The sequence below is a fragment of the Dermacentor variabilis genome, chromosome 4 (assembly GCF_050947875.1).
Source record: "Dermacentor variabilis isolate Ectoservices chromosome 4, ASM5094787v1, whole genome shotgun sequence".
Taxonomy (NCBI): Eukaryota; Metazoa; Arthropoda; class Arachnida; order Ixodida; family Ixodidae; genus Dermacentor; species Dermacentor variabilis.
Window position 1 is genome coordinate 192,634,179 of NC_134571.1, and position 72,089 is coordinate 192,706,267.

The following is a 72,089-nucleotide window of genomic DNA, read 5'->3' on the forward strand; positions in this document are numbered from 1 at the left end:
CCAGATGGTGGACTGGGTCTAGCATCTTTAGCGCGCTCGGGGCGGCAGAGTTATACACAACGGCACCATAATCCAATCGAGACCGAATTAGGCTCTTGTATATGTTCATTAAACACTTCCTATCACTACCCCATGTAGTGTGGGATAGAAGTTTCAATAAGTTCATTGTTTTCAGACACTTTTCTTTAAGATGTTTAATGTGTGGGACGAAAGTAAGTTTATTGTCGAGTATAACACCTAGAAATTTGTGCTCTTTGTTTACAGGTATCTGATGTCCACACATTTCCAAGCAAGGATCCGGGACCAGGCCTCTCTTCCTTGTGAACAGCACACAAGAACTCTTTTGAGGATTGATTTTAAAACCATTTTTCTCTGCCCACCCTGACACCTTATTCAAACCATGCTGTACCTGTCTCTCGCATACTGCGAGGTTACAGGATTTGAAGCCTATTTGAATGTCATCCACATAGACGGAATACAAAATGGCCGGGGGTAAGGAAGCACGAAGCGTTGTCATCTTAACAATAAAAAGTGTGCAACTGAGCACGCCTCCCTGGGGTACACCAGTTTCTTGTGTAAAAGGACGTGACAGCACATTGCCAACTTTCACCCGGAAGGTACGATTGGACAAGTAGCTTTTTATTACGTTGAGCATATTATCATGAATGCCCATTTCCGATAAGTCTCGCAAGATGCCGTATCGCCACGTTGTGTCATACGCCTTTTCCATATCGAGAAATATCGAGAGGAAGAACTGTTTATGTATAAATGCGTCCCGGATATTTGTTTCAATACGTACAAGATGGTCGGTTGTGGAGCGCCCTTCTCGGAAGCCACACTGATAGGGATCAAGCATTTTGTTCTGTTCAAGCAAATGGATCAGTCGCCGATTTATCATTTTTTCAAACACCTTACACATGCAACTTGTGAGGGCTATCGGGCGGTAGCTTGCCACTGATGAAGGATCTTTGCCTTGTTTTAGAACAGGGATCACAATGGCTTCTTTCCATGCGGTCGGAAGGTACCCTGCGTCCCAGATAGTGTTGAAAAGTGTAAGTAGTGTCACTTGCGTGTCATTGTGTAAGTTTTTCAGCATTTCGTACATGATTCTATCAGATCCTGGTGCGGAGCTGTTGCATGCACTCAAGGCAGCTCTCAATTCGGCAATACTGAAAGGACGGTTGTAAGGCTCATTCTCTCGGCTTTTTCTTGTTAAAGGCTTACGTTCTTCTATTTCTTTATATATGAGAAAAGATTGCGAATAATTGTTTGAACTTGACACGCTCTGAAAGTGCTCCTCAAGTGAGTCTGCCTGATCTTGCAGTGTATCGCCTTGTGTATTTACAAGGGGGAGTGAATATGTTTGTCGCCCTCTAATTCTATTTACCCTGTTCCAGACTTTGGCCTCGTCTGTAAACGAGTTAATGCTCGATAAATACTTCTGCCAGCTTTCTCTTCTGGCCAGTCGGCGGGTTCTCCTGCCTTGGGATTTTACTTGCTTAAAGTTGACTAGATTTTCTGCAGTGGGAGAAGCGCGCAGCAACCCCCACGCTTTGTTTTGTTTCTTACGAGCGAGCCTGCAGTCTTCGTTCCACCACGGGACCCGCCGTTTACATGCCAAGCCATGTGCTTCTGATATGCATTTAGATGCCATGTCTATAATGAAGCCTGTGAGATACTGCACAGCAGCATCAATTCCTAAACAAGACATGTCATTCCATGAGATATTAGTTAAGTTTCGGAACTTCTCCCAGTCGGCTGTATCGATCCTCCACCTAGGAGCCTGTGGTAGACATTCTTTTTCTTTATGTGTTTTTAGCAGTATGGGGAAGTGGTCGCTTCCGTACGGATTCTTGGTGACCTCCCATTCGAGTTCAGACAGCATACAAGGGGAAACTAGGCTGAGGTCAATTGAAGAAAATGTTCTGTTTGCGACAGAATAATATGTGGGTGTCTTCTTATTCAGCAGACACGCACCGGACGAAAAAAGGAACTGTTCAACGAGGCGACCTCGCGCATCGATACGAGAGTCTCCCCACAGGCTGCTGTGCGCATTGAAATCCCCAAGCACAACGTAAGGTTCAGGCAATTCGTCTATGAAGGACAGAAATTCATGTTTAGTTAATTTGTAATGGGGGGGTATGTAGAGCGAGCAGACAGTGATAAGTTTGTTGAGGAGAACAGCACGAACCGCCACTGCCTCAAGGGGCGTTTGTAGCTGCAAACGTTTACACGCTATGCCTTTCTGAATCACAATGGCAACACCGCCCGATGATGCGAGAGCATCATCGCGATCTCTGCGAAACGTAACATACTGTACCAGGAAATTTGTGTGTTTAGATTTTAAGTGTGTTTCCTGTAGACACAGCACTTTTGGATTGTGTTTGTGGATGAGTTCCTGCACGTCATCAAGGTTTCTAAGAAGGCCTCTGACGTTCCATTGAATTATTTGTGTATCCATATTGGAGGTCAATAAGTGCTGTGTGTACAGAAACAGAAGTAGAGATTATGGAAATTACAGAGATTAAATTACAGAGCCCTTTCGAGGCCCTGTAACGGGAGTTCTGCCCTTTCTGGAGCGTTCGAGGGAGCCTCGCCGCTCCTTAGGCGCTTGATGCGCCTTGAGGATAGGTGTAGTGTCCATTGCCTCTTGTGAGGCGCCGGACACGTGCTCTTGCGAGCGAGAAGTCACCAGGGAGAGTCCCGCCTTGGAGGGCAAGACCCCTGCACCCACCAGCCCGGAGGTCGATGGGGCTCCCTGGGGGATTTGGCTGCGCCGGCTGTTGCCAGCGCTGGATGGGACCTGGGAGGTTGAGGCAGCCTCGGCTGCGCCCACCTTCGGGGTCGATGGTCCCTTCTCCTCGGTTGGCGGAGCAGCGCTAGCTGCAACCGCCGCGGGGGCAGACGGCGTAACTGGCGACTCACTGACTGTGGGTCGGACAGCCGCCGGAAGCCTTTGTGTCGCTGCCCCCTGACGCGTCACATCGGCAAAGCTTTTCTTGGGCAGGTATGAAACCCGCCTGCGTGCCTCTTTGAAAGATATGTTTTCTTTAACCTTGATTGTAACTATTTCTTTTTCTTTTTTCCATGATGGACAGGACCGCGAGTACGCGGCATGTTCCCCATCACAGTTCACGCAGTGGAGAGAGTTTTCACAAGCTTCAGAGGTGTGTTCGCGGGCACTGCATTTCGCACAGGTTTGGCGGCCTCGGCAGCTCTGCGAGCTGTGGCCGAAACGTTGGCATTTGAAGCATCTCAGGGGGTTTGGCACATATGGCCTAACACGAAGCTTGATGTACCCGGCCTCTATAGACTCGGGCAGATTACTTGAGCCGAAAGTCAATATAAGGTGTTTTGTCTTGATTTCTTTGCTGTCACGCCTGATCTTAATTCTTTTAACATTGATAACATTCTGGTCACTGAAGCCCTCCAAGAGTTCATCCTCAGAGAGCTCCAGCAAGTCATCGTCCGAGACAACACCGCGGGTGGTGTTCATCGTACGGTGCGGGGTTGCAATTACTTGGGTTTCCCCAAACGACACTAGTTTTGTCAATTTCTCATATTGTTTCTGATCGCGGAGCTCCAAGAGGAGATCACCGCTTGCCATCCTCGACGCCTTATAACCTGGACCAAAGACTTCAGTCAATGTCTTAGAAACAAGGAATGGTGAGATAGTTCGCACTGGCTTAGCTGGTTTTTCAGAGTGGATCACGTGAAAACGAGGGAAGGATTCTTTTTGCCGACCAATAAACTGGAATACATCATCGGTGCGCCCTCTTTTCTGAGGGCGATCAGGAAGCGGAGGGAAAGAGGTTGCCATAAAGGGATTGAATTTTCGGCAATAACGCCAGCCACCCACCGGGGAGTCCTACAAGGGGACGCTACAGGGACTGTAAGAACAGGTCCTGCAAACGCCAGCTGTACGTTATCACTATAACCAAATATGAGATAACCTAGGTTGGTTATTCACACAAGGTTAACCCTTGCTGCCTGGAAAATTGGAAGTGAGAGGAAGATAGGAGAATACAGGAAAGATGGAAAGTAAGAAAAAGACGAAGGTTGGAGGGAGAGCGAGAGACAGGAAGAGGCAACTACCGATTTCCCCCGGGTGGGTCAGTCCGGGGGTGCCGTCTACGTGAAGCAGAGGCCAAAGAGGTGTGTTGCCTCCGCCGGGGGGCCTTAAAGGTCCTAACACCCGGCATCGGCTCAACCTCCAGGATCCCCCTTTCCCCGGACACGGCTAAGCCGCGCACGGCTACACGCGGGAGGGTCCAAGCCTCGTGTGCTCGGGTACGTGGTGTCGCAACACACCAAACGCCTGCTGACGCAGACGCCCCTGCGGGGCTACATAGAGAGAATACATAACGGATCTTGGGATTATTTTCCTGATAGAATTCATTTTTACAATGAAGTGTGTTGTGCTCAAAATACATCCCTGAGGTACTCCATTTTCCTGGATAAAATTCCTTGAAAGGGTTGAGCCAAGGCGGACATGAAATGCACGGTTAGACAAGAAGTCCTTCAGACAGTTCAACATCCTGCCGCGGATGCCTAGTTCAGCCAGGTCCTGAATGATCCCAAACCTCCACGTTGTATCATATGCCCTCTCTAAATCGAAGAAGACAGATAGAAAGTGTTGCCTGTGTATAAAAGCTTCACGAACAGTGTTTTCAACACGGACAAGGTGGTCGGTGGTGGAGCAAGCCTTCTTAAAACCGCATTGATGGACATCTAGGAGCTCCCGGTCTTCTAACACAAATGTTAATCTGATATTCAATAGACTTTCAAAGGACTTTGCTAGACAGCTAGTCAGAGCTATGGGCCTATAGCTGCTAGGGAGTGTGAATGGTTTTCCGGGTTTTAATAAAGGAACAATAATGGCCATCTTCCAGGCTTCGGGAAGCTTCCCCGATACCCAAACTTTGTTAAAAAAATTTAAAAGTGCTTCCACAGCCGGTTCAGAGAGATGAGCTAACATATGATAATGTATTTCGTCTGGGCCAGGTGCAGTTTGCTTACCAGCGGACAGTACTCTATTAATTTCCTGAACTGTAAGTAAGTTATTATAGGGTTCATTTGTACCGCCACTTGTCGGCAGTCTTTGTCCTTCAGCTGTGTTTTTGTATTTCAGGAATGATTCTGAATAGTGAGATGAACTGGAGACCGCAGAAAAATATTCACCCAGAATATCTGCCTGTTCTTCTATATTTGTCTGTGTACCAGGGTCAGAGAGAAATGGAACCGTGAATGGGGAGTAGCTGCCATTCATCTTTTTTACCATCTCCCACATTTGTTTTGATGTAATTGTGCTATTTATTGAGGACACGTAACCTTGCCATGAAGTTTTTTCTGCATTACGGCGAATATACCGGGCTTTTGCTCTGAACTTTTTGAACTTGATGAAATTTTCCTGCGTTGGGTACCTACGAAAAATTCCCCAGGCTTTGTTTTGTCTCCTTTTTGCGTCTCGGCATTCTTGTGTGTACCAAATTTTGTGATTCTCTTTTACTACTCCTGAAGACTGAGGAATTGCCAGGCGTGCAGCGGTTAAAATACAGTTGGTGATAGCTTCATTCAGTTCGTCTATGCTTAAATTATCGGAAACTATTTTATCTAAACTGGCCCTTTCTTTAAAAAGTGCCCAGTCGGCTAAATGTAACTTCCACCGTCGTGGTTTTGTTGGGATGACTTGTGGTGGAGAGGTTAGGCTGATTAATACAGGCAGGTGATCGCTGCCGTATGGGTTGTTGATGACATCCCATTTAAAATTGTTAAAAACAGAGGGTGAACTAAAAGACAAATCTATGGAACTCATTTTTCCCGTGCTCGGAGAGCAGTATGTACTTTTGCCGGTGTTTAGGAGGCAAACATTATTACTTAAAATAAAATCTTCTAAAATACGGCCTCTCGCATCAGTGTGTGCACTTCCCCAAAAACCGGAGTGGGCGTTGAAATCACCAACAAGCAGGTACAGTTCTGGTAGTTGTTCTAAAAGGGTTTCTAAATCATTAAGTGTTACTGTTAGGTGTGGCTCAAGATATATATTGCATATTGTGATCGTCTTAAAATGGATGACAGTGACAGCAACAGCTTCGTATTTGGTTTTAAGTTTGATTTCTTGGGTTGCAATACCAGTCTTAATTACAGTAGCAACACCTCCAGACAGTCTGCTTGCGTGTTCTCGGTCAGACCGAAAGACATTGTACTTGTTTAAAATGTTTTTTTTGTTTGGGACCTAAGTTGGTCTCCTGTAAGCATAAAGCCACTGGGGACAGTGTGTTTAACAGTTCTTTTATGTCACTGTAGTTATTTATTAGTCCTCGGCAGTTCCACTGTATAAGGAACGCCATGTTTGATGAGTGTAGTTAAATTTAGGATGCTGCTTTACGGGGTGCCAATACTGGGGTTTTTTTCTTTTTTTTTTCGCTCCAGGGAGCTGTGCTTCTGCTGAAGCAGAGGCAAGTTTTGTGTTATGTCCATTGCCTCAATAGAGGCTCTGGACTTCCGCGGTGAACCCGCGGGTGTACGGTTAGTGGGCTTCTCTCGACTGGGGGAAGCCTTGCGGGCGGCCGACTGAGAGGCCGGCGCGCCTTTGTTCAGAGGTGGCAGAGCAGCCTTCGCTGCGTCTGCCGGGGACGGGAGTGGCCCTGCCTCAGGCTTTGCCTGGGCAGTGGCCGAGGCCTGGTGTGGTGTGCCGCCCCTGCGCACCACATCGGCGAAATTTGTTTTTGCTTTAAATTGAAATGTTGAGGAGTGTCGTTTTCGCGCCTCTTGATAAGTTATGTTTTCCTTGGTCTTTATCGTTATAATTTCTTTCTCTTTCTTCCAGGTCGGACATGATCTCGAGTACGCGGGATGATCCCCTTCACAGTTCGCGCACAGTGGTGCAGCGGTACAGTCCACGGATTCATGAGCATTTGATGAACATTTGGCACATGTTTGGCGGCCACGACAGCTCTGAGAGCCATGGCCGAATCTTTGGCATTTGAAACATCGTCTCGGATTTGGAATGTATGGTCTTACAGTTATTCTAAGATAGCCTACTTCTATGGATTCGGGGAGTTGGCTGGAGGCAAAGGTCAGGATTATGTGTTTTGTAGGTATTTCCTTGTTGTCTTTTCGGATTTTGATACGATGGACTTCGGTGACATTCTGGTCTTTCAGGCCATCCAACATCTCTTCTTCAGAAAGGTTCAGGAAATCGTGCTCAGATATTACTCCTTTGACTGTGTTTAGTGAACGGTGAGTAGTTACGGTTACCCGGACGTCTCCAAAGGACACTAAAGTTGGGAGTTTCGAGTATTGTGCTTTGTCTCGGATTTGGAGAAGTAGGTCGCCACTGGCTAGCTTCGTCACCTTGTAGCCAAGGCCCAGGGCGTAAGTCAGAGATTTTGATACTATGAATGGGGACATTTTTCGAGCTGGTTGATCTGGATCTTCACTATGTATGACATGATACCTGGGGAAATGTTCGTTTGTTTTTTGGAAGCATTGGGAAGTTATGTCCTCGGTCCGCACTCTTTTTGGAGTGCGATCATTTTCTGGGGGAGGTGGAGCCATAAAGAGCATTTAAAGTTCGGTCATGATGCCAGCCGCCCACCATGGAGCCCAACGAGGGGACGGGACAGGAACTCGCAAGCAAGTTCTGCCCACGCCAGCTGTACACCTCAACTATAACCTAATACGACATAACCAAGGTAGGTTAGTCACACAAGGTTAACCCTTGCCACCTACGAAAAATTGAAGTGAACAGAAGATACAAGAAGACAGGACAGGTGTGAAAGACGAGGGTAAAGTAAAAGCGTATAGAGGGAGAAGACAGGAAAAGGTGACTGCCGATTTCCCCCGGGTGGGTCAGTCCGGGGGTGCCGTCTACGTGAAGCAGAGGCCAAAGAGGTGTGTTGCCTCTGCCGGGGGGCCTTAAAGGTCCAAACACCCGGCCTAAGCTCAACCCCCAGGATCCCCTTTTCCCCGGACACGGCTAAGCCGCGCACGGCTACACGCGGGAAGGTCCAACCCTCGTGTGCTCGGGTACGTGGTGTCGCAACACACCAAACGCCTGCTGACGCAGACGCCCCTGCGGGGAAAGTGAGAGAGAAAGACGAAGGTTTAAGAGAGAGAAAGATAGGAAAAGGCAACTACCGATTTCCCCCGGGTGGGTCAGTCCGGGGGTGCCGTCTATGTGAAGCAGAGGCCAAAGGGGTGTGTTGCCTCCGCCGAGGGGCCTTAAAGGTCCAAACACCCAGCATCAGCTCAACCCCCAGGATCCCCCTTTCCCCAGACACGGCTAAGCCGCGCACGGCTACACGCGGGAGGGTCCAACCCTCGTGTGCTCGGGTACGTGGTGTCGCAACACACCAAACGCCTGCTTGCGCAGACGCCCCTGCGGGGAACACACCATCTAGGCAGTAACACTGAATGAAGTGTGAGTGATGCAAAAGAAAATAGAACAGGATAAAAATTGTATACACTAGCCTGACCCTGGTCACCTCAAAGCCTATGCATCAATATTAAACTACTTACACCCGAATCCAAGCGTACAACTGCCCAAGTGGCTGTCCTTTAATCAAAGCTCTGGTAATGCTGGACCTTGCTGTTAAAGAACTCCTTTAATCAACCACAAGACATCGGCTGTAATCGCAAACCAGACCTATGACAGCACCAATGTTAAAACTATTTGTTGTCACCAATATGAGTTAAGCACATTTGTTTTATAACTACACGGTACTATTTCTGTGTCAGTGATTGCAGGGGAGTCCCTGTGTATTGTGTTAGACATAAAAGGATTTAAAGAGATGCCTACAGAGACATTGCGAAAGTAGCTGGTATTAGTAGATTTTTGGAGCACATGTTATAAGCACATGTAATAAATAATGAACAGTGACACAATACATCCAGCGGTCAGTTGCAAGTAGTACTGCTCAATATGACAACAGATCACTCTATTCACCACTGTCGGAGTGGCAATGTTTAAAGGTCGTTTCCAAAAGCATTGCCTGCCTGGGTTACATGTCGTCATAACCTTCCCATGTTATGAATACGTAAAATTTATAGCAGGCCCATCCCAAAAATTTGGGGATGTCCAAAGCCAGTATATCAAAAAAATTTCTTGTTTGATTCTACTCTAACCTTATAGTCCACCGATTTCAAGTGACTGGCCCAGCTAGTAATGCAGGTGGCATGAAGCTCTAACAAGTGGGGCGGCTGGAATAGGAATACCTTATTGCGGCACTGGTGGCCTGAATTCAAAGCCTTTTCATTAAGTAACAAAGCTCAAAAAGAACAGTGCCACAGTTATTTTTGTCTTACTGAGACTTGCCTAATACAGCCCACACCCACAGTGGGTGGTGTGTCAGCATGCAGTGGTGGCCTAGCCAGTTAAGGATTTGGACTAGGAAATAAGTAGTCGTGGTGCATTTTGGAGCAGAAAAATTGGCCCTTTTGGAATAGTTGGAGCAGTACAGCAGTAATGTGTAGCCATTTGGTGCAGCTCATTATTACTGTGCACTCAGTAAATGCTGCTCAACAGCAAAAGAAGACACCAAGGCCAACAGCCAGCAGCAGCCAATTCGTACTACGTCAGTATGTCGCAAACACTTTTCTTTGAATAGGTAAGAAACTTTCATAAACAATTGAAAAATTCATGCAGAAACTCCTGTGGGACTTAAGTATGCTTGAGCATTGTACCACTTGCTCATCTCCACGCAGCCCACTGTCATTATCAACCCATTTTCAAGGATACGGCAGCCTGTAATGGAAAATTTCAGAAAGACATCCTAGGGAAAGTAAAAGACGTCCCAACGAATGTTACTGAACTTCTTTCCAAAATGAAAGGAACCTCTGGCGTCACGAGGTAATTCACATGCTTAAGGATACCCAGGACAAACTGGAAAGCATAAAATCAGGACAATTGCAACACAAGTTTGGTGGTAGACGACCTCAGTAACAGATTGTGTCACAACAACCTTATCTTTAAAGCAATCATTGAGCAAGACTCAGAGACGTGGCAGGAAAAGGAAGGGCTTGTAACTGAGTTAGTTTCTAAATATTTAGGCATTGCAGCTGGTGAAATTGAATGTGCCCATAGAATAGGACAGAAAAGACAAGGCCATACTTGGCTGATAATTGTGAAATTCCTAAACTTAAAAAAAACACATACTGAAAAATGCATTTAAACTAAAAAAGGTTTGAATCGTCTCGTGTGGATTGATAAGGATTTTTCAATGAGGATGCAGTCCATTAGGAAGAAACTCCGAGATTTCGGACGTTCCAAACAGAAGCCCGCTGAAAGGTTCAAACTTCTGTTTGACAAGCTTCTACTAGACAACACGATTTATTCTTTGACCATACCACTAATAAAGTAAGTGCCCTCCCGAAACGTCACGTCCTCGCGAAAACCCAGTGATGTAAAAATGAACGCTGTGATGCATATGTGTCAATTCTTGAGTCAAACTTCCGCAGCTTATTTCGTAAGCAAGATCACCTCTGTTCTTATCATGAATCCTGTTCAGTAGACGTTCTAGGCACCGAAACCTGGTTGTCATTCGACATTTTGGATCGTCCTTGTCTCGTCAGTTTTCATTATTTAGAAAACATAAAACTGAATCGAGAGGTGGCGGTGTGTTAATCGCAGTAAAATCTAGTTTGATGATGATGATGATGATATGTGGTGTTTTGTGGCGCAAGGGCCAGGTTTGGCCAAAGAGCGCCATGACACGTGGTAATGTTGAAGATGTATTATGGAAGATGTGACTTGGCTGTAAAGTGGCCTAAAGATATTCGCAGTAAAGTGCGTAAAATCTACGTGCTATAAAATTATGGCGATGACTAATGACGAATACTGTGAAGATTAAAATCCATCGTAGCAGAATGATGCAAATTATAAAATATATAAGATCGTAAAATTACTTGGAGCACTGCTGCCTCGCCAGAGCCCTTGAAACACAAGGGCCTAGAGGCATGTGCTATACTAAAGAGCTATCGCAGCGGCATCCTCTGAAGATAGGACCCTCTACGAACATGTGTGGCTAAAAACATGCAAGACATCTTTCAGAAAACTTAAGACTGCGTTGGTGTCAAATAAAGGTTCTGGGCCAAGTAGCATAACAGGATGAAGGGGGATGTGATGCCGGTATACTAAAGGAAAATGTTTCTTTCTTTCATATTCGGCTTCCCGACACTCCAGGAGGACGTGGAGGACGGTCAGCCTCTCCCCGCATCTACCGCAGGTTGGAGGATCATTTTCAGTGAGTAAGTAGTTATGCGTGCCAAATGTGTGTCCTATTCTGAGACGACAGAATAGGACATCTGTTCGGCGTGATTTTGTTACAGAGGGCCAGAATCCTAACTGTGGCTTTATCACGTGGAACTTATTATTTGTTTCCGCGTCCCATAGGCGTTGCCAGTGATTCCGTAGTTTCCTCCGTAAGAAGGGCTTCAGATCTGTGACAGGAACTGCAGCGGTGGGATTAGCAGAATGCCATGCAACTGACGTGGCCATCTGGTCCGCCAGAACATTACCTTCGATTGCCCTATGACCTGGCACCCAGCATATAATCACATGCTGATTAGATACATATGCCTTACATAAGACGGAATAGAGTTCAATTATAACAGGATTTTTGTGCTTACAGAACGATATCAAAGCCTTCACAACACTTACGGAGTCCGTATATATAACTGATTTTTTGAGTTTTTATTTCCTTATATGCTTCACGGTCGACAATATTGCGTAGGCCTCAGCCGTAAAGATACTAGTTTCCGGGTGCAGTACGTCGGATACCGAGAAGGATGGACCGACGGCTGCATAGGACACACTGTCGCGTGACTTTGATGCGTCTGTGTAGAACTCCGTGCAGGAGTATTTGTGCTGGAGTTCCCGGAAATGCATCTGGATTTCAATCTCTGGAGCATGCTTTGTCATTTCCACGAAAGATATATCGCATTGTATGAGCTGCCACTCCCAAGGAGGTAGAAGCTTGGCTGGATGCATTAGGCGAAGCTCGAGAAGTGGAACGTGCATTTCTTCACTAAGCTCCCTCACACGCAGCGAGAAAGGCTGTCTTACGGACGGACGATTGCGAAAGAGTGTAGCATATGTCATGCCATTAATGGTATTAAAACAGGGATGTTGAGGATTTGAGTGGACTTTCAGAAAATATGTTTGGCTGATATATGTTCTCTGGAGATTAAGTGACCGCTCATTCGATTCTGCATATAGGCTTTGTATGGGACTCGTTCTGAAAGCGCCAGTGGCCAGTCGGATTCCTAGATGGTGGACTGGGTCTAGCATATTTAGCGCGCTCGGGGCGGCAGAGTGATAAATCACGGCACCATAGTCTAGTCGTGAACGAATGAGGCTTTTATAGAGTTTCAATAAACACTTCCTGTCACTACCCCATGTAGTCTGGGATAGAAGTTTCATTATGTTCATCGTTCTTAGACATTTTTCTTTAAGTTGTTTAATGTGGGGGACAAAAGTGAGTCTGTAGGCAGGTAAAAGACCTAGAAATTTGTGCTCTTTGTTTACAGGTATTTGTTGTCCACCCAGTTCTAGGCAAGGATCTGGGATCATTGCTCTCTTTCTTGTAAAAAGAATGCAAGAGCGTTTGTTAGGATTGATCTTAAATCCATTCTTGTCTGCCCACATTGAGACTTTGCGAGAGACAGGTACAGCATGGCCTGAACAAACTGCGAGGTTACAGGATTTGAAAGTTATCTGAATGTCGTCCACGTAGACAGAGTAAAAGATGGCCGGTGGTAATGAAGCGCGAAGCGTGGAGTCTGCAGCTGAGCACGCCTCCTTGGGGAACACCCGTTTCTTGCGTAAATGGACGTGAAAGTTCATTGCCGACTTTTACCCGGAAGGTACGATCGGACAGTTAGCTTTCCATTAGGACGAGCATATTCCCATGGATGCCCATTTCTGACAAGTCTCTTAAAATTCCGTAACGCCACGTTGTATCGTACGCCTTCTCCATATCGAGGAATATGGATAACAAAAACTGTTTGTGTACAAATGCGTCCCGGATATTTGCTTCTACACGTACAAGATGGTCAGTTGTGGAGCGCCCTTCTTGGAAGCCGCACTGATAAGGATCAAGGATTTTGCTCTGTTCAAGGAAATGAATGAGTCGCCGATTTATCATTTTTTTCAAACACCTTACAAATGCAACTTGTGAGTGCTATCGGATGGTAGCTTGCCACTGAGGAAGGATCTTTGCCTTGTTTTAAAACAGGGACCACAATGGCTTCCTTCCATGCGGTCGGAAGGTACCCAGCGTCCCAGATAGTGTTGAAAAGTGTAAGTAGTGTAACTTGCGTGTCATTGCGTAAGTTTTTCAGCATTTCATACATGATTCTGTCAGAACCCGGTGCGGAGCTCTTGCATGATCTCAAGGCAGCTCTGAACTCGGCAATACTAAAAGGACAGTTGTATGGTTGATTTTGACGACATCTTCTATTGAAAGGCTTACGTTCTTCTATTTGTTTGTATTTGAGGAAGGATTGTGAATAATTTGTTGAACTTGACACGTTCTCAAAATACTCCCCAAGTGAGTCTGCCTGATCTTGCAGTGTATCGCCCTGTGTGTTTACCAGAGGGAGTGAATATGTTTGGCGCCCTCTAATCCTATTCACCCTGTTCCAGGCTTTGGCCTCATCTCTGAACGAGTTAATACTGGATAAAAACTTGTGCCAACTTTCTCTTTTGGCCTGTCGGCGGGTTCGCCTGCCTTGGGACTTTACTTTTTTAAAGTTCATAAGATTCTCTGCTGTGGGAGAAGCGCGTAGCAACCCCCACGCCTTGTTCTGATTCTTACGGGCGATCCTACATTCGCTGTTCCACCACGGTACATGTCGTTTGCATGCCAGACCACTCACTTCGGATATGCATTTTGATGCGGCATCTATTATGAATGATGTACCATACTCCACAGCAGCATCAATTTCTAGAGAAGACATGTCGGCCCATGCGATGTTAGTGAGAGTTCGAAATTTCTCCCAGTCGGCTGTGTCTATCTTCCACCTAGGAGCTTGTGGAGGATATTCGTTTTCTTTAGATGTTCTTATCAGTATAGGGAAGTGGTCGCTCCCTGTGATGACCCACTGATGGGCAAAGGTTCGTGTTCTCAGTGGTTCGGTTGGTTCTCTTAGGCGGAGCCTCCGAGAACCCAATTGAGGACGAAGCCGTTGGTTTGGACGCACACACAAAGACTTTTAATCAAACAGAAAAGGCAAAAAGTAAATAGAAAGAAACAGAAAGCATGCATAAAATAAACACTCAAGAAAACATTGCGGTAAGGAACACACTTAGGGCTTTAACGAGGGTGCTAGTCCGGGCTTGCCACGAGGGCGGGGACGCGTCGCAGTCTCGACGCGGCAACGCGGCGACAAGCTGGCAGAAGGAGTGGCGCCGGTCTCAGCAAAGGTCGCGGCGTAGGTTGACCGACCGGGCGTCGGGAGCGCGCCAGCTCAGGCGAGGCGAGGTAACGCTGGCGGCTTTGTGGCAGGAGTGGACGGCGGCGGCGTTCTGGCCGGGCAGAGAGCTCGGGCCCGTAGCCCGACTGCTCCCCTCTCGCCCACGGGCACGGAAGCTCGAACGCCGGCCTCGGGCAGCAGGCGGCACGGCAGACGGGGGTGGCGTTCTGGCCGGGCAGCTGGCGTAGAACTCGGGCCCGAAGCCCGACTGTTCTCGTCTTGCCCACTGGCGCAGAAGCTCACCGGCCTCGAGGAGCTGACGGCACGCTCAGGTAGACGGGCGATGCACAGGAACAGGTTGGCAGGAGGCCCCGGGCGGGTGAAGTCCTGGTGGGCTCGGGTCCGGAACCCGACGGCCCGTCTTCAACGCCCGCTCCGGTGGTTGACCTCCTCCTGCCGTCGTTTCCTGGGACTCTCCTGGCGTCTCCCCGGCGTCTCCCTGCGTGTCCTCTTGCGTGTCGCCCCGTTCTGCCAGCGCACCACGCTTTTTCTTTTGGTCTGGCCGATTTGGCATTTTCGGATTGGCTGTCCGACGCTCCGTGGTCTTTCTTGATTGGTGAGGCTTCTCTTCTTTTTGTTGGCTGTCATGCGCCGCGCGTTCTCGTGCCGGATACTCTTCGGCGTCGTTGTTTTCCTTCTTCCACCTCGGCGCGCGTGCACTCAGTGTCGTCTGCTCCTGACCGTCCCGAACACCGCACCGTGTCGCGCACCACACATCACACTCCCGTAAGGATTGTTCATAACTTCCCATTCGAGTTCAGGCAGTATACAGGGGGAAACTAGGCTGAGGTCAATTGATGAAAATGTTCTGTTGGCGAGAGAATAATATGTGGGTGCCTTCTTATTCAGCAGGCATGCACCAGAAGAGAAGAGCAACTGTTCAACAAGACGACCTCGCGCATCTATACGAGAGTCGCCCCACAGGCTGTTGTGCGCATTGAAATCCCCAAGTACAACGTAAGGTTCTGGCAATTCATCTATGAAGGACTGAAATTCGTGTTTGCTTAGTTTGTAGTGTGGGGTATATAAATCGAGCAAATAGTGAATAGTTTGTTTAGCAAAACAATTCGAACCGCCACTGCTTCAAGGGCCGTTCGTAGCTGTAAATGTTGACATGCTATGCTCTTTTGGATTACAATTGCAACACCTCCCGAAGATGCGATTGCATCATCGCGATCTTTGCGAAAAGTAACATGCTGTCGGAGACAGTTTGTGTGTTGTGATTTTAGGTGTGTTTCCTGTAGACACAGCACTTTTGGATTGTGTTTTTGGATAAGCTCTTGCACGTCATCAAGGTTCCTAAGAAGACCTCTAACGTTCCATTGAATAATTTGTGTATCCATATTGAAGGTTAAAAGTGCTGTGTGTATGGAAACAGGTGATGCCTTAGGTTACAGAGCTCTTTCGAGGCCCTGTAACAGGGGTTCTGCCCTTTCTGGAGCGTTCGAGTGAGCCTCGCCGCTCCTTAGGCGCTTGGTGCGCCTTGGGGATAGGTGTAGTGTCCATTGCCTCTTGTGAGGCGCCGGACACATGCTCTTGCGAGCGGGAAATTACCAGCGAGGGTCCCGCCTTGGAGGGCAAGACCCCTGCGCCCACCAGCCCGGAGGTCGATGGGGCTCCCTGGGGGATTTGGCTGCGCCGGCCGTTGCCAGCGCTGGAAGGGGCCGGGGAGGTTGGGGCAGCCTCGGCTGCGCCCACCTTCGGGGTCGGTGGCCCCGTCTGCTGTGTTGACGGAGCAGCGCTAGCTGCAACCGCCGCGGGGGCAGATGGCGCTGCTGCCGACTCACGGCTTGTGGGTCGGACAGCCGCCGGAGGCCGTTGTGACGCTGCCCCCTGACGCGCCACTTCGGCAAAGCTAGCCTTAGGTAGGTATGCAACCCGCCTGCGTGCCTCTTTGAAAGATATGTTTTCTTTAACCTTGATTGTAACTATTTCTTTTTCTTTTTTCCAAGACGGGCACGACCGCGAATACGCGGCGTGCTCGCCATCACAGTTCACGCAGTGTGGAGCGTTTTCGCATGTTTCAGAGGTGTGTTCTTGGGCACTACATTTAGCACAAGTTTGGCGGCCTCGGCAGCTCTGTGAGCTGTGACCGAAGCGTTGGCATTTGAAACAACGCAGTGGGTTTGGCACGTACGGCCTAACGCGGAGCTTGATGTACCCGGCCTCGATTGACTCGGGCAAGATACTTGATCCAAAAGTAATTATTAGGTGCTTCGTCTGAATCTCTTTACCATCCCGCCTCATCTTAATTCTTCTGACGTTGATCACATTTTGTTCGCTGAAGCCCTCCAGGAGTTCCGCTTCAGTCAGCTCAAGCAAATCATCATCTGACACAACACCACGGGTGGTGTTCATTGTACGGTGCGGGGTTACTGTTATGGGGGTCTCTCCAAATGACACTAGTTGCTGTAGTTCTTCATATTGTTTTACATCGCGGAGCTCCAAGAGGAGGTCGCCGCTTGCCATCCTCGACACCTTGTATCCTGGACCAAAAACATCAGTTAGGGACTTTGAAACAAGGAATGGTGAAATGTTTCGCACTGCTTTGTTTGGCTTTTCGGAATGAATAACGTGGAAGCGGGGAAAATTCTGGGTTTGGCGTCCAAAAAACTTGAAAACATCTTCGGTGCGCCCTCGTTTTTGAGGGCGATCAGCAAGGGAAGGGAAAGAAGTTTCCATGGAAAAATGTATACATTCGGCAACAGCGCCGACCGCCCACCACGGAGCCCAACAAGGGGACACGGCAGAGCTTGCATGCAAGTCTGCACGACGCCAGTCGTACGCCATCACTATAACCGAATATGGTGTACCCAAGGTTGGATAGCCACACAGGGTTAACCCTTGCCGCCAGGAGAAAAGAAGTAATAAGAAGAGAGAAGGAGACAGGAAAGGTCAAAAAGTGGGAGATAAAGACGAAGATTCGAAGAGGGAGAGACAGGAAAAGGCGACTGCCGATGTCCTCCAGGTGGGTCAGCCTGGAGGTGCCGTCTATGTGAAGCCGAGGCCGAAGAGGTGTGTTGCCTCCGCCGGGGGGCCTTAAAGGTCCGAACACCCAGCATCGGCTCAACCCCCAGGATCCCCTTTTCCCCAGATACGGCCAAGCCGCGCACGGCTACACGCGGGAGGGTCCAACCCTCGTGTGCTCGGGTACGTGGTGCCGCAACACACCAAACGCCTGCTCACGCAGACGCCCCTGCGGGGCTAGCCAACAGGTGCCATGATTGGCTAACACCTGTTCAGTGTCTGCGTGCTGTATATAGAGCTGACGTCCACGCCTTCAAATTCTTACTCATCACTTTCCCCACTTGTGAAGGCAGTACTATGTTAATTTTTCTTCTTACATGTAATGACAGTGATTGGGTGCATCTGCTTTATTAATCTTCTAGTGCTTGGCTTCTCAGATTTGCTGGATGGGGCTGGTTGATGGGGCAGAGCGCGAGACCTAGCAATGGGTAGCTCAAATATAGATTTGAGAAAACCAAATTAATTCAGCAGTAAGAAGCTAAAGGGTTGTTTTTCTGGAGACCAGAGACCAAGTCTGGATGTGAAAGAGGAGGAAGAAAACTAGTCTTTCCACTTCAACACTGGGAGGCACAACTCCCACTTATTTTACTTCTTTAAAGGAGATTACTGACTTGCACTGGCAAGTGTTCACTTCAACAAACACCGAATGAAGCAAGCTTCCTGCGCATATTTCACCATTTATTGCATCACTTTCACAGTATGAGTGGAACTCCAATTTTCGTTATGCCACAACTTGCCCAATCTTGTGTTTTGCAGTAGGATTTTAGCAGTGCTATTAAGGCACTTGCATATTCGTGAATAGTAGTAGAGAAAAAAAGTAAGAAAACAGTGGCTCTTCGTGCATCGACTATGCATGCACCTGGTGCTCTCATGTCCATTTTTTCCGCTATCTGCTAAACCATTCTAAACAAGAAAAGCTCATACACAATTATTGTGCAGAGTCAGACAACTAAACCAGTATCCTTGGTAAGCAAGGTTTATTTATTTGGTGACATTTTCTGTGGCCCTGCTATTGGGCTTTCTTTTCATCCTTTTCCGCTGTGCAGATTCATTAAGAAGTGACAAGACAGTTTGACAATTTTAATCATTGAAAGACTTAGCGAAACCTTTTTTGGGTTGTTTTTCCTTGCTTTCAGACTCTGCACATTGCCTTTTAAGGCATGTTTCAAGTGTTTCCTTTGTTTATGGAGAGGGCATGTTAACATCTTTTACACCATGTCATTTATGTGGTGCCATAGTGTGTTCTTGGATGGAGTCTTGCCCTTTCATTCAGTACAATATAATGTCATTTTTTGTGTCGTAGGCCGTTTTACATTTGAGTATGAGTGTAGCATTTCGCTAAGTTTTGCCTCTGTCACCCAAGCTTGCTACCCACTGCTGTTGACATGTGACACACATGTGACTTTTGTTCAATAAAAGGAAGTCTGTCACTTATCCTGTGCACTGGTTGTCTTTTTGAATTACAATTTGTTGCCTATATTAGTTCTTTTGTTGTATCTCAGATTAGGAATGGCTATCACAGTTGACATCATTTAATCATATTGCACACAATGTGGATGATATGTACTTGCAATATATGGCCTCCATAAATAGAAGTTAATTCAAGAATAGTGCCTTTGCATGGTGGGGCAGCCATGAATTGTAGCTATAAGTTACCAGCACTGCAAGTAGCACTGTTTGTGCAGAATATAGTTCAACTCTACTACTTTCAAACATCATTGTTTTTATCTGCATTTGTATAGCTCCAGTTCCTGTGAACAACACTCATCTGGCGGAAGAGTGGCTTGCACCTGCACTGGGGCCCAATGAATAGCCAAATTTCTGCCCGTTTTCATGTTATTAGCATACTAGTTGAGGCAGTTGTTCTTATAGTAAACTGTTTGCGCAGTGTAGAAGCCACTGCGGGTGTCAGGATCTTGTACACATCTTCAGCTTTGCAGGGGACACAGCATCTGGCACATAGTTTGTCACAGGCCATGTTTTTGGGGCAAGTTGGGTTTACTCACTTGCAAAGAGAGAACCAAGCTTGTTGGATATGAATTAAACCGCCTGTACACACGGTGGCCTTCTTCATTTTGTGTGACATATATGGTTATAGCTACTCTTGCTTTATGCACTTCTTGTCTGGCAGCAGTTTTGCTTTTGAAACACTCAGGATAGCTTTCAGCAAGCTGGACAGGAATAGCACTGAAAAACCAGCAGATGTTAATTGTTGCACTTGTCATGCGAAGCTTCCTACAGTATGATGAGGACGGAAATTAATGAAGGTGTTCCTCAAGGCCTTCTAGCTTGTCATGAGTTTGGAGCAACGTGATGTACAGCACTTTTCTGATCGCATACTATAGGTTCAGCAGGTGTGGCCATGGTTGAAGTGCAGTGCAAGGTCAAGAAAACAGATATCTATGAGCAGCACACTGGTAAAGGAGACGCTGGGAAAACTAGTGGGAACCCTGTTGAACATCTAATTGACCAAGTTGCTGGCTTCATCAGGCAAACTGTGATAAAGAGAAGGAAGTCATCAACACATCAGAAGGTTTTTGCGTATAGGCACTGCTAAGGTTCTCAGGCACGTCTCTTGTAACACGCCAACAAACCTTAGTGCGCAGGCTATGCATGACCAACTACATATGCCTTCTGTTTGGACAAAGAACTGCTCATTGTAACTGATGAAGATGGAGTGGACAAAAAAAAACGGCAGCTCCACTAATCTGGTTTCACTGGTATCAGCAGTGCTTTGTAAGTATGCATCGCCATACTCCCCACTGCCTTCTTGGTTGACATCAGCAAGGACCGGCTTGAGGCAAGGGGTAATATACATCTTTACAAGCTAAAAATGCATGCATGCATGGAGCGCACATTGTGTCCAAAAAGTAGGCACTTCACAGGGGCACTGGAGAAGAAACAGATTATTGACAGTGGCCAAAGGCAAGCTTATCTGCTACTAAACACCCAACACTGTTGCCACGTGACACCTCTGAAACAATCCTTCTGAAAGAAGAAATCATCCTTGTGCATCCATAAAGAGGGCGGATAGGCAAAGCCCCTTCAGCAATGCTGCCAGCTTCAAAAGGCCCACTTGGCACATCCTGAATGCTTCCTTCTTAGACTTTGCTGGGTGCAAGCATTCTACTGTCCAAAAGTTGTCATTGAGAGCACTGTTGGTTCGGTGGCAATACAGTTCAGAAGCGATTGCAAGAAACCTTTCTTCCGAGTTGGTCTGGAGGCTCATGGTGCTCACAAAGCGACACCATGAGACAAGCAAGGTGACCGGATGTCTCCAAGCCCTTGTTCGTGTATCACACTGTTCTGTTAGTAACAACCATCAGATCTGAAACCAACAAGCTCAAGTTCAGCACTCGTGTGGTTACTGTGGAGGATCCATAATAAAAGCACAAAACAGAAAACTGAAGGGAAAGGATAAGGCACCATTTCACACCTAGTATTGCTGCAGCCCACCCCCTTTTATTTTGTCTAGTCATGCTACATTTCTTTCTATACATAGGCATGAACTTATCCTGTGCACAGCTTACTGCAGAGAGCATAGGTGATGTTCCCAATCGGTGTCCGATTTTTATATACACTATATGCTGGCTCAAAGATGCTCGAAACACTGCAATGGAAGCTTCTCATAGAAAAGGTGCCTGGAAGAAAAAAAAGCTGTGCTGCAACCATCTTGGCAACATCTTGTCCCCTTAATAAAAATTGTGCTTCCGTATAAACTTCAGCCCCCCAGTTTAGAGTAAAGTACCAGTGCACTTATGAAAAACGAATCAATTCTCAAAGAGCATGTGCAGTCCAGCCAGAAGCATAGGTATGAATCCGCATTGTGCTCCTGCATTGAAGGTGAATAATGCGTTACAAAATGACGAATGTGCCTTAGTAAGCTTCCCTGCAATATGAATTTGTAATGTACAAAGAATTGTCAATTAAGCTTACCAAGAGCACAGATGCACTTGCAAATTATATCAGAATTGAAAATAATGAGCAAACATATGTGCCCTTTCCACTATTAGTATGCTTTACTGCACGATGCTTATTTCCACCTCTGTATTGCGGTGTAGCAAGCTACGAAAGAAACGTTGCATAATTGAGCTTTTTAAGATTACCTTTTTTGCAATACACCTATGTTCTGCGGTGAAGCCTAAGCAATGTACTGCGTTGAAGCATACTAAAAGTGGAAAGGGGCCACTGTCACTGGACATAAAAAGAGTTCTTTAATTATACCCTATGATTATACACTCGCGCAACCGCCGCCTCTCAGGTCGCCTGAGTGGACATACTATGCTGGGTGATAGCGGCCCCCTCCCACTTTTAGTATCCTTTACCGCGTAACTAAAATGCACTGCGTCGAAGAAGCAGTACATTTGTGTTGAGTGAATAAACAAATGGTTTTTACAACAGTACAGAAATAAACGCGCACCATGCATCAGTCTACCACATGGAAGAGCGTCGCAACGAAAGGTAGCTGATTCACACAGGCTGTGTAGCCCACTTATCAGTAGTAAAGGCTATTTTGGGTAATTCATAATTTCACACACACAGAAATATGTTTATATGTTTACGTTCGTACTCCTTGCGTAATAAGACTTCCAGAACTTCCACAACAGGAAGTAATTTACAACACACAAACGAAAACAACAGATACATATGCCTTGTTTTCAACTCGGTCGTCATGCAAATGACATATAGCACGGAAAAACGTGAACATGCTGTGTGTTAGCATCGTAAACTTCATACTAGGCAAGGAGCACACCACAATTCCGCGACAGCCGCTAATGAGACCAAAACGGGAGCACATATCTGTGAACGTGCAAATGGAGACCCTAAGCCACTCTGCTCCTCCACCACCCCCCGCTGCACGGCTGAACCACTCGTTTCAAGCACAGCACACCTAACACACATTCAGAACTGAACAGTGGGCGGTCGACGCAGTCGCATTTACATGACTTGTAGCGAGCAGCACATCCCTTGATGTCCGTTAAGCAAAGTCGGACACGGCGACGCCACATCGCGGTTCGCAGAACTTCGCTGCCGATGCGCTAGGCCACTTCGACATTTCAATTGTCAAGCAAGCACGGGTCACACAACGCAGATTCTCTACTGCCAGATCTCACCGAGGCGAAAGCCGCACTGCCGCACCACCACTACTCGCGGCTTTCCGCCAAGTAACGCAGAACCTACAACCAACACACAAGCAAGGCACGTACAATGACATGAGCAATGTTGAACAACGCGGGGTCCAGAGAACGATCACGCCGAGGACGAACACGCCACGGCGTCGCTCGGCGCCAGCATCGCGCCTTCTCAAAAATCCCTAAACGATGCTGTCCCTAGGCACCTAGGATCAGGTCACGTGAGGGATTTTTGTACGACAAATAGACGCACGCGGCAGCAGGCGGCACGGCAGACGGGGGTGGCGTTCTGGCCGGGCAGCTGGCGTAGAACTCGGGCCCGAAGCCCGACTGTTCTCGTCTTGCCCACTGGCGCAGAAGCTCACCGGCCTCGAGGAGCTGACGGCACGCTCAGGTAGACGGGCGATGCACAGGAACAGGTTGGCAGGAGGCCCCGGGCGGGTGAAGTCCTGGTGGGCTCGGGTCCGGAACCCGACGGCCCGTCTTCAACGCCCGCTCCGGTGGTTGACCTCCTCCTGCCGTCGTTTCCTGGGACTCTCCTGGCGTCTCCCCGGCGTCTCCCTGCGTGTCCTCTTGCGTGTCGCCCCGTTCTGCCAGCGCACCACGCTTTTTCTTTTGGTCTGGCCGATTTGGCATTTTCGGATTGGCTGTCCGACGCTCCGTGGTCTTTCTTGATTGGTGAGGCTTCTCTTCTTTTTGTTGGCTGTCATGCGCCGCGCGTTCTCGTGCCGGATACTCTTCGGCGTCGTTGTTTTCCTTCTTCCACCTCGGCGCGCGTGCACTCAGTGTCGTCTGCTCCTGACCGTCCCGAACACCGCACCGTGTCGCGCACCACACATCACACTCCCGTAAGGATTGTTCATAACTTCCCATTCGAGTTCAGGCAGTATACAGGGGGAAACTAGGCTGAGGTCAATTGATGAAAATGTTCTGTTGGCGAGAGAATAATATGTGGGTGCCTTCTTATTCAGCAGGCATGCACCAGAAGAGAAGAGCAACTGTTCAACAAGACGACCTCGCGCATCTATACGAGAGTCGCCCCACAGGCTGTTGTGCGCATTGAAATCCCCAAGTACAACGTAAGGTTCTGGCAATTCATCTATGAAGGACTGAAATTCGTGTTTGCTTAGTTTGTAGTGTGGGGGTATATAAATCGAGCAAATAGTGAATAGTTTGTTTAGCAAAACAATTCGAACCGCCACTGCTTCAAGGGCCGTTCGTAGCTGTAAATGTTGACATGCTATGCTCTTTTGGATTACAATTGCAACACCTCCCGAAGATGCGATTGCATCATCGCGATCTTTGCGAAAAGTAACATGCTGTCGGAGAAAGTTTGTGTGTTGTGATTTTAGGTGTGTTTCCTGTAGACACAGCACTTTTGGATTGTGTTTTTGGATAAGCTCTTGCACGTCATCAAGGTTCCTAAGAAGACCTCTAACGTTCCATTGAATAATTTGTGTATCCATATTGAAGGTTAAAAGTGCTGTGTGTATGGAAACAGGTGATGCCTTAGGTTACAGAGCTCTTTCGAGGCCCTGTAACAGGGGTTCTGCCCTTTCTGGAGCGTTCGAGTGAGCCTCGCCGCTCCTTAGGCGCTTGGTGCGCCTTGGGGATAGGTGTAGTGTCCATTGCCTCTTGTGAGGCGCCGGACACATGCTCTTGCGAGCGGGAAATTACCAGCGAGGGTCCCGCCTTGGAGGGCAAGACCCCTGCGCCCACCAGCCCGGAGGTCGATGGGGCTCCCTGGGGGATTTGGCTGCGCCGGCCGTTGCCAGCGCTGGAAGGGGCCGGGGAGGTTGGGGCAGCCTCGGCTGCGCCCACCTTCGGGGTCGGTGGCCCCGTCTGCTGTGTTGACGGAGCAGCGCTAGCTGCAACCGCCGCGGGGGCAGATGGCGCTGCTGCCGACTCACGGCTTGTGGGTCGGACAGCCGCCGGAGGCCGTTGTGACGCTGCCCCCTGACGCGCCACTTCGGCAAAGCTAGCCTTAGGTAGGTATGCAACCCGCCTGCGTGCCTCTTTGAAAGATATGTTTTCTTTAACCTTGATTGTAACTATTTCTTTTTCTTTTTTCCAAGACGGGCACGACCGCGAATACGCGGCGTGCTCGCCATCACAGTTCACGCAGTGTGGAGCGTTTTCGCATGTTTCAGAGGTGTGTTCTTGGGCACTACATTTAGCACAAGTTTGGCGGCCTCGGCAGCTCTGTGAGCTGTGACCGAAGCGTTGGCATTTGAAACAACGCAGTGGGTTTGGCACGTACGGCCTAACGCGGAGCTTGATGTACCCGGCCTCGATTGACTCGGGCAAGATACTTGATCCAAAAGTAATTATTAGGTGCTTCGTCTGAATCTCTTTACCATCCCGCCTCATCTTAATTCTTCTGACGTTGATCACATTTTGTTCGCTGAAGCCCTCCAGGAGTTCCGCTTCAGTCAGCTCAAGCAAATCATCATCTGACACAACACCACGGGTGGTGTTCATTGTACGGTGCGGGGTTACTGTTATGGGGGTCTCTCCAAATGACACTAGTTGCTGTAGTTCTTCATATTGTTTTACATCGCGGAGCTCCAAGAGGAGGTCGCCGCTTGCCATCCTCGACACCTTGTATCCTGGACCAAAAACATCAGTTAGGGACTTTGAAACAAGGAATGGTGAAATGTTTCGCACTGCTTTGTTTGGCTTTTCGGAATGAATAACGTGGAAGCGGGGAAAATTCTGGGTTTGGCGTCCAAAAAACTTGAAAACATCTTCGGTGCGCCCTCGTTTTTGAGGGCGATCAGCAAGGGAAGGGAAAGAAGTTTCCATGGAAAAATGTATACATTCGGCAACAGCGCCGACCGCCCACCACGGAGCCCAACAAGGGGACACGGCAGAGCTTGCATGCAAGTCTGCACGACGCCAGTCGTACGCCATCACTATAACCGAATATGGTGTACCCAAGGTTGGATAGCCACACAGGGTTAACCCTTTCCGCCAGGAGAAAAGAAGTAATAAGAAGAGAGAAGGAGACAGGAAAGGTCAAAAAGTGGGAGATAAAGACGAAGATTCGAAGAGGGAGAGACAGGAAAAGGCGACTGCCGATGTCCTCCAGGTGGGTCAGCCTGGAGGTGCCGTCTATGTGAAGCCGAGGCCGAAGAGGTGTGTTGCCTCCGCCGGGGGGCCTTAAAGGTCCGAACACCCAGCATCGGCTCAACCCCCAGGATCCCCTTTTCCCCAGATACGGCCAAGCCGCGCACGGCTACACGCGGGAGGGTCCAACCCTCGTGTGCTCGGGTACGTGGTGCCGCAACACACCAAACGCCTGCTCACGCAGACGCCCCTGCGGGGCTAGCCAACAGGTGCCATGATTGGCTAACACCTTTTCAGTGTCTGCGTGCTGTATATAGAGCTGACGTCCACGCCTTCAAATTCTTACTCATCACTTTCCCCACTTGTGAAGGCAGTACTATGTTAATTTTTCTTCTTACATGTAATGACAGTGATTGGGTGCATCTGCTTTATTAATCTTCTAGTGCTTGGCTTCTCAGATTTGCTGGATGGGGCTGGTTGATGGGGCAGAGCGCGAGACCTAGCAATGGGTAGCTCAAATATAGATTTGAGAAAACCAAATTAATTCAGCAGTAAGAAGCTAAAGGGTTGTTTTTCTGGAGACCAGAGACCAAGTCTGGATGTGAAAGAGGAGGAAGAAAACTAGTCTTTCCACTTCAACACTGGGAGGCACAACTCCCACTTATTTTACTTCTTTAAAGGAGATTACTGACTTGCACTGGCAAGTGTTCACTTCAACAAACACCGAATGAAGCAAGCTTCCTGCGCATATTTCACCATTTATTGCATCACTTTCACAGTATGAGTGAAACTCCAATTTTCGTTATGCCACAACTTGCCCAATCTTGTGTTTTGCAGTAGGATTTTAGCAGTGCTATTAAGGCACTTGCATATTCGTGAATAGTAGTAGAGAAAAAAAGTAAGAAAACAGTGGCTCTTCGTGCATCGACTATGCATGCACCTGGTGCTCTCATGTCCATTTTTTCCGCTATCTGCTAAACCATTCTAAACAAGAAAAGCTCATACACAATTATTGTGCAGAGTCAGACAACTAAACCAGTATCCTTGGTAAGCAAGGTTTATTTATTTGGTGACATTTTCTGTGGCCCTGCTATTGGGCTTTCTTTTCATCCTTTTCCGCTGTGCAGATTCATTAAGAAGTGACAAGACAGTTTGACAATTTTAATCATTGAAAGACTTAGCGAAACCTTTTTTGGGTTGTTTTTCCTTGCTTTCAGACTCTGCACATTGCCTTTTAAGGCATGTTTCAAGTGTTTCCTTTGTTTATGGAGAGGGCATGTTAACATCTTTTACACCATGTCATTTATGTGGTGCCATAGTGTGTTCTTGGATGGAGTCTTGCCCTTTCATTCAGTACAATATAATGTCATTTTTTGTGTCGTAGGCCGTTTTACATTTGAGTATGAGTGTAGCATTTCGCTAAGTTTTGCCTCTGTCACCCAAGCTTGCTACCCACTGCTGTTGACATGTGACACACATGTGACTTTTGTTCAATAAAAGGAAGTCTGTCACTTATCCTGTGCACTGGTTGTCTTTTTGAATTACAATTTGTTGCCTATATTAGTTCTTTTGTTGTATCTCAGATTAGGAATGGCTATCACAGTTGACATCATTTAATCATATTGCACACAATGTGGATGATATGTACTTGCAATATATGGCCTCCATAAATAGAAGTTAATTCAAGAATAGTGCCTTTGCATGGTGGGGCAGCCATGAATTGTAGCTATAAGTTACCAGCACTGCAAGTAGCACTGTTTGTGCAGAATATAGTTCAACTCTACTACTTTCAAACATCATTGTTTTTATCTGCATTTGTATAGCTCCAGTTCCTGTGAACAACACTCATCTGGCGGAAGAGTGGCTTGCACCTGCACTGGGGCCCAATGAATAGCCAAATTTCTGCCCGTTTTCATGTTATTAGCATACTAGTTGAGGCAGTTGTTCTTATAGTAAACTGTTTGCGCAGTGTAGAAGCCACTGCGGGTGTCAGGATCTTGTACACATCTTCAGCTTTGCAGGGGACACAGCATCTGGCACATAGTTTGTCACAGGCCATGTTTTTGGGGCAAGTTGGGTTTACTCACTTGCAAAGAGAGAACCAAGCTTGTTGGATATGAATTAAACCGCCTGTACACACGGTGGCCTTCTTCATTTTGTGTGACATATATGGTTATAGCTACTCTTGCTTTATGCACTTCTTGTCTGGCAGCAGTTTTGCTTTTGAAACACTCAGGATAGCTTTCAGCAAGCTGGACAGGAATAGCACTGAAAAACCAGCAGATGTTAATTGTTGCACTTGTCATGCGAAGCTTCCTACAGTATGATGAGGACGGAAATTAATGAAGGTGTTCCTCAAGGCCTTCTAGCTTGTCATGAGTTTGGAGCAACGTGATGTACAGCACTTTTCTGATCGCATACTATAGGTTCAGCAGGTGTGGCCATGGTTGAAGTGCAGTGCAAGGTCAAGAAAACAGATATCTATGAGCAGCACACTGGTAAAGGAGACGCTGGGAAAACTAGTGGGAACCCTGTTGAACATCTAATTGACCAAGTTGCTGGCTTCATCAGGCAAACTGTGATAAAGAGAAGGAAGTCATCAACACATCAGAAGGTTTTTGCGTATAGGCACTGCTAAGGTTCTCAGGCACGTCTCTTGTAACACGCCAACAAACCTTAGTGCGCAGGCTATGCATGACCAACTACATATGCCTTCTGTTTGGACAAAGAACTGCTCATTGTAACTGATGAAGATGGAGTGGACAAAAAAAAACGGCAGCTCCACTAATCTGGTTTCACTGGTATCAGCAGTGCTTTGTAAGTATGCATCGCCATACTCCCCACTGCCTTCTTGGTTGACATCAGCAAGGACCGGCTTGAGGCAAGGGGTAATATACATCTTTACAAGCTAAAAATGCATGCATGCATGGAGCGCACATTGTGTCCAAAAAGTAGGCACTTCACAGGGGCACTGGAGAAGAAACAGATTATTGACAGTGGCCAAAGGCAAGCTTATCTGCTACTAAACACCCAACACTGTTGCCACGTGACACCTCTGAAACAATCCTTCTGAAAGAAGAAATCATCCTTGTGCATCCATAAAGAGGGCGGATAGGCAAAGCCCCTTCAGCAATGCTGCCAGCTTCAAAAGGCCCACTTGGCACATCCTGAATGCTTCCTTCTTAGACTTTGCTGGGTGCAAGCATTCTACTGTCCAAAAGTTGTCATTGAGAGCACTGTTGGTTCGGTGGCAATACAGTTCAGAAGCGATTGCAAGAAACCTTTCTTCCGAGTTGGTCTGGAGGCTCATGGTGCTCACAAAGCGACACCATGAGACAAGCAAGGTGACCGGATGTCTCCAAGCCCTTGTTCGTGTATCACACTGTTCTGTTAGTAACAACCATCAGATCTGAAACCAACAAGCTCAAGTTCAGCACTCGTGTGGTTACTGTGGAGGATCCATAATAAAAGCACAAAACAGAAAACTGAAGGGAAAGGATAAGGCACCATTTCACACCTAGTATTGCTGCAGCCCACCCCCTTTTATTTTGTCTAGTCATGCTACATTTCTTTCTATACATAGGCATGAACTTATCCTGTGCACAGCTTACTGCAGAGAGCATAGGTGATGTTCCCAATCGGTGTCCGATTTTTATATACACTATATGCTGGCTCAAAGATGCTCGAAACACTGCAATGGAAGCTTCTCATAGAAAAGGTGCCTGGAAGAAAAAAAAGCTGTGCTGCAACCATCTTGGCAACATCTTGTCCCCTTAATAAAAATTGTGCTTCCGTATAAACTTCAGCCCCCCAGTTTAGAGTAAAGTACCAGTGCACTTATGAAAAACGAATCAATTCTCAAAGAGCATGTGCAGTCCAGCCAGAAGCATAGGTATGAATCCGCATTGTGCTCCTGCATTGAAGGTGAATAATGCGTTACAAAATGACGAATGTGCCTTAGTAAGCTTCCCTGCAATATGAATTTGTAATGTACAAAGAATTGTCAATTAAGCTTACCAAGAGCACAGATGCACTTGCAAATTATATCAGAATTGAAAATAATGAGCAAACATATGTGCCCTTTCCACTATTAGTATGCTTTACTGCACGATGCTTATTTCCACCTCTGTATTGCGGTGTAGCAAGCTACGAAAGAAACGTTGCATAATTGAGCTTTTTAAGATTACCTTTTTTGCAATACACCTATGTTCTGCGGTGAAGCCTAAGCAATGTACTGCGTTGAAGCATACTAAAAGTGGAAAGGGGCCACTGTCACTGGACATAAAAAGAGTTCTTTAATTATACCCTATGATTATACACTCGCGCAACCGCCGCCTCTCAGGTCGCCTGAGTGGACATACTATGCTGGGTGATAGCGGCCCCCTCCCACTTTTAGTATCCTTTACCGCGTAACTAAAATGCACTGCGTCGAAGAAGCAGTACATTTGTGTTGAGTGAATAAACAAATGGTTTTTACAACAGTACAGAAATAAACGCGCACCATGCATCAGTCTACCACATGGAAGAGCGTCGCAACGAAAGGTAGCTGATTCACACAGGCTGTGTAGCCCACTTATCAGTAGTAAAGGCTATTTTGGGTAATTCATAATTTCACACACACAGAAATATGTTTATATGTTTACGTTCGTACTCCTTGCGTAATAAGACTTCCAGAACTTCCACAACAGGAAGTAATTTACAACACACAAACGAAAACAACAGATACATATGCCTTGTTTTCAACTCGGTCGTCATGCAAATGACATATAGCACGGAAAAACGTGAACATGCTGTGTGTTAGCATCGTAAACTTCATACTAGGCAAGGAGCACGCCACAATTCCGCGACAGCCGCTAATGAGACCAAAACGGGAGCACATATCTGTGAACGTGCAAATGGAGACCCTAAGCCACTCTGCTCCTCCACGACCCCCCGCTGCACGGCTGAACCACTCGTTTCAAGCACAGCACACCTAACACACATTCAGAACTGAACAGTGGGCGGTCGACGCAGTCGCATTTACATGACTTGTAGCGAGCAGCACATCCCTTGATGTCCGTTAAGCAAAGTCGGACACGGCGACGCCACATCGCGGTTCGCAGAACTTCGCTGCCGATGCGCTAGGCCACTTCGACATTTCAATTGTCAAGCAAGCACGGGTCACACAACGCAGATTCTCTACTGCCAGATCTCACCGAGGCGAAAGCCGCACTGCCGCACCACCACTACTCGCGGCTTTCCGCCAAGTAACGCAGAACCTACAACCAACACACAAGCAAGGCACGTACAATGACATGAGCAATGTTGAACAACGCGGGGTCCAGAGAACGATCACGCCGAGGACGAACACGCCACGGCGTCGCTCGGCGCCAGCATCGCGCCTTCTCAAAAATCCCTAAACGATGCTGTCCCTAGGCACCTAGGATCAGGTCACGTGAGGGATTTTTGTACGACAAATAAACGCACGCGGCAGCAGGCGGCACGGCAGACGGGGGTGGCGTTCTGGCCGGGCAGCTGGCGTAGAACTCGGGCCCGAAGCCCGACTGTTCTCGTCTTGCCCACTGGCGCAGAAGCTCACCGGCCTCGAGGAGCTGACGGCACGCTCAGGTAGACGGGCGATGCACAGGAACAGGTTGGCAGGAGGCCCCGGGCGGGTGAAGTCCTGGTGGGCTCGGGTCCGGAACCCGACGGCCCGTCTTCAACGCCCGCTCCGGTGGTTGACCTCCTCCTGCCGTCGTTTCCTGGGACTCTCCTGGCGTCTCCCCGGCGTCTCCCTGCGTGTCCTCTTGCGTGTCGCCCCGTTCTGCCAGCGCACCACGCTTTTTCTTTTGGTCTGGCCGATTTGGCATTTTCGGATTGGCTGTCCGACGCTCCGTGGTCTTTCTTGATTGGTGAGGCTTCTCTTCTTTTTGTTGGCTGTCATGCGCCGCGCGTTCTCGTGCCGGATACTCTTCGGCGTCGTTGTTTTCCTTCTTCCACCTCGGCGCGCGTGCACTCAGTGTCGTCTGCTCCTGACCGTCCCGAACACCGCACCGTGTCGCGCACCACACATCACACTCCCGTAAGGATTGTTCATAACTTCCCATTCGAGTTCAGGCAGTATACAGGGGGAAACTAGGCTGAGGTCAATTGATGAAAATGTTCTGTTGGCGAGAGAATAATATGTGGGTGCCTTCTTATTCAGCAGGCATGCACCAGAAGAGAAGAGCAACTGTTCAACAAGACGACCTCGCGCATCTATACGAGAGTCGCCCCACAGGCTGTTGTGCGCATTGAAATCCCCAAGTACAACGTAAGGTTCTGGCAATTCATCTATGAAGGACTGAAATTCGTGTTTGCTTAGTTTGTAGTGTGGGGGTATATAAATCGAGCAAATAGTGAATAGTTTGTTTAGCAAAACAATTCGAACCGCCACTGCTTCAAGGGCCGTTCGTAGCTGTAAATGTTGACATGCTATGCTCTTTTGGATTACAATTGCAACACCTCCCGAAGATGCGATTGCATCATCGCGATCTTTGCGAAAAGTAACATGCTGTCGGAGAAAGTTTGTGTGTTGTGATTTTAGGTGTGTTTCCTGTAGACACAGCACTTTTGGATTGTGTTTTTGGATAAGCTCTTGCACGTCATCAAGGTTCCTAAGAAGACCTCTAACGTTCCATTGAATAATTTGTGTATCCATATTGAAGGTTAAAAGTGCTGTGTGTATGGAAACAGGTGATGCCTTAGGTTACAGAGCTCTTTCGAGGCCCTGTAACAGGGGTTCTGCCCTTTCTGGAGCGTTCGAGTGAGCCTCGCCGCTCCTTAGGCGCTTGGTGCGCCTTGGGGATAGGTGTAGTGTCCATTGCCTCTTGTGAGGCGCCGGACACATGCTCTTGCGAGCGGGAAATTACCAGCGAGGGTCCCGCCTTGGAGGGCAAGACCCCTGCGCCCACCAGCCCGGAGGTCGATGGGGCTCCCTGGGGGATTTGGCTGCGCCGGCCGTTGCCAGCGCTGGAAGGGGCCGGGGAGGTTGGGGCAGCCTCGGCTGCGCCCACCTTCGGGGTCGGTGGCCCCGTCTGCTGTGTTGACGGAGCAGCGCTAGCTGCAACCGCCGCGGGGGCAGATGGCGCTGCTGCCGACTCACGGCTTGTGGGTCGGACAGCCGCCGGAGGCCGTTGTGACGCTGCCCCCTGACGCGCCACTTCGGCAAAGCTAGCCTTAGATAGGTATGCAACCCGCCTGCGTGCCTCTTTGAAAGATATGTTTTCTTTAACCTTGATTGTAACTATTTCTTTTTCTTTTTTCCAAGACGGGCACGACCGCGAATACGCGGCGTGCTCGCCATCACAGTTCACGCAGTGTGGAGCGTTTTCGCATGTTTCAGAGGTGTGTTCTTGGGCACTACATTTAGCACAAATTTGGCGGCCTCGGCAGCTCTGTGAGCTGTGACCGAAGCGTTGGCATTTGAAACAACGCAGTGGGTTTGGCACGTACGGCCTAACGCGGAGCTTGATGTACCCGGCCTCGATTGACTCGGGCAAGATACTTGATCCAAAAGTAATTATTAGGTGCTTCGTCTGAATCTCTTTACCATCCCGCCTCATCTTAATTCTTCTGACGTTGATCACATTTTCTTCGCTGAAGCCCTCCAGGAGTTCCGCTTCAGTCAGCTCAAGCAAATCATCATCTGACACAACACCACGGGTGGTGTTCATTGTACGGTGCGGGGTTACTGTTATGGGGGTCTCTCCAAATGACACTAGTTGCTGTAGTTCTTCATATTGTTTTACATCGCGGAGCTCCAAGAGGAGGTCGCCGCTTGCCATCCTCGACACCTTGTATCCTGGACCAAAAACATCAGTTAGGGACTTTGAAACAAGGAATGGTGAAATAAATGTTTCGCACTGCTTTGTTTGGCTTTTCGGAATGAATAACGTGGAAGCGGGGAAAATTCTGGGTTTGGCGTCCAAAAAACTTGAAAACATCTTCGGTGCGCCCGCGTTTTTGAGGGCGATCAGCAAGGGAAGGGAAAGAAGTTTCCATGGAAAAATGTATACATTCGGCAACAGCGCCGACCGCCCACCACGGAGCCCAACAAGGGGACACGGCAGAGCTTGCATGCAAGTCTGCACGACGCCAGTCGTACGCCATCACTATAACCGAATATGGTGTACCCAAGGTTGGATAGCCACACAGGGTTAACCCTTGCCGCCAGGAGAAAAGAAGTAATAAGAAGAGAGAAGGAGACAGGAAAGGTCAAAAAGTGGGAGATAAAGACGAAGATTCGAAGAGGGAGAGACAGGAAAAGGCGACTGCCGATGTCCTCCAGGTGGGTCAGCCTGGAGGTGCCGTCTATGTGAAGCCGAGGCCGAAGAGGTGTGTTGCCTCCGCCGGGGGGCCTTAAAGGTCCGAACACCCAGCATCGGCTCAACCCCCAGGATCCCCTTTTCCCCAGATACGGCCAAGCCGCGCACGGCTACACGCGGGAGGGTCCAACCCTCGTGTGCTCGGGTACGTGGTGCCGCAACACACCAAACGCCTGCTCACGCAGACGCCCCTGCGGGGCTAGCCAACAGGTGCCATGATTGGCTAACACCTGTTCAGTGTCTGCGTGCTGTATATAGAGCTGACGTCCACGCCTTCAAATTCTTACTCATCACTTTCCCCACTTGTGAAGGCAGTACTATGTTAATTTTTCTTCTTACATGTAATGACAGTGATTGGGTGCATCTGCTTTATTAATCTTCTAGTGCTTGGCTTCTCAGATTTGCTGGATGGGGCTGGTTGATGGGGCAGAGCGCGAGACCTAGCAATGGGTAGCTCAAATATAGATTTGAGAAAACCAAATTAATTCAGCAGTAAGAAGCTAAAGGGTTGTTTTTCTGGAGACCAGAGACCAAGTCTGGATGTGAAAGAGGAGGAAGAAAACTAGTCTTTCCACTTCAACACTGGGAGGCACAACTCCCACTTATTTTACTTCTTTAAAAGAGATTACTGACTTGCACTGGCAAGTGTTCACTTCAACAAACACCGAATGAAGCAAGCTTCCTGCGCATATTTCACCATTTATTGCATCACTTTCACAGTATGAGTGAAACTCCAATTTTCGTTATGCCACAACTTGCCCAATCTTGTGTTTTGCAGTAGGATTTTAGCAGTGCTATTAAGGCACTTGCATATTCGTGAATAGTAGTAGAGAAAAAAAGTAAGAAAACAGTGGCTCTTCGTGCATCGACTATGCATGCACCTGGTGCTCTCATGTCCATTTTTTCCGCTATCTGCTAAACCATTCTAAACAAGAAAAGCTCATACACAATTATTGTGCAGAGTCAGACAACTAAACCAGTATCCTTGGTAAGCAAGGTTTATTTATTTGGTGACATTTTCTGTGGCCCTGCTATTGGGCTTTCTTTTCATCCTTTTCCGCTGTGCAGATTCATTAAGAAGTGACAAGACAGTTTGACAATTTTAATCATTGAAAGACTTAGCGAAACCTTTTTTGGGTTGTTTTTCCTTGCTTTCAGACTCTGCACATTGCCTTTTAAGGCATGTTTCAAGTGTTTCCTTTGTTTATGGAGAGGGCATGTTAACATCTTTTACACCATGTCATTTATGTGGTGCCATAGTGTGTTCTTGGATGGAGTCTTGCCCTTTCATTCAGTACAATATAATGTCATTTTTTGTGTCGTAGGCCGTTTTACATTTGAGTATGAGTGTAGCATTTCGCTAAGTTTTGCCTCTGTCACCCAAGCTTGCTACCCACTGCTGTTGACATGTGACACACATGTGACTTTTGTTCAATAAAAGGAAGTCTGTCACTTATCCTGTGCACTGGTTGTCTTTTTGAATTACAATTTGTTGCCTATATTAGTTCTTTTGTTGTATCTCAGATTAGGAATGGCTATCACAGTTGACATCATTTAATCATATTGCACACAATGTGGATGATATGTACTTGCAATATATGGCCTCCATAAATAGAAGTTAATTCAAGAATAGTGCCTTTGCATGGTGGGGCAGCCATGAATTGTAGCTATAAGTTACCAGCACTGCAAGTAGCACTGTTTGTGCAGAATATAGTTCAACTCTACTACTTTCAAACATCATTGTTTTTATCTGCATTTGTATAGCTCCAGTTCCTGTGAACAACACTCATCTGGCGGAAGAGTGGCTTGCACCTGCACTGGGGCCCAATGAATAGCCAAATTTCTGCCCGTTTTCATGTTATTAGCATACTAGTTGAGGCAGTTGTTCTTATAGTAAACTGTTTGCGCAGTGTAGAAGCCACTGCGGGTGTCAGGATCTTGTACACATCTTCAGCTTTGCAGGGGACACAGCATCTGGCACATAGTTTGTCACAGGCCATGTTTTTGGGGCAAGTTGGGTTTACTCACTTGCAAAGAGAGAACCAAGCTTGTTGGATATGAATTAAACCGCCTGTACACACGGTGGCCTTCTTCATTTTGTGTGACATATATGGTTATAGCTACTCTTGCTTTATGCACTTCTTGTCTGGCAGCAGTTTTGCTTTTGAAACACTCAGGATAGCTTTCAGCAAGCTGGACAGGAATAGCACTGAAAAACCAGCAGATGTTAATTGTTGCACTTGTCATGCGAAGCTTCCTACAGTATGATGAGGACGGAAATTAATGAAGGTGTTCCTCAAGGCCTTCTAGCTTGTCATGAGTTTGGAGCAACGTGATGTACAGCACTTTTCTGATCGCATACTATAGGTTCAGCAGGTGTGGCCATGGTTGAAGTGCAGTGCAAGGTCAAGAAAACAGATATCTATGAGCAGCACACTGGTAAAGGAGACGCTGGGAAAACTAGTGGGAACCCTGTTGAACATCTAATTGACCAAGTTGCTGGCTTCATCAGGCAAACTGTGATAAAGAGAAGGAAGTCATCAACACATCAGAAGGTTTTTGCGTATCGGCACTGCTAAGGTTCTCAGGCACGTCTCTTGTAACACGCCAACAAACCTTAGTGCGCAGGCTATGCATGACCAACTACATATGCCTTCTGTTTGGACAAAGAACTGCTCATTGTAACTGATGAAGATGGAGTGGACAAAAAAAAACGGCAGCTCCACTAATCTGGTTTCACTGGTATCAGCAGTGCTTTGTAAGTATGCATCGCCATACTCCCCACTGCCTTCTTGGTTGACATCAGCAAGGACCGGCTTGAGGCAAGGGGTAATATACATCTTTACAAGCTAAAAATGCATGCATGCATGGAGCGCACATTGTGTCCAAAAAGTAGGCACTTCACAGGGGCACTGGAGAAGAAACAGATTATTGACAGTGGCCAAAGGCAAGCTTATCTGCTACTAAACACCCAACACTGTTGCCACGTGACACCTCTGAAACAATCCTTCTGAAAGAAGAAATCATCCTTGTGCATCCATAAAGAGGGCGGATAGGCAAAGCCCCTTCAGCAATGCTGCCAGCTTCAAAAGGCCCACTTGGCACATCCTGAATGCTTCCTTCTTAGACTTTGCTGGGTGCAAGCATTCTACTGTCCAAAAGTTGTCATTGAGAGCACTGTTGGTTCGGTGGCAATACAGTTCAGAAGCGATTGCAAGAAACCTTTCTTCCGAGTTGGTCTGGAGGCTCATGGTGCTCACAAAGCGACACCATGAGACAAGCAAGGTGACCGGATGTCTCCAAGCCCTTGTTCGTGTATCACACTGTTCTGTTAGTAACAACCATCAGATCTGAAACCAACAAGCTCAAGTTCAGCACTCGTGTGGTTACTGTGGAGGATCCATAATAAAAGCACAAAACAGAAAACTGAAGGGAAAGGATAAGGCACCATTTCACACCTAGTATTGCTGCAGCCCACCCCCTTTTATTTTGTCTAGTCATGCTACATTTCTTTCTATACATAGGCATGAACTTATCCTGTGCACAGCTTACTGCAGAGAGCATAGGTGATGTTCCCAATCGGTGTCCGATTTTTATATACACTATATGCTGGCTCAAAGATGCTCGAAACACTGCAATGGAAGCTTCTCATAGAAAAGGTGCCTGGAAGAAAAAAAAGCTGTGCTGCAACCATCTTGGCAACATCTTGTCCCCTTAATAAAAATTGTGCTTCCGTATAAACTTCAGCCCCCCAGTTTAGAGTAAAGTACCAGTGCACTTATGAAAAACGAATCAATTCTCAAAGAGCATGTGCAGTCCAGCCAGAAGCATAGGTATGAATCCGCATTGTGCTCCTGCATTGAAGGTGAATAATGCGTTACAAAATGACGAATGTGCCTTAGTAAGCTTCCCTGCAATATGAATTTGTAATGTACAAAGAATTGTCAATTAAGCTTACCAAGAGCACAGATGCACTTGCAAATTATATCAGAATTGAAAATAATGAGCAAACATATGTGCCCTTTCCACTATTAGTATGCTTTACTGCACGATGCTTATTTCCACCTCTGTATTGCGGTGTAGCAAGCTACGAAAGAAACGTTGCATAATTGAGCTTTTTAAGATTACCTTTTTTGCAATACACCTATGTTCTGCGGTGAAGCCTAAGCAATGTACTGCGTTGAAGCATACTAAAAGTGGAAAGGGGCCACTGTCACTGGACATAAAAAGAGTTCTTTAATTATACCCTATGATTATACACTCGCGCAACCGCCGCCTCTCAGGTCGCCTGAGTGGACATACTATGCTGGGTGATAGCGGCCCCCTCCCACTTTTAGTATCCTTTACCGCGTAACTAAAATGCACTGCGTCGAAGAAGCAGTACATTTGTGTTGAGTGAATAAACAAATGGTTTTTACAACAGTACAGAAATAAACGCGCACCATGCATCAGTCTACCACATGGAAGAGCGTCGCAACGAAAGGTAGCTGATTCACACAGGCTGTGTAGCCCACTTATCAGTAGTAAAGGCTATTTTGGGTAATTCATAATTTCACACACACAGAAATATGTTTATATGTTTACGTTCGTACTCCTTGCGTAATAAGACTTCCAGAACTTCCACAACAGGAAGTAATTTACAACACACAAACGAAAACAACAGATACATATGCCTTGTTTTCAACTCGGTCGTCATGCAAATGACATATAGCACGGAAAAACGTGAACATGCTGTGTGTTAGCATCGTAAACTTCATACTAGGCAAGGAGCACGCCACAATTCCGCGACAGCCGCTAATGAGACCAAAACGGGAGCACATATCTGTGAACGTGCAAATGGAGACCCTAAGCCACTCTGCTCCTCCACCACCCCCCGCTGCACGGCTGAACCACTCGTTTCAAGCACAGCACACCTAACACACATTCAGAACTGAACAGTGGGCGGTCGACGCAGTCGCATTTACATGACTTGTAGCGAGCAGCACATCCCTTGATGTCCGTTAAGCAAAGTCGGACACGGCGACGCCACATCGCGGTTCGCAGAACTTCGCTGCCGATGCGCTAGGCCACTTCGACATTTCAATTGTCAAGCAAGCACGGGTCACACAACGCAGATTCTCTACTGCCAGATCTCACCGAGGCGAAAGCCGCACTGCCGCACCACCACTACTCGCGGCTTTCCGCCAAGTAACGCAGAACCTACAACCAACACACAAGCAAGGCACGTACAATGACATGAGCAATGTTGAACAACGCGGGGTCCAGAGAACGATCACGCCGAGGACGAACACGCCACGGCGTCGCTCGGCGCCAGCATCGCGCCTTCTCAAAAATCCCTAAACGATGCTGTCCCTAGGCACCTAGGATCAGGTCACGTGAGGGATTTTTGTACGACAAATAGACGCACGCGGCAGCAGGCGGCACGGCAGACGGGGGTGGCGTTCTGGCCGGGCAGCTGGCGTAGAACTCGGGCCCGAAGCCCGACTGTTCTCGTCTTGCCCACTGGCGCAGAAGCTCACCGGCCTCGAGGAGCTGACGGCACGCTCAGGTAGACGGGCGATGCACAGGAACAGGTTGGCAGGAGGCCCCGGGCGGGTGAAGTCCTGGTGGGCTCGGGTCCGGAACCCGACGGCCCGTCTTCAACGCCCGCTCCGGTGGTTGACCTCCTCCTGCCGTCGTTTCCTGGGACTCTCCTGGCGTCTCCCCGGCGTCTCCCTGCGTGTCCTCTTGCGTGTCGCCCCGTTCTGCCAGCGCACCACGCTTTTTCTTTTGGTCTGGCCGATTTGGCATTTTCGGATTGGCTGTCCGACGCTCCGTGGTCTTTCTTGATTGGTGAGGCTTCTTTTTGTTGGCTGTCATGCGCCGCGCGTTCTCGTGCCGGATACTCTTCGGCGTCGTTGTTTTCCTTCTTCCACCTCGGCGCGCGTGCACTCAGTGTCGTCTGCTCCTGACCGTCCCGAACACCGCACCGTGTCGCGCACCACACATCACACTCCCGTAAGGATTGGTCGTAACTTCCCATTCGAGTTCGGGCAGTATGGACGGGGAAACTATGCTAAGATCTATTGAAGAAAAGCTTGTGTTTGCTAGGGAGTAATACGTGGGTTCCTTCTTATTCAGCAAGCACGCACCCGAAGAAAAAAGGAACTGTTCAACAAAGCGACCTCGTGCGTCTGTACGAGAGTCGCCCCACAGGGAGCTGTGCGCATTGAAATCGCCAAGAACAACATAAGGTTCTGGCAATTGGTCTATAAAGGATTGGAATTCATGTTTTGTTAACTTGTAATGTGGAGGTACGTAAAGCGAGCAAATGGTGACGAGTTTATTTAGAAGAACATCTCGAACCGCCACTGCTTCAAGGGGCGTTTGTAGCTGTAAATGCTGACAGGAAATACTTTTATGAATAAAAATGGCAACACCGCCTGATAATGCGACAGCATCATCGCGATCTTTGCGGAACTTAACATAAGGTCGGAGAAAGTTTGTGTGTTGTGGTTTTAAGTGTGTTTCCTGTAGACACAGCACTTTCGAATTGTGTTTTTGGATAAGCTCTTGCACGTCATCAAGGTTCCTAAGAAGACCTCTAACGTTCTATTGAATAATTTGTGTATCCATATTGAAGGTTAAAAGTGCTGTGTGTATGGAAACAGGTGATGCCTTAGGTTACAGAGCTCTTTCGAGGCCCTGTAACAGGGGTTCTGCCCTTTCTGGAGCGTTCGAGTGAGCCTCGCCGCTCCTTAGGCGCTTGGTGCGCCTTGGGGATACGTGTAGTGTCCATTGCCTCTTGTGAGGCGCCGGACACGTGCTCTTGTGAGCGAGAAGTTACCACGGGGGGTCCCGCCTTTAAGGGCAGGACCCCTGCACCCACCAGCCCGCAGGTCGATGGGGCTCCCTGAGGGATTTCGCTGCGCCGGCTTTTGCCAGCGCTGGAAGGGGCCGGGGAGGTTGCGGCAGCCTCGGCTGCACCCACCTTCGGGGTCGATGGTCCCTTCTGCTCGGTTGGTGGGGCAGCGCTAGCTGCGACCACCGTGGGGGCAGATGGCGTAACTGCCGACTCACTTCTTGTGGGTCGGACAGCCGCCGGAGGCCGTTGTGACGCTGCCCCCTGACGCGCCACATCGGCAAAGCTTTTCTTTGGCAGGTTTTCTACCCGCCTTCGTGCCTCTTTGAAAGATATATTCTCTTTTACTTTTATGGTTACAATTTCTTTTTCCTTCTTGCAGGAGGGGCACGACCGCGAGTACGCGGCGTGATCCCCGTCACAGTTTACACAGTGGAGAGAGTGCTTAAAATCTTCAGTGGCGTGTTCAAGGGCACTGCATTTCGCACATGTTTGGCGGCCCCGGCAGCTCTGCGAACTGTGGCCGAAACGCTGGCATTTGAAACACCTTAGCGTATTCGGCACATATGGTCTGACACGGAGTTTGATGTACCCGGCCTCTACAGACTCGGGCAGAAAACTTGAACCGAATGTGAGGATTAGGTGCTTGGTCGCAATTTCTTTGCCATCCCGCCTAAGCTTAATTCTCTTCACATAGAGGCTGAGCTCCTGGAGGGCTTCAGTGAGCAGAATGTTATCAGTCAGCTGGAGCAGATCATCATCCGAGACAACGCCGCGGGTGGTGTTCAGAGTACGGTGTGGAATTACTGTCACGGGAATATCCCCAAATGACACTAGACTGGGCAATTTTTCATACTGTTTCTGATCATGCAATGCTAAAAGGAGATCACCACTTGCCATCCTTGTCGCCTTGTAACCTGGACCAAGGGCCTCAGTTAAGGACTTTGATACCAGAAACGGGGAGATTGCACGCACTTGTGTGTCTGACTTTTCTGAGTGAATCACATGAAATCGTGGGAAGTTGGGTATTTCACGACCAAAGAACTTGAATATATCTTCGGTGCGCCCTCTTTTGTGAGGGCGATCATGGAGGGGAGGGAAGGAACTAGCCATAGAGTAATGTAATTTTCGGCAATAACGCCAACCACCCACCGTGGAGACCTACAAGGGGACGTTACAGGGACTGTAAAAACAGCTCCTGCAAACGCCAGCTGTACGTTATCACTATAACCAAATATGAGATAACCTAGGTTGGTTATTCACACAAGGTTAACCCTTGCTGCCTGGAAATATTGGAAGTAAACGGAAGCTAGGAGAAGACAGGAAAGATGAAAAAGTAAGAGAAAGACGAAGGCTGGAGTGAGAGAGAGACAGGAAAAGGCAACTACCGCTTTCCCCCGTGTGGGTCAGTCCGGGGGTGCCGTCTACGTGAAGCCGAGGCCAAAGGGGTGTGTTGCCTCCGCCGGGGGGCCTTAAAAGTCCGAACACCCAGCATCGGCTCAACCCCCAGGATCCCTTTTTCCCCGGACACGGCTAAGCCACGCACTGTTAAACGCGGGAGGGTCCAACCCTCATGTGCTCGGGTACGTGGTGTCACAACACACCAAACGCCTGCTGACGCAGACGCCCCTGCGGGGTAAATCGATCAGCAGTACCCCCTTATGATCCCAAAAAACAGTGGCCATGACTTTGCCAGCAGAAGGAGTTTGAACTTCTTTGCGACTAGTGACTCTGGGTGACGCCACTCTTTGGATTTTTATTTCATATCAGGAGTGAAATGAAACACCCACTTTTTGTCTCCCATAAAAATGGAGTCCAACAATCCTTCCTTATCTTCTTGACAATTTTGAAGAAACTCGCGAGCACAGTCAAGGCGCTTCTCCATGTAGTCTGATGTCAATAGCCGCGGTATCTATTGAGCACAACACTTCTGATACCCCAATACTTTAGTCAAAGCTCTTTCCACTGTACCGTAAGAACTTCCAGGAATCTGAGCAATAAGTTCACGGATGTTGATACTCCTCTTTTGGAGCACTTTGCGTTGGGCCATCTTGATAACCACCTTCGAAACTGACGGTCTTCCACTCCGTTCTTCATCGTGGACTTTCTTTCAACCGGCACTAAACTCCCTGAACCACTTTCGGACGTGTTAAACGGACATGCACTTGTCGCCATACACCTCTGTCAACTGATGATGAAGATCCACGGATGGAGTCACTTTGGCGTGCAAAAAGCGACTTATGGAACGAATCTCGTACTTGGTGGGATCAACGATGGGAACCTCCATATCGGACGGCTGCTGAGCCAAGAATGAGTGGTGCAGCGAAGCAAAGCGCGGCTGGGGGGAATGGAGAGTGGGGAAACAGCCGCGTGCATGAGTGTTGCCGGATTTCACCTCGCACCTTCCCGTGCGGCTGGAGCTCTTTGGGAACCTTATTGCTCGATGAACCCTCGCAGAAAGCGAGGCAACAACCATTCTATATGTGGATGATACCAGCCTGTTTGTCTCTGGTCTGGAGGCTTGCGATGCCATTCCTAAAGCGAACGCGCTCCTTTCCACTTCATTGGGATGGTCCAGCCACAACGGCCTTAAAAGTATTATTTCTTTCCAGAACGGTTGAAATTACAAATTTACCAGGCACTATTTGCGTCTCATATTAACTACTGCATGCATGTGTGGGGCACCACTGTGAACACTAACATAAGCTTTTTCGTCAGAAACGTGCACGTCGAAATTATTGCTAACGTTCCATACCTCCACACAACATCACCACTTTTCACCAAATTTAACGCGATTTCAAACTGCCAGATGTGTATGGCTTTCCTTTACTGTATTCATTTTTTTCCTCTAACAAAGTCTCTTCACTTGTAAAATCACTGTCGGGACTACAGCCAGGATAAATGGCTCGTGCCAAAGGCTAACAATTTATCTAATGCAATCGCTAACCTGTAATGTTCCTTAACTTCTTAATAAGTATGAAAACCAAGGCATTATTAATGTTCATGTCTTTATCCGGAAACAAACGCGAAATAATTTTTGGTCTACAATCATTCATTACATGATGCCTGCGCGCGGGAACAAATGTATGGATATCCCTAAGTGAGAGTTACTAATGCGCTGTTCTTTCTCTCTCTCTCTCTCTCTCTCTCTCTCTCTCTCTATATATATATATATATATATATATATATATATATATATATATATATATATATATATATATATATATATATATATATATAGTGTTCATGTTAGTTTCGGTTGAGACAAGAGTTGCACTGTCCACCCCTCTTTACTATTTTATAACTGTGCAATTACCATTGTTAAGCACGAGCTAATATAGTATGTAGTATATCACTATATATAATATATTATATGCGTGCTTTATTTTCTCTACACTGACTGTTGTGCTGTCAAGCACTTTCAAGCTGTTTGCAACAGCTTGAAGGACCCCAACAAATTGTAACGACTTCTTAGAAATAAAGTTCTGATTATTAGTTGTCTCCGTGCTCGTACTGTGACAGAAAACTGGAATGCACGTGTATAATGAAAGAACTCGTGCTCTGTCCCCTCACAGTGGCCCCTTTGCATTCGTGGCATGCTTCACCGCAGTGTATTGTGGCAAAGTTGACTTTAAGGAACCGACATTTGCAACGCTTCTAGACTCGTCGATTTTTTTCATCGCCGCGTCCAGCCATAACCACTGTGGTCTAGGCCCAGGGAGCCCACACAGAGGAAACGAATGTAGAAATGAACGATAAAGGTAATCTAAAATGACGCAGGAACTAGGCAGCGACCGTACCTGCGGTTAATCAAACATTCAAATTTTGACACTTCACGTGCCAAAGCTGAGAACTGATAATGAGGCACACCGTAGCGGTGAACTGCGGATTAATTTTCACCGCGCGGGATTTGTTAACATGCATTCAACGTCCGGTACACGGGCATTGCATTTTTACCTCGTCGAACCCCGTCGAAATGCGGCCTCCACGACCGAGATGTGATCCCACAACCTCACTTTCGCAGCGCAACGCCAAAACCACTGATACAACATGGTGGGTCTAGAAGCCGTCAGGACAGTTTCAGTTTGCTGGACCAATAAACCATATTGCTTTTCACAAAATCCCGCAAAAGATGCGAAATCCAACGTGACGGTCTAATGTGAGTTTATTTTGAACTTGTTTCAATGCCAGGGCAGAATACTCAGACTTCGCCAACGTTACATCGCGATTGCATCTTTTGTCAGAATAGTAGCTGACGTCACTCATGCTTCGCAAAGAGTGACGTCAGCATCTCTCAGCTTTTTCTTTCCTCCATGGTCAGAGCACCCGCAGATATAGAAGGCCTGCTTGCACGCACTGAGCATAGTTACGTAATCGGTTTTTAGGAAACCCCATGCTTCTCTTCGCGGTCTCGCAATGGCGAAAGTTGCTTCCTTTGAATGTTAGTACTGCGACCGGCGGTTAGCGAACAATCGCAATCTGCAGAGGCACATAAAACTTGTGCACAAAATCACTCACACCGAAGTACAACTGCGACGAGTGTGAAGTAGCTCTGACTTTGAAAGAACTGGAGTACCACCATATTAGCGTGCATTTCTTCGAGCCGGAACACGAGCGGTATCACTTTCCGACAATTCCAGGTAAGACACTTGCTTATTCTCTCAAAGCAACGCGTGATTACCGCTGCACCTGTTATTTTTGCATTACGGGCTTGCAGAGTGAACAATTCACTTGTTCACTTATTGCTTGAAATGTGCTCATTTATGGTGCTTTCATGCTTTAACATTTTATCTGACCATTCACTAGCTGCAACTTATACCGTCATACATTAAATTGCATGCTGATCATTGCTGTTTTGAATCGAAGCAACGCAGAATAATTGCTGATGGATCTATTTTAGGAATCGCATATTGAAGTTGTAAAAAAATGTACCAGCCGCGGCGGCCGCATTTAGATGGGAGCAAAATGCAAGAAACGCCTGTGTGGCACGTTAAAGGGACACTAAAGTGAAAAATGATTTCTTCTGCATCAGTAAATTACCGTTCTACAACACCAAAAACACCACTGTTACAATGATAAGATGTTTGGTAAGCCAGAAAAAGCGCAACAACGAAATACGGGTGGCGACACCTACTTGATTGAGTTCCCGCACCTGGGGGCTGTGACGTCGTGGATTTTGATGGCATCTTCTAGGGCCTACTAATTATATATAGCGGTACAGATTGACTATACTGAGTTCTAAAGGAACCAAATATTAAACATGGCAAGTTTCAGGAACCTTTATTCAGCCAACGCGGCCCAAATGCGAAAAGATACTTTGGAATCCCTGACGTCACGCTAACGTACCGGCGCTGGGGTTTCGGCGCAAAATTCAAATACTGATACTTGGACCTTCGTTTTCTCATCTAATAATCAAACTATATTTGTAATGACTGCCTGCAGGGTTCTCAAACAATGCTTCATTAGTCTAAACTGATCTATTGTTTAGCTTTAGTGCCCCTTTAAAGATCCCCTCGTGGTCAAAATTAATCCAGACTGCGCCACTATGGCATGCCTCATAATCAAATCATGGTTTTAGCGCATAAAACCCTAGAATACATTCTATAAAAGAAAAGACTGGAGGAGCATGAATGAAGTTAATGATTTGCTATTTTTACTTTAACTAATGAAAGAAAGGAAACAAATATACAAAGTATGAACTCTGCTTCCAGTTCCCAACTTCTGTAAGGTAAACCATGCGATACAATATATGCAGATTTGGTAGCATGAATATTAGCCATAATGATGGCCATGCCATGCAGGAAAGCACTCGCTTTGCAAACTTGAATATGGATAAGCACCTATAGTATGGTACAGGAAAAATTTGTTTCTCACCATTGCGGCAAGCACCTACTTTTTTTTTACTGTATTCTTTAGGGTCTAGAAGCAATAGTTGTCAGGTTAGGTAGCATGTACAAGCCTCCTTGTACATTAATAATGTGTTAAATCAGCTTTTCTGTTCAAGAAATCTGGTCTAATCTTGTGCCTTAAACTGGTGCTGGAGCTTTCATATGCTTTACAGTCGTCGTATAGTTATGCACAGGCTTGCGCGGTATTGCACAGTAATGAATAGAGGCAAGTGCACAGGTATGAGATTGCACTTCTGCCTAAGGTCGATCTGCAATCGAGTGCATTGCTTTGTGTGAGCGAGAACTCCATACAACGGAAAGGATTGCGTTTAAAAACATGTACACACAGCAGAAAAAACAAAGTAGCACTTCATATCAATCTTAACACAATAAGTAAAAGCTGAGTCAACCAAAGCGCAAATTTTACATTGTTTGATTGAAGAAGTGCTAGAAGTACTGTACACTAGTTCTAATGATAGCTCCTGTCGAAGTTTTATATTTCCTGAATCCCCAATGTGCAAAAATTTAAATCTACTAATTGTTCAGTTAAAACACAGGGAAAACATGGTGTCAACCACGTGCCAACGCACGCGTGTTAGCTGGCATGTCAACGGCGTCTGACACGCCAGCTGAGAAAAAGAAGAGGAGGAAAGAAAAAAAGAAGGATACGACACGAAACCAAACTAAGTGTTGTTGCCTATACTATGAAATTTAGCATAGCGGATAGATTATAAAGCTCCTTTTGAAACGTTTATGCCTATTTGTTGCAATGCTTTGAACTTATGGATAAGGTATGATTCTCTGTATTTTCTTTCTTGTTGAAAACGGAAATTTGACTGTAAGATGTAGAGTTGTCATTTTCAGTTGTCATTTCATACAGTTCTAGGTGTTGCTCATGAAAAAAATTTTGATGGCAGTCACTTTGTGCTGCTATAATTAGACGCCATGTCACAGTGTCAACCTCAAATTAATAAAGCAAATTAGCTTACAGTTTCTATACATACTGCCTTCGCAGGAGTTTGATCTCTGTATGAAAGCTGCAAAATGTACCCAAACAAAGCATAATTTAAAAATGTACAAGAAGCAACATCATTCTTGTGATTTTTTTATATCTTCTTTTTCTTTAATTCCATTATGCTTCGCTCTAAAATTTTGCCCGGAGAAAAACAAATGCTTGATCCTCATCAGGAAAAGAGAAAAGATGTCACTGAACCTCTTCTTCATAACTACCGAGCTCCACAGCATGTCTACGATTCAACTTTGTAACGCTAGTTCTGTGCATTACACACCCTGAAATGCAGACTGCACATACAAGTGTCCAGGGCACTTAATCTTCTTTTTTCTTCTAAATTACTCAAGATATTCTGCAGAGCCAACGTGGGCTTACAATACACTGATGCCCCTTGACACACTGCATACATGTAACATTTGCTTTATTTTATTATCCTGATCAGCTTTCAAGTCATAGAAGGAAAAGGCGCAGAAAGACACTCGCAGTCACTTCATTGCAAGGACAGGTACAAAGACATGCGGCCACCTGAAAAAGAAGCATTTCTACTTCGTCTGTCACCGGTCTGGAAGTTATGCTTCCCAAGGTATCGTGAAATGCCCGTATCACGACCACCAGTCTGAGTCTCTGGCTTTGATGGGTTTTTAAAAACCACAGAGATTTTTGTTGAGTCATGTTTATACGATTACTCAAAGAAGCGTTAACAGCACATCGGAATGAACCTCAACCTGCACAGTTATCTCGGTATGCTCACCCAAGCTGGGACTCATGTATGCCTAACGTTGGGCTTAAAGATACTCCAAGGCCATCTTGGCCAAGATTATACATATGATTCTATTTCCTTCCTATCATTCAACACACCATCTAGGCAGTAACACTGAATGAAGTGTGAGTGATGCAAAAGAAAATAGAACAGGATAAAAATTGTATACACTAGCCTGACCCTGGTCACCTCAAAGCCTATGCATCAATATTAAACTACTTACACCCGAATCCAAGCGTACAACTGCCCAAGTGGCTGTCCTTTAAACAAAGCTCTGGTAATGCTGGACCTTGCTGTTAAAGAACTCCTTTAATCAACCACAAGACATCGGCTGTAATCGCAAACCAGACCTATGACAGCACCAATGTTAAAACTATTTGTTGTCACCAATATGAGTTAAGCACATTTGTTTTATAACTACACTGTACTATTTGTGTGTCAGTGATTGCAGGGGAGTCCCTGTGTATTGTGTTAGACATAAAAGGATTTAAAGAGATGCCTACAGAGACATTGCGAAAGTAGCTGGTATTAGTAGATTGCACCAATGATTGGAGGATCTTTTTGGAGCACATGTTATAAGCACATGTAATAAATAATGAACAGTGACAGAATACATCCAGCGGTCAGTTGCAAGTAGTACTGCTCAACATGACAACAGATCACTTTATTCACCACTGTCGGAGTGGCAAAGTTTAAAGTTCGTTTCCAAAAGCATTGCCTGCCTGGGTTACATGTCATCATAACCTTCCCATGTTATGAATACGTAAAATTTATAGCAGGCCCATCCCAAAAATTTGGGGATGTCCAAAGCCAGTATATCAAAAAAATTTCTTGTTTGATTCTACTCTAACCTTATAGTCCACCGATTTCAAGTGACTGGCCCAGCTAGTAATGCAGGTGGCATGAAGCTCTAACAAGTGGGGCGGCTGGAATAGGAATACCTTATTGCGGCACTGGTGGCCTGAACTCAAAGCCTTTTCATTAAATAACAAAGCTCAAAAAGAACAGTGCCACAGTTATTTTTGTCTTACTGAGACTTGCCTAATACAGCCCACACCCACAGTGGGTGGTGTGTCAGCATGCAGTGGTGGCCTAGCCAGTTAAGGATTTGGACTAGGAAATAAGTAGTCGTGGTGCATTTTGGAGCAGAAAAATTGGCCCTTTTGGAATAGTTGGAGCAGTACAGCAGTAATGTGTAGCCATTTGGTGCAGCTCATTATTACTGTGCACTCAGTAAATGCTGCTCAACAGCAAAAGAAGACACCAAGGCCAACAGCCAGCAGCAGCCAATTCGTACTACGTCAGTATGTCGCAAACACTTTTCTTTGAATAGGTAAGAAACTTTCATAAACAATTGAAAAATTCATGCAGAAACTCCTGTGGGACTTAAGTACGCTTGAGCATGGTACCACTTGCTCATCTCCACGCAGCCCAATGTCATTATCAACCCATTTTCAAGGATACGGCAGCCTGTAATGGAAAATTCCAGAAAGACATCCTAGGGAAAGTAAAAGACGTCCCAACGAATGTTACTGAACTTCTTTCCAAAATGAAAGGAACCTCTGGCGTCACGAGGTAATTCACATGCTTAAGGATACCCAGGACAAACTGGAAAGCATAAAATCAGGACAATTGCAATACAAGTTTGGTGGTAGACGACCTCAGTAACAGATTGTGTCACAACAACCTTATCTTTAAAGCAATCATTGAGCAAGACTCAGAGACGTGGCAGGAAAAGGAAGGGCTTGTAACTGAGTTAGTTTCTAAATATTTAGGCATTGCAGCTGGTGAAATTGAATGTGCCCATAGAATAGCACAGAAAAGACAAGGCCATACTTGGCTGATAATTGTGAAATTCCTAAACTTAAAAAAAAACACATACTGAAAAATGCATTTAAACTAAAAAAGGTTTGAATCGTCTCGTGTGGATTGATAAGGATTTTTCAATGAGGATGCAGTCCATTAGGAAGAAACTCCGAGATTTCGGACGTTCCAAACAGAAGCCCGCTGAAAGGTTCAAACTTCTGTTTGACAAGCTTCTACTAGACAACACGATTTATTCTTTGACCATACCACTTATCAAGTAAGTGCCCTCCCGAAACGTCACGTCCTCGCGAAAACCCAGTGATGTAAAAATGAACGCTGTGATGCATATGTGTCAATTCTTGTGTCAAACTTCCGCAGCTTATTTCGTAAGCAAGATCACCTCTGTTCTTATCATGAATCCTGTTCGGTAGACGTTCTAGGCACCGAAACCTGGTTGTCATTCGACATTTTGGATCGTCCTTGTCTCGTCAGTTTTCATTATTTAGAAAACATAAAACTGAATCGAGAGGTGGCGGTGTGTTAATCGCAGTAAAATCTAGTTTGGAAGCTTGCGTTATTGAAACTAATTCCTGCCTCAAAATTTTAAGTGTTGCTCTGTGTCTGCCCACACATTCTACCTCTGTCATTGGAGTCTGCTATCGTCCACTTGATTCATCCCACTACTTTCCGGATTATCTAAACATGTCTTTAAGTTTTGTCCAGAACAAGTACCCGACATCACCAATATTTCTTGACGGCGATTTCAACTATCCCAATATTGAATGGCATTGATGCCGACCCCTGTATGGCACAAGAAAAACCTCAATGCCAATATTTTCCTGACATGCTCTCAACTTTCAATTTGCATCAAATTGTTTCTGTTCCCACTCATGGTGATTCACTCTGACCTCATACTAGCCACAGAACCAAATAATGTTACGGAAAATGTATTGGATGGTATCAGTGGCCACAATATCTTGCATTGTGAATTCATAGGTGCCCTGAAAAAACGTGAAAATAGAAAGAAATTAATATTTGATTACACCCGCGTGAATGTCAGCGGGCTTGTTAGTGACGTTTCCACCTTTTCTGTCGGCTTTTTGCAGTCATTCCCTCATTGCAACATAAACACAAACTGGGTACTTCTTCATGATGGGCTGATCACACTTAAACGAAAAGCATATTCCAAAATTCAAAATAACAGCCTGCACAGAAAGCACTTGGTTTGCGACGCATGTGACCCGCCGTGGTTGCTCAGTGGCTATGGTGTTGGGCTGCTGAGCGCGAGGTCGCGGGATCGAATCCTGGCCACGGCGGCCGCATTTCGATGGGCGCGAAATGCGAAAACACCCCTGTGCTTAGATTTAGGTGCACGTTAAAGAACCCCAGGAGGTCGAAATTTCCGGAGTCCTCCACTACGGAGTGCCTCATAATCAGAATGTGGTTTTGGCACGTAAAACTCCATAATTTAATTTTTGCGACGCATGTGAAACCTTTATAGCAAAGCTAAACTATGAGCATCTGTGGAAGATTGGAGGCCCTATCGTGAGCACGCACACTTATGCAGGACCGTAACAACAACAGCCAAAGATAAATTTTTCAACAATGACATTTCGGACATGCTTAGCAATGACACAAAAATTTAGGAAACCCAAATTATCGAACTTGACGGTACCGTTATCTAAGGATGGCAACATTCTTTCTCCGGCACGTGTTGCTATTGAATTCAACAAGTTTTTTTTGCATCCGTTTTCACGGATGAGACTCCTGCACCTAGTAGCTTTCAGGCCCCTATTTTGCATTCAAGCATGCACAACATCAATATCGCTTCTGAAGTAGTACAGTCCTGTATCGATTGTCTTCCAACTAACTCTGCTCCTGGTCGTGATGGCATCTGCCCTAAACTTCTTAAGATATCCAAAACTGCAATATGTCTCATTTTAGCCAAGCTTTTTCAGAAATGTATTGACACGGGATGCGTCCCAAATGATTGGAAAGCAGCTTGCATAATTCTCATATTTAAATCTGGTGATTCGTCTAACCCATCAAATTATAGACCAATTTCTTTAACCAGCATGTGCTGCACACTTCTCGAACACATCATTTCATCTGCGCTAATGAAGTTTCTTACAGAACATAACTTTTTCTTTATCAATCGGCATGGACTTTCACACGATTGATTTGAATGCATAACTCCACTCATTCTTTTTATCGAATCGATGTAATATCTCTAGACTTCGCGAATGCTTTTGACAAGGTTCCTCAATTCTGGCTTATTTATAAACTGACAGATCTTAACATACATGTGAGAATAACTAGGTGGACTACCAACTTTTTAACTAACCGGTAGCAATCAGTTTTCATCAATAACCATTCGTCTTCATTAAATCATGCCAAATCTGGAGTACCGCAAGGTTCCATGCTCACGCCTATTTTGTTTTTAGATTAACAATATTAGTAATGGTAGGCGTTTCATAGACTATTTGCCGATGATTGCGTGATCTACTAACCCCGAGGATACCTGCTGCCGTCTATCTTACCTAGACAATCTCCGTAAGTGGGGCAGTAAGCAAGCAGAAATCAACATTAATATAACAAAAGCTATCAGATTCGGGACTACAGCTAAACCCGTGTTATGCAATTACATAATTATAAAACATGCCCGTAGCCTCGGTATTCACAATATCTGGGTGTTCATTTGTCATCCGATCTGTCATGGAACATTTGCGTAGATGTGATTTTCACTAGAGTGTTTTAGTTTAGTGTCTTTACGGTCCTCCCCGCTCCAAGTTGCCCCGCAAAGCCACATGGTGGAGTGATGGGTGATTGCACGTTTTAGTTCTATGTCTAGCCTAGCGGAGCAGAGGGATGGATGGATAGGTGCTACGAGTGTCCCCTTTGGAAAGATGTGTGGGTTGCGCCATGAAGCTCTTGTATTGCCTAATGTTCTACCTATGTTAACAAAGAAAAAAAAACCGACGATGACTTCCCATAACCAAACTTTCTGAACTTTGTCTTTGCAAGCCTCTGTTGTTTGTCGTTCCCCTACTTTTTGCCCACCAATCTTCCATTCGCTGCTTACCAATCTTTACTGCATACATTTTTACTTCCCCCCTGCTCTTGCTGAACCCAAGGGCTTCAAGCAGGCCAGTGGCGTGTGTGTGTGAAAACTTTTATTGCAATGAGGTCCAGATGCTCGACTTCTCAAGCCCAGGCGGGCCGCTCCCACGTTGGCACTGTCGGGCCAAGCCTTTCAGCGACATCATGGGCCCCCTGGACTGCCCTTAGTTGGCCCTGAAACAATGGGCTTTGAATCCTTTTCTCCCACTGTGTCCATCCTTCAACGAAGTTGGGGAGAGTCGCGGAACACCCCGCCAGCATATGTCTGATTCCAATGATGCCATTACAATCATTGCAGTCCATCTTAATCTCCCTCTCTGGATATATTTTATTAATGGTGTATAGGCCAGTGGTGCCTAAATCTACTGCTGGGGAGATATTTCACATTCTAGTAAAGCATGCTCTATTGTTTCTCTAGCTTTACCGCAGCAAGCATAAGCTTCTTCCTTCTTATATCTTGCTGTATAAGTGCGTGTTCTAAGGCATCCTGAGCTCATTTCAGAATGTAATAAGCTTCCGTTTGAGTTATAATAGACTGTTTCTTTCCTGATATCGTTATTTCCTCTTCAGTAGTTACTCATAGCAGGTTTATTTTCCATTGCCGCCACCCACGAGATTATCTCGGCCTCTGGCTTTCCGCTTGATGTTCCTTTCGTATTTGCAGTGCCTTCTGGCCGAATTCAGGGTAATGAAACAAAATAAAAGCACCTATAAGTAAAATTTATAAGTAAAACGAATACATATAGCTTATTTGTCCATAAAGCATGATGATGTTTGAGGTTTAATGGCGCAAGGGCCAGGTATGGCCAAAGAGCGCAATGCTAGTGGTAATGAATATGTCTTGGTGTGATGGGCTCTGTGAATTTAATGTGACCTGGCTGTAAAGGGGCCTAAAAGAGTGTGTAAATTGCATAAAATTTACAGGTAATAAAATTATGGCAATGATTAATGACATGTACTATGATCACTGAAATGCATTAAAAAGAATGCTGCATTATATAAAATATGCGAGATGCTAAAATTGTCTAAGAGCACTACAGCCTCGCCAGAGCCCTTGAAACGCAAGGGCCGAGAGGCGTGTGCTATGCGAAATAGCTTTCACAGCGGCATCATCTGGAGAGAGGGGACGCTATGAACGTATAGGGCTAATTACATGTAACACATCTTTCAGGAAGTCTAGAACTGAGTTAGTGTCAAAGAGCGGTTCTGGGCCGAGTAACATTACAGGATGAAGGGGAATGTGCTGCCGGTATGCTAACGGAAAATGTTTCTTTCTCTCAGATTCGGCTTTCCGACACTCAAGGAGGACATGGAGGACGGTCAGCCTCTCCCCGCATCTCCCACAGGTTGGGGGCTCATTTCCAGTGAGTAAAAAATTGTGGGTGCCAAATGTGTGTCCTATTCTTAGACGGCACAATAGGACATCTGTTCGGCGTGATTTTGTTGCAGGAGGCCAGAACCCTAATTGTGGCTTTATTATGTGCAATTTATCATTTGTTTCCATGTCCCACGAGCGTTGCCAGTAGTTTCGCAGTTTTCTGCGCAAGTAGGGCCTCAGATCTGTGACAGGGACTGCTGCGGTAGGATTTACAGAATACGATGCAATTGATGCGGCCATCTGGTCCGCCAGAACATTGCCTTCGATGCCCCTATGACCCGGCACCCAGCATATGATGACATGCTGGTAACATATATACGTATTACATAGGACGGAATAAAGTTTATTAATTACGGGATTTTTGTGGTTACAGAATGACATCAAGGCCTTCACAACACTTATGAAGTCCGTATATATAACTGATTTCTCGAGTTTTGATTTCTTTATATACTCTACAGCCGACAACAGTGCGTAGGCCTCAGCCGTAAAGATGCTTGTTTCCGGATGCAGTACATCGGATTCCGAGAAGGATGGGCCGACGGCTGCATAGGACACCCCCTCGCATGACTTTGATGCATCTGTGTAGAACTCCGTGCAGGAGTGTTTGTATTGGAGTTCCCGGAAATGCATTTGTAATTCAATCTCTGGAGCGTGTTTTGTAACTTGCATGAAGGATATATCGCATTGTATCATCTGCCACTCCCAAGGAGGTAGCAGCTTAGCTGGAGGCATTAGGCCATGTTTGAGGATTGGGACATCCATTTCAACACTAAGCTCCCTCACACGCATCGATGATGATGTTTGAGGTTTAATGGCGCAAGGGCCAGGTATGGCCAAAGAGCGCCATGCTAGTGGTAATGACTATGTCGTGGTCTGATGGGCTCTGTGAATTTAATGTGACTTGGCTGTAGAGGGGCCTAAAAGAGTTTGTGTAAATTGCATAAAAATTACCTGTAATAAAATTATGGCAATGATTAAAGACGTACTATGATCACTAAAATACATTAAAAAGAACGATGAATTATATAAAATATGCGAGAGACTAGAATTGTCTAAGAGCACTACTGCCTCGCCAGAGTCCTTCAAACGCAAGGGCCGAGAGGCATGTGCTATACAAAATAGCTATCACAGCGGCATCCTCTGGAGAGAGGAGACGCTATGAACGTATAGGGCTAATTACATGTAACACAACATCTTTCAGGAAGTCTAGGACTGCTAGGTGTCAAAGAGTGGTTCTGGGCCGAGTAACATTACAGGATGAAGGGGAATGCGCTGCCGGTATGCTAATGGAAAATGTTTCTTTCTCTCAGATTCGGCTTTCCGACACTCCAGGAGGACATGGAGGACGGTCAGCCTCTCCCCACATCTCCCACAGGTTGGGGGCTCATTTCCAGTAAGTAAAAAGTTATGCGTGCCAAAAGTGTGTCCTATTCTTAGACGACAGAATAGGACATCTGTCCGGCGTGATTTTGTTACAGGAGGCCAGAAACCTAGTTGTGGCTTTATTACATGCAGCTTATTATTTGTTTCCAGGTCCCACAAGCGCTGCCAGTAGTTTCGCAGTTTCCTTCTTAAGAAAGGTTTCAGGTCTGCGACAGGAACTGTAGCGGCAGAATTTACAGTGTGTGATGCAATTGATGTGGCCATTTGGTCCACTAACTCGTTACCCTGGATGCCCCTATGTCCAGGCACCCAGCATATTATCACATGCTGGTTAGACACATATGCTTTACTTAGGGCGGAATAGAGGTCAATGATTATAGGATTTTTGTGCTTACAGAACGATATCAAAGACTTCACAACACTTAGGGAGTCCGTATATATAATTGACTTCTTGAGTTTTGATTTCCTTATATGCTTCACGGTCGACAGTATTGCGTAGGCCTCAGCCGTGAAGATACTAGTTTCCGGATCCAGTAAATCGGATTCCAAGAAGGATGGACCGACGGCTGCATAGGACACCCCGTCGCGTGACTTCGATGCATCTGTGTAGAACTAAGTGCAGGAGTATTTGTACTGGAGTTCCCGGAAATGCATTTGGATTTCAATCTCTGGAGCATGCTTTGTGACTTCCACGAAAGATATATCACATTGTATGAGCTGCCACTCCCACGGAGGCAGCAGCTTGGCTGGATGCATTAGGGGAAGCTCGAGGAGTGGAACGTGCATTTCTTCACTAAGCTCCCTCACACGCAGCGAGAAAGGCTGTCTTACGGAGGGACGATTGCGAAAGAGTGTAGCATATGTCATGTCATTAATGGTATTAAAACAGGGATGTTGTGGATTTGAGTGGACATTCAGAAAATATGTTTGGCTGATGTATGTTCTTTGCAGATGAAGTGACCACTCATTTGATTCTACATATAAACTTTGTATGGGACTCGTTCTGAAAGCGCCAGTGGCCAGTCGGATTCCTTGATGGTGGACCGGATCTAGGATCTTTAGCGCGCTCGGGGCTGCAGAATGATAGATCACGGCACCATAGTCTAGTCGTGATCGAATGAGGCTGTTATAGATATTCATTAAACACTTTCTGTCACTACCCCATGTAGTCTGGGATAGAAGTTTGATTATGTTCATTGTTTTCAGACATTTTTCTTTAAGATATTTAATGTGGGGGACGAAAGTGAGTCTGTAGTCAAGTATGACACCTAGGAATTTGTGCTCCTTGCTGATAGGTATTCGTTGTCCACACAGTTCTAAGGAAGGATCCGGAATCAGGCCTCTCTTTCTTGTAAAAAGAACGCAAGAGCTTTTGTTAGGATTGATCTTAAATCCATTCTTGTCTGCCCACACTGAGACTTTGTTCAGGCCATGCTGTACCTGTCTCTCGCAGACTGCGAGGTTACACGATTTGAAAGCTATTTGAATGTCGTCCACGTAAACAGAGTAAAAGATGGGAGGTGGTAATGAAACACGAAGCGTGTTCATCTTCAGGATAAAGAGCGTGCAGCTCAGCACGCCTCCTTGGGGTACACCCGTTTCTTGCGTAAAAGGGCGTGAGAATGCATTGCCGACTTTTACCCGGAAGGTACGATTTGACAGATAGCTTTCTATTATATTATGCATATTACCGTGGATGCCCATTTCTGACAAGTCTCTTAAGATTCCGTAACGCCACGTCGTATCGTACGCCTTCTCCATATCCAGAAATACAGATAAGAAAGATTGCTTGTGCACGAAGGCATCGCGAATATTCGCTTCGATGCGCACAAGATGGTCGGTTGTAGATCGCCCTTCCCGAAAACCACATTGAAATGGGTCAAGCATTTTACTGGACTCTAGGAGATGCACGAGACGGCGATTGATCATTTTTTCAAATACCTTACAGAGGCAACTTGTCAGGGCTATCGGGCGGTAACTTGCCACTGAGGAAGGATCTTTGCCTTGTTTCAAAACCGGGATCACAATGGCTTCCTTCCACGCGGTTGGAAGGTACCCTGCATCCCAAATGGTGTTGAAAAGTGTGAGTAGTGTAAATTGCGTGTCATTGTGTAAGTTTTTGATCATTTCATACATGATTCTGTCAGATCCCGGTGCAGAGCTCTTGCATGCGCTCAAGGCAGCTCTCAACTCGGCAATGCTAAAAGGACAGTTGTATGGTTCATTCTGTTGACATTTTCTCATGAGTGGCTTACTTTCTTCTATTTGTTTATATTTCCGAAAGGATTGCGAGTAATGGTTGGCACTTGACACGCTCTCAAAGTGCTCCCCAAGTGAGTCCGCCTGATCTTGTAGGGTATCGCCTTCTGTGTTTACCAAAGGGAGTGCATGTGCTTGTCGCCCTCTTATCCTATTGACCCTGTTCCAGGCTTTCGCCTCATCTCTGAACGAGTTAATACTCGATAGAAATTTCTGCCGACTTTCTCGTCTGGCCTGTCGGCGGGTTCGCCTGCCTTCGGATTTTACTTTTTTAAAGTTGACTAGATTCTCTGCAGTGGGAGAAGCGCGTAGCAACCCCCACGCCCTGTTCTGTTTCTCACGACCGATCCTACAATCGTCGTTCCACCATGGGACACGCCGTTTGCAGGCCAAGCCTTTTACTTCTGATATGCATTTAAATGCGACATCGATTATGAATGCTGTAAAAACCTCGACTGCAGCGTCAATTCCTAACGAAGACAGGTCAGCCCATGGGATACTAGTTAGAGATCGAAATTTCTCCCAATCAGCTGTCTCAATCTTCCACCTAGGAGCGTGTGGTGGATATTCGTTTTCTTTATGTGATCTTAGCAGTATAGGGAAGTGGTCGCTACCGTAAGGGTTGTCGGTAACTTCCCATTCAAGTTCAGGCAGTACAGACGGGGAGACTATAGTAAGATCTATTGACGAAAAGGATCGGTTTGCAAGAGAGTAATATGTGGGATCTTTCTTATTGAGAAGGCACGCTCCGGAAGAAAAAAGGAACTGTTCAACAAGACGACCTCGCGCATCTGTACGAGAGTCGCCCCACAGGCAGCTGTGCGCATTGAAATCGCCAAGAACAACATAAGGTTCTGGCAATTCGTCTATAAATGACTGAAATTCATGTTTGTTTAATTTGTAGTGTGGGGGTACGTAAAGCGAGCAAATGGTGAAGAGTTTATTAAGGAAAACAGCTCGAACCGCCACTGCCTCAAGGGCCGTTCGTAGCTGTAAACGTTGGCACGCTACGCTTTTTTGAATTATAATTGCGACACCGCCCGATGATGCGACAGCATCATCGCGATCTTTCCGAAAAGTAACATATTGTCGAAGAAAGTTTGTGTATTTTGATTTTAAGTGTGTTTCCTGTAAACACAGCACTTTTGGATTATGTGTGTGGATGAGTTCTTGCAAATCATCAAGGTTTCTAACGAGACCTCTGACGTTCCATTGTATGATTTGTGTATCCATATTTAATGTAAATTAGTGCTGTGTGTACGGAAACGCAAAGATGCCTTAGATTACAGAGCCCTTTCGAGGCCCTGTAATAGGTGTTTTGTTCTTTTTGAAGCGTTCAAGCGATTCTCGACGCTCCTTAGGCGTTTGGTGCGCCTTGGGGACAGGTGTAGTGTCCATTGCCTCGTGTGAGACGCCGGACAAGAGCTCTTGCGAGCGAGAGGTTTTCAGAGGGAGTCCCGCCTTGGAGGGCAAGACCCCTGCGCCCACCAGCCCGGAGGTCGATGGGACTCCCTTAGGGATTTGGCTGCGCTGGCCGTTGCCAGCGCTGGAAGGGGCCTCGGAGGTTGGGGCAGCCTCGGCTGCACCCACCTTCGGGGTGGATGGTCCCTTCTCCTCGGTTGACGGAGCAGCGCTAGCTGCAACCGCCGCGGGGGCAGATGGCGTGACTGCCGACTCACTGCTTGTGGGTCGGACAGCCGCCGGAGGCCGTTGTGACGCTGCCCCCTGACGCGCCACTTCGGCAAAGCTGGCCTTAGGAAGCTATGCAACCCGCCTGCGTGCCTCTTTGAATGATATGTTTTCTTTTACTTTGATAGTGACTATTTCTTTTTCTTTTTTCCAAGACGGGCATGACCGCGAGTATGCGGCATGCTCGCCATCACAGTTCACGCAGTGTGGAGCGTTTTCGCGCGTTTCAGAGGCATGGTCACGGGAACTACATTTTGCACATGTCTGGCGGCCTCGGCAGTTCTCTGAGCTGTGGCCGAATCGCTGGCATTTAAAGCATCGTAGGGGATTCGGAATGTACGGTCTCACTCGGATTTTCACATAGCCTGTCTCGATAGTGTCTGGTAGGTTGCTTGAGCCAAATGTAAGTATTAGGTGCATGGTATTGATTTCTTTTCCGTCACGTCTTATTTTAATTCTCTTAACATTGATCACGTTCTGATCATTCCAACCCTCTAGAAGTTCAGCTTCAGACAATTCAAGCAGATCAGCATCCGATACAACGCCACGGGTAGTATTCATGGTACGGTGTGGGGTCACTGTGACTGGAACACCCCCAAAAGATACAAGTTTGGACAGTTTTTCAAATTGTTTCTGATCGCGGAGCTCTAGGAGAAGATCACCGCTAGCCATTTTCGATGCTTTGTATCCGGGACCAAAAACTTCTGTCAGGGATTTCGAGACAACGAAAGGTGAGATCACTCTTACAGTCTTCTCAGGCTTATCGGAGTGGATGACATGAAAGCGGGGAAAGTTCTGTGTACGATTGCCAAAAAACTTAGACATCTTCGGTGCGACCTCGTTTCTGAGGGCGATCAGGAAGTTTGGGGAAACCAGTTTCCATGAAGATATATAAAAATTCGGCAACAGCGCCGACCGCCCACCACGGAGCCCAACGCGGGGACGCGGCAGAGCTTGCATACAAGTCTGCACGACGCCAGTCGTACGCCGCCACTATAACCAAATATGGTGTACCCAAGGTTGGATAGCCACACAAGGTTAACCCTTGCCGCCAAGAAGAAGGAAGTAAATAGAAGAGAGAATGAGACAGGAAAGTACTAAAAGTGGAAGGGAAAGACGAAGGTTTCAGGAGAGAGAGACAGGAAAAGGCGACTGCCGATTTCCCCCGGGTGGGTCAGTCCGGGGGTGCCGTCTACGTGAAGCAGAGGCCAAAGAGGTGTGTTGCCTCCGCCGGGGGGCCTTAAAGGTCCGAACACCCGGCATCGGCTCAACCTCCAGGATCCCCCTTTCCCCGGACACGGCTAAGCCGCGCACGGCTACACGCGGGAGGGTCCAACCCTCGTGTGCTCGGGTACGTGGTGTCGCAACGCACCAAACGCCTGCTTGCGCAGACGCCCCTGCGGGGTCCATAAAGCATCTAAACGTGAACTTGTAATGCGTTACCGTTCCATTTTATCCAGTGGAAAATAAAGCCCCATCTTGGGGAATGCCACGTGATAGCCAGCGAGCTTGCATTTTGCATCCAATCTGATCCTTTCTGATGCTAACATGCTGCACAGCATGCATCACATACTCACGCGCTGCGAGGTTTTCAAATGTGTCAGCATGCGCACCTTCTAGCAGACATAAGTCTTCGTCTGTGCAAATCTGTCTTGTAAAGAGCATGGCAGGCAAGGTGCCTCGATGTACGTGCCAGAGTGGGTGTGTGCATCGACCACCCTTGCTAGGAAAAAATGGCAGCTACCTTCTGCTCAGGCAGCTTGTAAGCGGACCGTGTTTCTGACTCCGCCAGCCCGCTTTTAGCTAAGCGGAGGGCGCATGTGCATTCGCGCTTACGCTCCGCTCAGCTGCTTAGCGGAGTGTAAAAACGGCAAACTAGAACACTCTACTAAAGCAACCAGATCACTTGGCTTCATAAGGCACTATTTGCACCCGGCTAACTCCGAGACCAAACTTCTCGCTTACACCACCTTAGTATGCTCTAAAATCGAACATGCCTTCTTAATTTGGAATCCACACATGAGGCCTACCTCGAACGCAAACTAGAGTCTCTGCAAGATAACGTTGCTCGCTTCATCACAAGAAACTACTCGCATACATCTAGAGTTACGGAAATCAAATATTAAATTAATTTAGCTCCTCTCAATATACGCAGGCTTCTGACACTATTGTCCTTCTTTCATAAACTTTACTCCAATCGGTTGTCCCACGTGACTCTAAATATCAGACTAGCTTGTGACATGTGTCTTGACGGCTTGATCACCAACTTAAAATCGCACCCATCTTCACCCACACTAATCCATTTTTCCACTCACCTCTCCTCCTTGGTATTTGTCACGACTCGTTTGTACATAATTTGAAGTTGTTCCTAGAAATCTGAACTACCTCTTACCTTGCTGTTCCGTTCCAGTTGCATTTCTTGATGTTCTTATTTAATATGCAATTTTGCTTTCCTGCTTAGTAATGTATACTTAAATTTTTTCCATTGTTTTGTAATGTAAAACAGCTCATTGTAGTAAGTCAAGTATTTTAGGAACCTTGAACCTTGTCATTACTATGTTTTTTCACACATTGTATATACCCTGTAATAAGTCATCTTTTGCACTAATTCATGTTGTTCAAATTCATATTTCTTGTTTAGTTGTGTAATTTTGGTATTTTTTGCTCCTTTCATTGTAATCCCTGTAAGAGTTGGTGTCTGCCATGAAAAGGGTATCTGGCCCATACCATCGTCCGACTCATTCATGCTAAGGATGAAGGGAGGAATGAGGAGTAGGGGATTTATTTACAATATCTACATGAAGGGTGGAGAACATTACATCTGATCAGTCTAGCATGACTGAAATGCACACTGAACAGCCGAAAATGTCTGCTTAAACACTCTCTGTCCTTATTAGACCCCTAGGCCAGGGAAAGCTGCCATCCAACCTTCATCCAATCAAAACGTCCAAAGTCGTCGAAGTACTCGCCTTTGAGGGCGAAGGTTCACACACTCTCTTGCACTTTTGTTTTACTGAACACAGCAAAAGAAGTGAGGCCTCATAGACAGGTGTTGTCACGCTTGACTGAAGCTGGCACGTCTTGGTTTCTGAGCTGACTCTGCAGTTAGCTGCTGCTGAATCTGTCATGACCGTGACTATTACCAGGGTACATGGGGGAACGCCATAGAACAAACATTTCCAGGAACTTTCTTGCTCCAATTGGTCCCTGAAGGTGACAGCGAACCAGCTAACAATCATGTCCGCCAAACGTGTCTAGCCTTACTGGCTCTGAAGGGCTATTCGAAGGGGGCATGTTCTTGGCTTCACGAAGCAATTAGTTGCAGCGAAGCCAGAAGGTCACTATCCCCGTTGGCCCATCGTAACATCCCCCACCCCTATGCTTCCTGGGCTCTTTAGGGTACTTGAACAAAAAAAGTGTTATGGAAGTTAATAGGACCGGTACAAACAGCAGCGGCGCAGCAACACGGACTGCTGCAGACGGCGGCGCCAGGTGTGCTGATGACTTTCTGATCATTATAAGCTGATACTGTTCTTTAGTGCCTTATCCATCCACGTGAAACCATTATGCGCCGCGTGGACCATATCTTGAACGCCATGTTCTCGTCGCTTTGCCTTGAAGAGCGAGCCCATATCTTGAAAGCGATCTGCGAAAGGGGCAGGGTGCGGTGTGTGCTGAGAGATTTGCGAGCGCTGCTTCGATCTCGTGGTAGCGACAGGCAGAACAAAGGTAAAGCCACTCGCTGCTGCATGCTCTATCTATATTGTATGCACTTTTCACTTTGTTGAGTGCTTGAAGGCTGTTCACCTCCGCCGTGGGTCCGCCCAGTATTGCACTATCTCTGGGATCGGCCCACATTTTTATCTTGCGTAATGGACGTTTGGTAAGCATAGAAATGCTTACACATTTTAGAAAATTTTAACACCCAGAACCAGCCAATTAGTACCATGCCAGTATGTTGCAAGTACTTTTATTTGAGTAGGTAGAAAGCCTTTGTAAATAATTAAATCAAAATTTTGTGGGCTAATGAAAGCAGCTGTGTGCCTAGGCGTCGGAGATGCAAGTAATTACAACTGCACTAGAATAATTTGCTCTGTCTCACATAACAAAAGAAGTGAAGGTGAATGTCTTATGTGCATTGCAAATGACACATGTGCTTTCATATGCACTATGGCATATGCACAAGTGTATTACACCCGATAACAATGCAAGAAGCTCGACAAGACTGCTGCGAGGCTATGAAAGGCGTCCAGAAGGAGGTGCCATAGCACAAATGGATGCAAAGATTGCAGTGGTGGACACAAACAACATTGCTACCATTCCATGCACTCAATTTTGTTACAAGGTGGTTTGCTGGCCTCTGCAAATAGATATGAGTTGATTCATCAGCTAACTGTAGCTTTAGTTGCTGATACCCAACCGATCTGATGAAGCAGTGCTGATTAGGGCCAATGGTCAGGGTAGTGTGCCATGAAATTAGCTTTTGGTGATTGTGATATGGGCTGCAAGCAGTTGCAGGAAGTTTGGTGTTAATATATTGGTACGATTGGCGATTGTTTTCGAGATCATTCGTACGGGTTTTTGATAACTGATGAAGCACTGCTGTATGAGTCCACAAGATCACAGCAGATCTGCTTTCCATGTGAAGCTTTCATCACTTTAACTTGTGTATTATTCTACTATATGCAGGGCTCTCAAACCATATACGATATTTTCCGGACAATAATTTAAACCTGGCATAAGTAACCTCCCCCTCTTTTCACAAGTCGGCAACTATCACAAGTGTGCACAGAGGTTAGTTCCTGTATTTAAAAGATCACAAATTGCCATACAGTTCTGAACCACGTGCAAGAACACATGTATGCAATGCAAACTGTGTGCCTTCCAGTGGTCAATGGGTCTTAGCGCATGCCATTGTGCTTGCTATGAATGCTGCTTTTGTCACCGTACCCTGTCAGCACTGCATATAGTAATTGCTTCGATTGGTGTTGACAGCCAGGACGAAGGAGAGGCATGCCTGATAATCAGATCATGGTATTGGCATGTAAAAACCCAGATTTGTTTTATTTGTGTTCTTGTTTCGAGACAAACCAAGTGCCTTTGAAATACTGCATGCAATGCATTGACCTCGAGCAATCCATTGCATTACTGCAAATATTACTCAATATTTGAAAAGTCTAGTAGATGATCCATCTCACACTGAATTACTTGCATGTTCACTATTTGTTACCTATGTTTAAGTCTTCTTATACCCCTGCTGAAAACGCTGCGTTGCCCTGAAAGCGTGAAAATACCGCACCTTTGCGCAGTTTGCGTAGCCAAGTTTCAGGCAAGTTGAATTGTAGCCAAATGGTGTAAATGGTGCTGTAGAACCACCACTAAGCATGTGTTGGAAGTCCAGTGCTTGAGTTAGAATAAACCACCCGGTTATCTTTTTCCACAGCTACAAGTAAACAAAAGCTGAAGCGACCTTCAAGTGCTAAGTGTGGAAAAAGATGTTTTGCGGCAATGGCTGTGACTGAAGACAACACAGGTGTGTATGTGGTTTTCCAATTCAAGCACAGAGGCCACGACTTTGAACTGGGTCGTGTTTTTCTTTCCAAGTCGGAAAGAGCTGCTATTGCTGGTAAGAAACCGCTTTTGCTCTGCTTCATAATGCATAAAGAGTGGTTGTTGAGTTTTCAACATCCCAAATACAAGGCAATACTCATGCCAGACCATGCAATGAACTTGGAGCACATGTTAGTGCATTTGAAATTCATAGTTTCCACATAATTCGAGGCCACCTTTACTGACTGCAGGGCATTATAGTTAATGACATCATAAACATGTTTATCATTTTGCTACATTGTATCAATGCCTGAAGGGTTCAGAGAGAGAGAAAAGAGGGAACCGTTCTCCAATTTCACAGCGGTAACAACTACCTTGGCACAGCCAGTGGCCTATATTTGACCTATATGGCTATTCTTATTGCAGGCAACGACTTTAGTTATTTTATACTTGTTTGCATCACTTCATGTACCACGCAGGAAGGTGTAGTGGCTCCTGGTGCACTGTATAGGCCACGCAGCAGACTGTGGCTTTTTCTCTTTCTGCTTAATTTTTCAGGCTTGCAGTAAACTGGATTGGTATGACTTATGATCCTAGTGGGATTCAATGTCTCAAAATAGCAGTAAGCTAGAATAATTTCCACATGGGATTACTTAAGGTGCATTGTACATAATTATGTCTGCCATTTTGCCTAAACTGAAGTGCAAGTATTAGACATCGATGAAACTGCGACCTCTTGCCACTACTGTAGGTCATCCACAGCAGATGTGCTTTCCATGTGAAACTTTCATCAGCTCAAGTTGTATTTTACTCTGCTATATGTAGGGCTCACAAACCATGTGCCATATTTTCTGGACTATAATTTGAACTGTTGTAAAAGTCACCTCCTTTTCCCCCTCTTTTAACAACTTTCAAAGAAAAAATATGTGTATATAACTCATTGTATAAGATGCACCTATCTTAACTTGGGTCAGCATTGTGAAATGCGATTGTGTATGTTTATACACTTATCCTAAAATGTCGTACTTACTCATTTCAGGGCACTAAACTTCAGTAAAAAAAATTTTTTATGAGCCGCACATTCTAGCAGACAAAATAAACTGCAACTACATTGCTGGAGAAAAAGAATGTCTGATGTTGGTCTTGCATATATAAGTTACACTGTTGTACAATACGCTTGGACGAAAATGAAAAGAAAATGGTGGCACCTATGGCTTGGAAAATATGGTACCTAAATATTTTGAATGCTCATGAATCAGCTATGTGAATGAAACATGATTGGAACGATCACGATAATTAGGCTTATACCCCTGTCACACGGCAAATCTAATGTCATTTCCAACAAATGACATTTGTTGCGATTAATGTCATTATCACAGTGCGCTGTCACACGGCAAAAACTAATGTCATTTGAAAATGATGACAATGACGATAGTAAAAAAAAAAGACATGCCTCAAACCCACTTTTGTCCAATAATTATTTTCCAATATGCTAAATTCCACTAGAATATGTGATCATTGCTTTCAAACCATAGCGCTCGATCACTAACTTGTCGACATTGCCAACGAAGTCGAGTCGAGCTAAGGCAAGCAACAGGGCGAAGAGAACGATAGGCGCGTCCGCTACATCTGCTAAAGCGGTACGAGAAGGGCAGTTGCATGTCATCGCCGTTCTGATGTGCATGCGAGCTTCTAATATCCTCATTCTTGGCGCGTGCCACAGGAAAACACGCGCACGCTTTTACGCCAAATCAATTGAAGCGGCGGCGGCCGATGCTCCTGTGAGAACCAACACGACTGCTGCAGCGAAAGCTAAAGACGGCTGTCTGGTCACTGGACTGAGAGTAATTTTCTGTATTTATGCATGTGATGGACTTCAATGTCGTTAAAGCAATAATTAGGTAATAAAATGGATAGACTAATAGTGATTTTTTGTTAAAACAAAAAAGAAGCATGTACTGTTTGCGAAACACTCGTAAACTCGTGGTTTCGAGGACACACATTCAGTTCCAAACGAATGCGAATGAGTTTATCGAAAATGACATTTACAAAGAAGTGAGTTCGCCAATGTCCTTACGTTTTACCGTGTCACACCAAAGAAATGGCATTATCAGCGAATGTCATTCGTTGTAAATGACATTAGATTTGCCTGTGACAGGGGTATTAGACATGAATTCGTAAAACAGCTTCAAGTGTCCAGTCAGTACTCTACTTGACTGAAATAATACCTTTAACTCAAAAACCCACATGACTGCATGGCCTTCAAAGCATACATTTACAGGTGTGTCTGCTCCGTAAATATCGATGAATGACTGATAAATCAACTATATAAATAATTGCTGAAAGCTTTAATTGACAATTTTTATACTGACATTAATCAAATTATGTGCATCAATGCAGTCAGTAACAGTGATGTTTATATATAACCCTTTGCGACACGGCGTGTACAATTGTACACGCGATTTTCACGAGCTTCTATCGTCGTCATCAACACTTGGACCATTGGAGCCGCATTCGAATTTACCGCTCTACCGGACGGTGCTGCCATCTCGTGATTGCCGCGCCAAATGCATTACCAAAACAAGAAAACAAGATGGACGCCTCGACGTTCTACGGCGCGTCAATAATAATAATAATAATATTTGGGGTTTTACGTGCCAAAACCACTTTCTGATTATGAGGCACGCCGTAGTGGAGGACTCCGGAAATTTTGACCACCTGGGGTTCTTTAACGTGCACCTAAATCTAAGCACACGGGTGTTTTCGCATTTCGCCCCCATCGAAATGCGGCCGCCGTGGCCGGGATTCGATCCCGCGACCTCGTGCTCAGCAGCCCAACACCATAGCCACTGAGCAACCACGGCGGGTACGGCGCGTCAAGTAGGTGCTCTTGGCTTTATCTTTTCTGCCTATTTAAAACGTTGATTAAGCTGGAACTAAAGCTGTGGACCTGATAACTAAGTGCTATAGATAAGAATAATACGGAATTATTTTTTATTGTACTACTGGTTAGGAAACGGTGGTCATGTTTACGATGGCGTGTCTATTTGTACACAACGTGTCACAAATGCACCGTTTAGGCGGCCGCCGGTTCATCCTGCTGTAACTGCGGCGAATGTCGCTTTTCTGCTTTACTGAGCCTTTTTTTCCTTTTATAGGCATCCAGACTCATGCGAGAACAAGACGCAAGACTCCGAACTCGTCAGTAGACCAGCTTTTTGACGCCATCATGAATGGAGATGTGTCAGACGCCGATCTTTCTGACGATGAAGTCGCCGATGTACAGGCAGCTCAAGCGGTAAGTGGCAAATAGCGAAATTTCTTGTTAGCAGTTGCATCATTTTGCCTTTACGTTTGCAGATAACTGCATCGAATGAGGAGCATGACCCTAAAATGCATCCTGCAGACGACGAGGGTGATCTCAGTGACAGTGATGAGATGCCTGCGAAAAAAGTGAAGCATGTCAAGTGGCTCTCCAAACCTTTCGATCCAGTGGACACGCGCTGCACCTACCACCCGCTTGGCGGATCAACGCCAGAAGAACCGCTAAAGTATTTCATGAAGTATTTCACCGATGAAGTGTTCGAGGACTTCACGAAGTACACAAATATTTATGCCTTGCAGAACACAGGAAACGAACTTTCGTGCTCCGTGCAAGAGATGAAAGTGTTTTTTGGAATTCTCATTTACATGGGTGTCCTGAAATTCCCACGTGTCCGCATGTATTGGCAAAGCGGTACCCGAATTTCTGCAATTGCAGATGCAATGGCGGTAAACAGATTTTTTAAATTGCGAAGCGCATTGCACATAACTGACCAGAATGAGCCAAGGGATGCATCCAGTGTGGACAAGTTCTGGAAGGTGAGGCCGCTCCTCGATGTCATTAGGTCCCGGTGCCTTCAGCTTGAAGAGCTTGAACATAACTGCATTGATGAGCAGATGGTGGCATTTACAGGAAGGGTCCCAGCAAAACAGGTGGTGAAAAGTAAGCCAAACCCTGTTGGTGTGAAGATCTTTGTGCGATGCAGCACCGATGGTCTGGCGCATGATTTTGAACTCTATCAGGGCAAAGGCACAGGAGTAGACCGGGAGTTCTCCTACCTTGGTCTAGGGGGCTGTGTGGTAATGAGACTTGTGGAGTCATTCCCACAGCACCGCAACCTGAAATTGTTCTTTGACAATTACTTCACGTCCGTGCTGCTTCTGAGGGAGCTAAAAGGTATTGGAATCCTTGCCACGGGTACGATCAGGTGCAACAGGCTGCTGGGTTGTAAGCTGAAGGGCGAAAAAGAAATGCGAAAGGAGGAGCGTGGGAGCACCGATGTCAAGGTGACAGAGGAAGGAGACGTTGCCCTTGTGCGATGGAAGGACAACAATCTGGTCACGGTGGCCTCAACACAGGTTTCCACTGGTGAAGCTAGGGCTGTGAGCAGGTAGAGCTCCTCGAAAAAGGAGCGCATCGAGGTAGAATGCCCACAGGCTATACTAGAGTATAATCGCCACATGGGTGGGGTTGATAAGTTGGATTTTATCATGTCGCTCTATCACATCAGAGCAAAGACAAAAAAATGGCCTGTAAGGGTAATTTCACACCTCACCTCATTTGCGCTTGCAAACTCATGGTTGCAGTATTTAAGAGATGCTTCTGCTGAAGGCCTTGTCCGAAAGAACACGATGGACATGCTACAGTTTCAAACCGATACTGCCATGAGCCTGCTTGTTTCCGAGAAACCTTTGGAGAAGAAGCGAGGGCGACCAAGTGCGGAAAGCTTACAGAGGGTATCAAAAGCACCTCATAATAGTGGACCCCTCCTTACAAACACTGATGATGATGATGATGATATGTAGTGTTTAATGGCGCAAGGGCCAGGTTTGGCCAAAGAGCGCCATGACAAGTGGTGATGTTGACGATGTATTGTGGAGATGTGACTTGGCTGTAAAGTGGCCTAAAAATTGTCGCTGTAAAGTGCGTAAAATCTACGTGCTATAAAATTATGGCGATGACTAATGACGATTACTATGAACATTAAAACCCATCGTAGAAGAATGATGCAAAATCAAAAATATGTAGGATGTTAAAATTACATGGAGCACTGCTGCCTCGCCAGAGCCCTTGAAAGACAAGGGCCTAGAGGCATGTGCTATACTAAAGAGATATCGCAGCGGCATCCTCTGAGGAGAGGACCCGCTACGAACATGTGGGGCTAAAAACATGCAGGACGACATCTTTCAGGAAATTTAGTACTGTGTTGGTGTCAAATAAAGGTTCTGGGCCGAGTAGCATTACGGGATGTAGGGGGATGTGCTGCCGGTATGCTAGTGAAAAATGTTTTCTTCTTTCAGATTCGGCTGCCCGACACTCCAGGAGGACGTGGAGGACGGTCAGCCTCTCCCCGCATCTACCGCAGGTTGGAGGATCATTTCCAGTGAGTAAAAAGTTATGTGTGCCAAATGTGTGTCCTATTCTGAGGCGACAGAATAGGACATCTGTCCGGCGTGATTTTGTTACAGGAGGCCAGAAACCTAATTGTGGCTTTATTAAATGCAACTTATTATTTGTTTCCAGGTCCCACAATCGTTGCCAGTAGTTTCGCAGTTTCATTCTTAAGAAGGGTTTCAGGTCTGTGACAGGGACTGCAGCGGTAGAATTAACAGTGTGTGATGCAATTGATGTGGCCATCTGGTCCGCTAGAACGTTACCCTGGATGCCCCTATGGCCAGGCACCCAGCATATAATCACATGCTGGTTAGATACATATGCTTTACATAACACGGAATAGAGTTCAATTAAAACAGGATTTTTGCGCTTACAGAACGATATCAAAGCCTTCACAACACTTAGGGAGTCCGTAAAAATAACTGACTTTTTGAGTTTTGAGTTCCTTATATGCTTCACGGTCGACAATATTGCGTAGGCCTCAGCCGTGAAGATACTAGTTTCCGGATGCAGTAAATCGGATTCCGAGAAGGATGGACCGACGGCTGCATATGACACCCCCTCGCGTGACTTCGATGCGTCTGTGTAAAACTCCGTGCAGGAGTGTTTGTATTGCAGTTCCTGGAAATGCATCTGGATTTCAATCTCTGGAGCGTGTTTTGTAACCTGCATGAAAGATATGTCGTATTGTATCATCTGCCACTCCCAAGGAGGTAGCAGCTTAGCTGGAGGCATTAGGCGGAACTCGAGGAGTGGGACATGCATTTCATCACTAAGCTCCCTCACACGCAGCGAGAAAGGCTGTCTTACGGAGGGACGATTGCGAAAGAGTGTAGCATATGTCATGTCATTAACGGTTTTAAAACAGGGATGTTCAGGATTTGAGTGGACTTTCAGAAAATATGTTTGGCTGAT